Genomic DNA, 72,089 nt, shown 5'->3' with positions numbered 1-72,089 from the left:
GTGAATGATATCTTCGGGAACGGTGGGTGGATTAGTAGGTGGAGATGAAAGTAGAGATTGGCGAACAGCCTGAACGAGTTCTGTAAATGAATCGCGTGATTGATTCTCCACAGGCTCCGCTGGGTTCTGCATGTTTGGTCTGGTCTTCTGTCACGGATGGAACAGGAGTCAGACAGATTGTAAGTGAATACGTTTATTAACAGGTTTTGCAGAAGCAGTCAGAGATAAGGTGAGTATTCAAATAAATGATAGTTGAATGGTAACTTAGCTGAAGATTAACTAGAGTCTCTATTGCAGATGCCGGTGGGTTAACACATGGACGGATGTAGACGGATGGCTGAAGGCTGAGGATGAGATCCGAAGGCAAGGGGTTGCAGGAGGTCCAATGGAAGACAGGTAAGTAGTAGGTAAGTAGTAGGTAAGTAGTAGGTAAGTAGTGGGTAAGTAGCAAGGGAGAGTCTGTGTGTCATGTAGAGACAAAACCAGACAATGAGTGTGTGAAGGGGAGCTGAATATAAAGGGAGGTGTAATGATGAGGTGCAGGTGATGGTGATTAGAACTCTGGTGATAGTGAACGACTGGGAGGAGTGAGTGAATGAGTGGGAGGAGTGGATGAAGTTGAATCCTAACATGAAGAGAACCTGAGGTTAAGGCTTGATGCCGAAGAGAGCGTTGGATGGTGTGGAGCGGAGATGGCAGGAAGTGACATAGGAGTAGGAAGTGAGATGGAGATGGGAGATGAGGACGCGGGAGAAACTAACTGTGGAGATTGGTATACAATAGTTCGAAATTTCAAAAGGAAAAAGAAAGATGAAAACCTTAATGATTATAATCGTTGGGATTCTGATGTGGAGAGTGTTGTCAGTGCATCTCAAACTAGAGGGGGAGAGTTTAAGGTAAAACTTCAGTTTGATTCTCCTGGCTCAGTTAACCCATTGAAATTGACGAAAGCTCTACATGACACTGTAGGTACTGTGAATATTAAACCACTTAGAGATGGTAGTTTGCTGATTACTTGTTCTGATGCCAAACAGGGAGATGAGATGATTAAAATGACTAACTTGGAAGGAAAGAAAATCAAATGTTTTGTTTGGGGGCAAAAGAAAACAGTACAAGGAGTTATTACAGGGATTTCAACTGACTTAACTACTGAAGAAATTTTGGAAAATGTATCCGGAGCTAAAGTAGTAAAGGCTAGAAGATTGATGTATTTCAAGAATGGAACAAAACAGGAGAGCTTATCTATCTTCTTGCAATTTCAGGAAGAAATGCTGCCATAAAGAATTAAAGTAGGGTTTATGAGTTTTCAGGTACGACCATATGTTCCTCCTCCCCTAAGGTGTTTTAAATGCCAACGATTTGGTCATGTAGCAGCGGTGTGTAGAGGCAAACAGCGGTGTGGTAAATGTGGAGGAGAAGATCATGAATATGGCAAATGTAATGAAGGTACAAAAAATAAATTGTGGGGGTGAACATAGTGCTGCATATAAAGGATGTGAGGAGCATAAACGAGCGGCGGAAGTGCAGAGAATCAGAGTTGAAGGAAAGATGACATATGCTGAAGCCATTAAAGTAGTTAATACAAAAAGAAATGTGACCGTATCACCAATGGTGAGAATGGTTGAGCAGAGCGGGTCAGATTTCTGAGCAGAGACAGGATCAGAGTTCTGAGCAGAGACCGGGTCAAAGTTCTGAACAGAGACCAGGTCAGAGTTCTAAGCAGAGGCAGGATCAGAGTTTTAACAAGACAAGAAGAGATTATGATAGGCCTACAGCAACCAAATCAAATATCGGAGTGGATAGTGTTGTGTGTAGCATTTCTGGCAGAAGTAGTCAATTGTTCAGCTCAAACACAAAGCAGAACAGAGAGGATTAAAATAATCATAAAGGCAGCACAAAAATATCTTAATTTGGGGGAATTAACAGTAGATGCAATAAATGAAACACTCATAGCAGGGATACAGGAAACTCAGTCAACATGTGGAGAATCATAATGGTTTTTGCAATTCTGCAATGGAATGATCGGAGTCTTTACTCTAATGGACAGGAATTTAAAAAGTATATTGAAGAAAGGAGTGAAAAACCAAATGTTATTTGTGTACAAGAAACATGGCTTAGACCTCACTTAGATTTTATACTACATGGATATGTGGCTATACGAAGGGACAGGGAAAGCGGCAATGGAGGTGGTCTAGCTATGTTTGTTCAACAGGGAATAGGATATAGGATTATAAATATAAGTAAAGATTCTGAGGCAATTGTAATTGAAGTATGGATAGGAAAAACGAACATATGGATAGTGAACTATTATAATCCATGTGGGAAGCTAAATAAAGGGGTGCTTGAAAAGATAATTGGTGGAGAAATGCATAAGACAGTTTGGTTTGGGGACTTTAATGTGCATAGCACACTTTGGGGTGGTACACATGCTGATTATAACGGAAGTGTAGTGGAAGAATTTATAGAATTTATATGAATTTATCAAGATCTAGTTTGCTTGAATCACGGAAAAATTACTAGAATAGATGTAGCAAGAGGATTGGAATCTCCAATTGATCTTACTCTGGTTTCTAAACAAATAGCAAGAGTTAGTAAGTGGGATGTAATACACGACAACACAGTAGGCAGTGACCATTACCCAATAATATGTGAAATAGGAGTGGGTCCAATTCAGTTGGAGGAAATAGGTTTCCCTAGATGGAAATTAAGAAATGCTAATTGGGCACTTTATAATATGACATGTAGTATGAGGTTAGAAGAAATGAGCCAAAATAGGTATGATAGTATATATGACTTTAATGCAAACGTTGTAGAAATCATGCACTCCACTGCAAAAGAAGTTATTGGTAAAGGAAGTGGATTTAAACAGCATAAGACAGTCCCCTGGTGGTCAGATGAATGTAATAAAGTAATTAAGATAAGAAATAGAGCTTTTAGGAAAGTTAAAGGATCCTTCTCTTTTAATGATTTAATAGAATATAAAAAGGCACAAGCAGAAGTTAGACGGACAATTAGGAAAGCTAAACGAGATTACTGGAAGCAATTTTGCAATGAAATAGGGAGAGAAACGCATATTAGTCAAGTGTGGGGCATGATAAAAAGGATGGGAGGAATTAGGAGGGAGTATACATTGCCAGCTATTAAATATAATAATAAAATCTTGATAACAAATAAGGATAAAGCGGTGGCTCTGGTGGAGACATTTGTTAAAGTTCATAGCTCTACAAATCTGACACCTGATGCAAGGAAGGGTAGAGAAGAAGTAATGAGAGGACACTCTAATATCCTAAAGGAAAAGGAGGACTTTAATGGAACATTAAATATTTTTTTTCTTTAATATTTTTTTTTTTTTTTTTACTGAAAAGAGCATTGGTAGGAGTTAAAGCAACGTCCCCTGGTAAAGATGAAATATGTTATAAAATGGTTGAAAACTTAAACCATCAAGCACAGCTGGTGATACTGAAGTTATATAATAAGGTATGGGAGTTAGGGGTATTGCCGTCAGCATGGAAATATTCTGTTGTTATCCCAATTGGGAAACCAGGGAAAGATAAAGGTGTAACAACTAGCTATAGATCTATCGCATTAACGTCCAATTTATGTAAAATAATGGAACGTATGGTCACAGACAGGTTAACTTACACATTAGAGAGTAAGAATTTGCTAATACCGCAACAGAGTGGTTTCCATAGAGGGAGGACAACTATGGATCCAGTGATATGTTTGGAGGATGAAATTAGGAAGGCTCAGGTTAAAAAAGAAATAGTAGCTGCTGTCTTCTTTGATGTGGAGAAGACCTATGATATGTTATGGAAAGAGGGTCTTCTTATTAAATTGGAATCCATGGGAATTGGTGGAAGAATGTTCAACTGGATTATGAATTTTCTGAAAGACAGGACCATAGTGGTAAGAATTGGAGTATCTTACTCTAATGTTTACACTATAGAAAATGGGGTACCACAAGGAAGTATATGTATGTAGTCCTATTTTATTTAATATATAATGAGTTTTTTTCAGAGGTTGATGCTAGCCTTGGGAGATCTCTATATGCAGATGATGGGGCAATATGGGTAAGGGGTCGTAATTCAGCATTTGTTGGAAAGAAACTACAGGCAGCAGTCAGTAATGTTGAGAACTGGGGAAACAGGTGGGGTTTTCGGTTTTCGGTTTTTGTAGACAAAACACAGGTTATTTGTTTCTCTAAGAAACGTAATACTCCTGCAATACAAGTTACTCTTTATGGGCAGTCAGTTAAACAGGTACAAAATATAAGGTTTTTAGGTGTATGGATGGACCATAAGCTGACATTTGGAGATCATATACAGAGGAATATTACCAAATGTAAAAAGGCAGTTAATGTTATGAGATGCCTGGTAGGAAGTGGTTGGGGTGCTAGTATGAAATCTCTTAAACATATTTATATTGCCTTAATTAGATCAACATTTGATTATGCATGCATTACATTTAGCTCAGCTGCAAAATCTCATTTGCAAAAGCTTGACCTGGTCCAAACACAAGCTCTCCGCCTATGTAGTGGTGCATTTAAGACTTCGTCAATTCCAGCTCTTCAGGTGGAGGTAAGGGAGATGCCTTTATTTCTTAGACGACTTCAGCTTGCCATGGTATATTGGGTAAATTTGCAGGGACATAAGCAGGGTCATCCAACCAAACCAGTGTTGAACGCATGTTGGGAACATGGAAGGAAGCAATTTAACAGTTTTGGATGGGTGGGAAATAGTCAAGCTGAGAAACTGGGACTTGTTGAATTAAATCATAGCTGTACAGTGGCGTTACATGTTATTTCTCCTTGGATATTTCCATTACCAGTTGTGGATCTAGAAATCGCAAAGATATTAAAACAAAACAAGGAGTATGGTGTGGTTAATGACCTGGTAAAACAATATTTAGGTATCAATTATAATAATAGTATTCAAATATTTACAGATGGATCAAAAGACCCAAGAACAGGAAAGACGGGAGCAGTAGTATATATACCACATTTTCAGAAATCAATTTTAAAAAGAACTTCAGATCATTTAGCTGTGTACACTGTGGAGCTTTTAGCTATTTTACTAGCACTCACATGGATAGAGGAGGTTGGGCCTAATCAATATATTATATGTTCAGACTCAATGGCATCATTAATAAGTATTGCAAATTGTAAATCTGTTTGTAGGCCTGACTTGATTTATGAAATCTTTCATAGTTTATATAGATTAAAAAATCTTAATATTACAGTGTGTTTTATGTGGGTCCCATCTCACGTTGAAATAGAGGATAATGAAGAAGCTGATCGTTTGGCTAAAAAAACTCTTTAGTCAGACATACAATGGACAGTTCCATTGAGTAAAATGGAAATTAAATGTATCATTAAAAAAAGAATCAATGGGTTATGGCAAGAGTAATGGGAAAATGTGACAAAAGGTCGTTTTTTATATAAAATACAGAAACGAGTGAAAACAAAGGAGGCAGGGTCGTTGGAAGCGAAGGGAGGAATCTGTAATCACAAGGCTAAGAATTGGACACACAGGTCTTAATCATAATCTCAATCATTTAGGGAAACACGCAACAGGATTATGCATTAATTGTGACGGGAGAGAAACGGTAGAGCATATATTAATAGAATGTGAAGCATACAGAACAGAACGAATCATACTGTTAGAACAAGTTAAAGAATTAGGTTACACACATTTATCAGTAGAGGGTTTACTTTCCTTTTCTACATCAAAACCATCAGCATGGCCAGCTATCATGAGATACCTTAAAGAAACAGACTTATTCGATCGAATTTAAGAATAACCAAGAATATATATATCTAGGTTTTTTTTGTTTTTTTTTGTTTTTTTTTAGAAATCCGCATTGAAGCTCCACACCCCAAGCAGTTGGTGGCGGTAATGCACAAAATTGGTATGCCAACCGCCAATAAAAAAGAAGAAAGAAAGAAAGAAAGAACCTGAGGTTAAAATAATTTCTGTCCGATTCTCTGATGAATGTGGAAATGGAGGAGGCTGTGGATTTGGGAGGCCCTAGGAGAGAGTTCCTCACCTTGCTCATGGAAGCAATTGAAAAATCTGCACTGCTTGCAGGCCCAGATGGAAGAAAAAACCTTGCTCTTGACTCAGTTGGTGCGCTATTTAATTTAACGTTTTTCAATCACACATTTGTTTTTACAACCTTATAATAATTGTCACTTTTCCACTCAGAGAAGACAGATACTACCTTGCTGGTAAAGCAATTGCTGTCAGCATGGTTCACGGGGTACCTTCTCCTGGATTCTTTTCATCAACTTTTTTCGAATGCATCTGTAACAGGAACATGTCACCAACCATAGATGATGTGAATGACTTGGATTTGCAAGCTAAAATCCAAAAGGTATTTTTTGTAAAAGCAACTAATTAAACTGTTAACTTTTAGGGGTGGGAATCTCCAGGCACCTCACGATTCGAATACGATTCAGAGTCCTGTGATGCTAAAGCGATTATCAATGCGTCTTTTTTTCTCTGTGACTACTTGGTACTTTTAAAGCAAAGTAGTTATAATGACCCAAAAATAATTTACTTCCAATATATTTTAATAATAAAACAAATGGAAGTGATTTGGCAAGTCAACTGTAAGATTACATTTACCTGCATATGTCCCAACATTGTAAAGAACCAACAGGAAAAGAAATGTGTGCCTGTACTAGCAGCATACTTGTAGTAAATGAATACAGACTTCAGCATATTCTGAATCTCTCAAATAAAATAATATACTTCTAACTAACATCCTCCTGATATGTGCAATGAGCAATATAATCCTTCAGACAAAAATAAAATAAACATTTTGCTCTAGCAAAATCACAAACAGCTTTCATACAAAAATATAGAAATATGTACCAGCAGCTTTCATACAAAAATAATGCTTGTGGACTTACGCATATTCTGAATAATTAGTAACATACAAAGCTGCTCTTATACACAAATAAATAATAAAGAGTCTAAGACTTATGACTTGAAATTGTTGCTGTATACCACAATCAAAAACAGCTTATACAAAAAAAGTAAATGAACATCTGCAAAGAGCACAGTCAAAATGTAACTTTTTGTGACTGGCATTGCACTGATACACACTGTGACTGTGGAGGGCAGTACAGAAGAATTTTTTATTTGAAAAAAATTTTGAAATTGACATTTGTGAATCGAATCAGAATCGTCCACATCCGCATCGCAATGCATCTAAGAATCGATCCGACATGTTGGTTGTTATTTTCCTGTACTGGCGCATGCCTGTGACGTAAACGCGTACGCGACGAGAGCCAACGTGAGCAGATTTGCGCTTTTACCCTTTTGACGGGAACGCGACGGTGGAGCGTTTTTAAGATTTCCACTCTGGAGGGTGGTTTCACTTTTTGGCGTTTTTAAGCCCCAAAAACGCTGTCGCCGTGTAAACGATAGGCACTGCTAAAATAATTTTACGTTTTCACGCGCGAGCGTTCTCGTGTAAACAGGGCCTTAATATTATTTTACATTGTTTTGGAATTAGCCGTTTTAAATTACCTTCATTTAGTTTACTATTTTTTTTTCCATTTTTAATATATACAATCAGTGGTTTTGTGCACACAAGACACTGATGCATGTAGATAAGTTGGTGTTTTAATGTATGAACACACTCAATTGACCCAAAGAAACATACATTTTTAAAAAAAAATGAAAAACCTCAATCTTGCGGTGTTGACACACAACTAACGGTGTTGACACACAATTGACGGTGTTGACAAACTTATCGAGAATCTGCAGAGAAATCACTATTTAGCATCGATCGAGAACAGGATTTCTTTTCTTTTCCCAAATCTTATCTCCATGTCAACACAGCCTGCTTTTACAGTTCTATATTTTGATATTGTGTATGCCACCTGGACTTTAGACAATAGTTGCATACTTTTTTAAATGTTGCATTTGAACTAAGATTACAATTTTAACACATAATTAAAATGTGCGTGAGTTTCAGATGAATTTACAGGTTTAAATGTTCATACTACGTTTACATATGAGTCAGTAAAGCCCTGACATTGGGTTCAATTTATTTGATGAATCATAATGCGATCGTATTATTCATCGCGGTATTATTATGTTTGAGACATCAAACACTGTCGATGACTATAATGTTTGTATAAACTGTAGATAATAACTGGTAAAATGTACACCTAGGTCATAAAAACCGTAATGATACTTACACTTAAATAATTTCTTCTCAGCCATTTTAACAATTGTCTGTGAGCGAAATTTCTGTGTAACGTGTGTGTCGAACGTGTGTGTAAGAGAAAGTGAGAGAGGCAGAGAGACAAGGAAACAGAGATCAAATTATGCTATTCTATGCAATCATATCTTTGTGTAGGCTAGTTGACAATAACAGCCTAACAAATTCATAACGGAGATACCAACAGTTAAATATTAAATAATCAAACAAATTGCAATGGATTCTCCTTGCAAATAAATAGCTACACTCATTCACATTTGCACTCACTCACATCCATACACAGTAAATACACTCAGATTCAAATTTGACATTGAATTCACCTTTCAGCTCTTCTCTTCTAAGCTGGGCAGGGAGAGGGACAACTTACTCTCTCAACTGGCGGTTTTGGGCAAATCTCACGGATATTTTTGTACAGATAAAGGCCTTTGCACACTGGGTCTGAAATTCATCCGAAATATTCGCACGTAAAAAAAAAAACGACCTCACGTTATGTCAATCACGCTTGCACACTGTCTACGAAACGTTCATCCGTTATATAAAAAAATCGTATGTTTTTCGCATCAGTAGCAAGCAGTTTGAATGGTGTTTTGACAATTCGGAGCCACCGAATCACGAATACGAAAAAACGGGGATGTGAGCTCCAGGCTGTCAGCAGCCATCTCAGCCAGTTCTTCGGGAATTTGCAGAATACACTCTAACAGTTTATATTAAAAAAATGTCTGGCTCTTCCCAGCTTTATAATGACAGTAATGGACTTCAAAACAGAAACGGCCATTCAAAGTGCATCTATCCATGATTGAAGTGCATCCATGATACAAGTGCATCTAACCATCTATCCATGATAAAAGTGCATCTATCCAAGATACAAGTGCATCTATCCATCATAAAAGTGCTCCACATGGCTCTGAGGGGTTAATAAAGGTCTTCTGAAGCGATGCGTTTGTGTAAGAAAAATATCCATATTTAACACATTGCAAAGTAAAATTCTAACTTCCGGCCAAACACACTTAGTCTACTTATGCCTAAAGCGCAACTTAGTTTTAAAAATGGATATTTTTTGCTTCAGAAGGCCTTTATTAACCCCCAGAGCTGCGTGTAGCACTTTAATGATGGATGGGTCCACTTTTATGATGTCATTGCCATTGTTTTGTCTCACGATACACAGTAAAGTTTTTTTTTCTAAGGCACATTTATAAAAGCTACTTAATTTCCTTATTGAACTAAGGCCTAATCTTGGCTTTATCTAATCCCTATCTGTGAAACCAGGTCTATAAGTGTTATACTTGAAAAACTTCAGTCTAACACTTTAAAGAATAATTCACCCAATAAAGAGCATCGGTATTACAGTATTACCAGTGTTTGGAATAATGGCGTTTAAAAGAACGGCGTTAGGTAACGACGTTATTTTTTCAGTAACAGGGTAATCTAACTAATTACTTTTCCCGTCGTTACAACGCTTTTCACGTTACTGGAAGTTAAAGGCGGTGCGTTACCACGTCAGTTTGGTTTGAAATGTGCTGGGGACAGAGACGCATTTGGAAGTGCATTTTCAGAAGTGCTGGGTACAAATTTGTCAAACTGTGCAGCCTCTCTGCTCAACCCGTAAATAAATCCATCGATCCGCAAATTTTGTTTGACTTCTTAAATGTTCTAGTGGTAGCTAGTGGTAGATCTTTTGCCAAGCGTGTCAGAGGTTACGGGTTCTAATCCGCCCTCGTATAGTTTTTTTTTCTCTCATCAAAACTGAATATGTTCATCAGTGGTTACAGTCTATATCAAGCAGGGACAAGTTTGTGTGCATTTTATTTAGTGATTTCACCGGAATGAATAAAGAGTCTCCACAATGGCGATAGATTGAAGTGCACGTCCGAGTAAAGACTGCGCGAGCCACAAGAGAACACTGTGTCCATGAACCGATCGCAGCGGCAACGAGTGCTCAGCTTGAATTTAAAAACAACACATTTTAGCGCTAAATCTCTTATTTAATAGCGAATTAAATGGCAACGCATGGCGTTGTTAGTGTTTGATTTTAATTTGCTACAGTTACTGCAAACACACTTTATATTATTTAACTCTTTACTTAAGTTTTGAAGAAAATACTTGAAGTACAGAATGTATTCCAGACCAGTTGTCTGACATTGGGACATTGATTTATTTAATTAAGAATAAGCTAAACACACTTTTTTTTTTTTTTTAAAGTTTACTTTTGTTGTGAACAAAAACCCTTGGAAGTACAGGTTGTTTACTTGACCAGTTGTCTCAGATAAAAGAGAGTTTGATTTAATTTGCTATAGTTAAATGCACTTTATATGGTGTAACTGTTTACTTATCTTACTTACTTATCTTACTTATCATGAACAGTGTCAGTGAAGTCGTCACAATCGAAGTTCTCATCGGGTAGAGGAGTGTACAACTCTTGAGATATGTCCCCATTCAACTGAGTTGTTTGCTGACATTCATCAGATTCATCAAAGGGCGTTTCAGATGCAAACTGAGGCACCTCCATCATGTTACTGTCACACAAGTTTCGAGTGTGGAAAGGCTGCATATTTACAACATGAAAGACTCCGGCATCCTCACCAGTGCTCAACTTTGTAAGCCTATAGTTCACGTCAGACAAAACTTTAGTGACACAGTATGGACCAGAGTACAAGGGCGCTAGTTTAGCGGTAAAGTTGGCTAAAGTGTCTGACTTAGGGTGAGTTCTCACTCTGACAAGGTCACCAACGTCATAAGAAGCTGATCTGCGCCTCTTATCATAGCGCAGCTTTCTTTTTTCGTGACCAGCGTCCAGAGCTAACTTGGCATGATCATGCGCTTCTTTCAGCGACAACCTCAAGCGTTCAGAGTATGGGATTTCAGTCTGCTCCATCCCAACCCAGGCTGGTTGAGTGACCAGATCTAGTGAAGTGTCCAACTCTCTCCCATATAACATCATGGCCGGAGTTTCACCCGTGCTTTCATGAGGTGCAGTCCTTAGTGCATGGCAAATTTGTGGGATATATCTGTCCCAGGAGGTGTGTTTCTCATCCACATACGCTCTAATGGCTGTTTTGAGAGTATGGTTCATCCTCTCTGTTGCATTAGTCTGCGGGGGATACGGAGTAGTCAGTCGATGTTCAGTACCCAAGGTAGTAAGCATCTGTCCAAACAGTTCACTCACAAAAGGGGAACCTCTATCCGAAATCAAGTAAGTGGGGGCCCCGTGACGGGAGAAAACTTCACTCAGTAGTTTGCTGGCAGCTACTTGAGCCGTGGCTTCTCGTACAGCAACTATCTCGACCCACTTTGAAAAGTAGTCAACAAACACCAAGATGTGAGCATTTCCTCTGGCTGTACGAGGTAAAGGGCCAACAAAATCAACACCCACATACTCCCAAGGCTTCTGAGGTTGAATCAGGACCATCAGACCGGAAGGCTTTCTTTGGCTTGGTGTCGTCAGTTGGCAAACTGTACAGGATATCACATATTTTTTTACTTCTGATGCCATTTTGGGCCAGAAGAATCTCATTCTCAGTCGGGCTAAAGTCTTAGTAATTCCCAGATGACCTGCCGTAGGATGATCATGATAATACAAGGTACCTTTGAGCAAGGTACCTTTGATCAAGGTACCTTTGAGCGACTCTGGAGCGTACAACTTCAACTATTCCAAAGGGTGGATACCGCAAGCATGTTTTGGATCATTGAAGTATAACAGACCATCCTGAATGGAATACTCAGAGTATACATGAAATGGAAGTCCAGAGTATACACAGGACTTCCTGCTCAGCTACTGTTCGGACGCTCTCGCTTACTGCTCCGCGCTTTGCTCTATCGCTTTTATATTTCTATATTTTATCTCCTTTTATCACCTAATTTTAACTTCAGCAAATCAGCACAGTGCTCAAACGTTTGGATTACTACAAAAAAAAAGCAGAATTATTTTATTCAACCAGCCTCCCACTGAAAGCTTACATTCCGGGAAAGAGAAAACAAAACTGCCTACATTCATAAGGATAAGAAAATGCCTCCTCTGGAATCTACTTGCTGCTCCAACTGCCACAGACTTTTACAAAGGATTGCAATTCTTGAAACAAAGTTAATTGCGGGACCACCAAACCAGACGGAACACACAACAGAGCTTCGTCATGGACGTCCTCAGCATACAGCCGGTGAGTCCCATGAATCTAGTGCTTCTCAACAGGCCATACTGAGTGTAGAGAAACAAGCCGATCGTTTTACTAATCGATGGCACAAACAGGGTGCGAGACCCAAAGGCACTCGAGACATCAGATTGTCACGAGCATCACATATTACTGCAGTAGCATCCTCTACCCCAGATACGGCTCTGACAAGGACTGGAAACACTGGTCTCCTACCACCGCCTATACATCTTGAGAACAGATTTGAAGTATTAATGAATGAGGAATCCCCAAATTTGATGAATGTGATCACACACAGACAGAATCAGCCAGTAGCTAACACTGATGCTAACTGGGGCTCAAGGTCGAGCAGACAGCGGCACTCAGCTCACAGTGCAGCCGAGCCCAGGACTCTGATAGTGGGCGACTCCGTAATCAGAAACATTAATAGCAGGGATACAACAACGTGCTGCCTTCCACAAGCAACAACATCTGATGTAAACAGGGAACTTCAGAACATTCTGATGAAACATAAGACTGCAAATCGACTCATCATTCATGTGGGGAAGAATGATATTCATAAAGAGCAGTCGGAACTTCTTAAAAAGGATTTCAATGAACTTTTTGAAACACTTAAAAGACTGAAAGTTCAAACATTCATCAGTGGACCACTCCCAGCAAGAGGAACAAACAGGTTTTCACGGTTGCTTGGGCTTAATACATGGCTGCAAAAAACCTGCAATATAAAAGGAGTGAACTTTATTGACAACTTCAATCTTTTCTGGAGTCAGAGGCAACTGTTTCAACAGGATGGCCACCACCCAAACAAACTTGGTTCAAGAGTGCTAAAGGACAATATCTACTTCTCCCTCCGTCATCCTTCTGCAATGTGTGCCAATCCACTCAACCTGAATGGCACACACACACCTGGATACAGTATGAATGACCACAGGATTTCACTTCAGCCCCTGAATGGACATGCGGTTGACACATCACACAAGGACAGTGATAACACCACTCAGCCACAACAACCTCTGCTCACGGACACAATCTCAGCTGAGCCCTGCCCACAGAGCTCACCACAGACAGACTGTGACATACCAGCACTGCTCCAATATACAGCACCCAAGGACGACTTTCTGGAAAACAGCCAGGGAAACCAGGACAGCATATTACAGCCTCCAATAACACCAGAGCAAAAATCACTCTCACCGGAAACATTATCACTCTCTCCAGCATCTCCACTTCTGTGCTTCTCAGAGAAAATGGAACAACTGGTACATGCTGGAACTAGACTATCCCACTCTTTTGCTGCGAGCCCCCAGATACCAGCCAAAAAACGCCAGGCCCCACAACCACCAAAGCCTACGGGCCCAGCTCGCCCTCCCCCTCCTCCTGTGAGAGCTCTTCGGCCTCTGCCACAGCGCCAGGGCCCACACCCTCCTCCGGCGGCTCAAGGTGAACCAAAAACAACTGATACCAGCTCTCAGTGATATGTGTCGGGTCCCCGCTATGATAACAATAACTTTCTCAAATGTTTACAGAACAAGCGGGAACCCAGTGTGCCTGTATCTTTTTCTATTGCTGTTCGATTACATGATAGAAAGTCTAAGGCCTTCAAAAGCCGTACAGCAAACCCATCTAATCTGGTGCCTATTACACGACATACCAAGATTGCTGTGGGGACAAAAAGTAAGACTGTTAAGTTAGCACTTTTAAACATCCGCTCACTTAAAAATAAATCACTTTTAGTCAACGACTTAATAACCACATACAACCTGGATTTTATGTTGCTAAATGAAACTTGGCTAGAAGAAAGTTGCAGTGCAACAGTCCTCAATGAAACAGCCCCTCCTAACTTTACTTTTATGAGTGTCTGCAGAGCTGTCAGAAGAGGCGGAGGTTTAGCTGCTCTTTATAAAGATGTCTATCAATGTAAGCAAATATCATTTGGGAATTACCCGTCTTTCGAATATCTGGGTATTGTGTTAAAAGGTGCTCCACGCATTTTACTTATCATTGTTTACAGGCCTCCAAAATACTCTCCAGCTTTTGCTGAGAACTTAACAGAACTGTTATCAACAATTTCCTCAGAGTTTGACTGCTTTGCCATTGCTGGAGATTTTAACATCCACATAGATAATGCAGAAAACAATATGGCAAAAGAAATCAAAACTGTTTTAAAAACTTTTGATCTGACTCAGCATGTACATGGAGCCACACATAATCATGGACACACTCTAGATTTACTTATCAGTAAGGGTCTAAACATTTCATCAATTGTTATTAAGGATGTAGCACTGTCTGATCATTTTTGTATTTTCTTTGATATATTGATCTCTCCTGCCATTGAAGCTAGATCTGTGTCTGTCAAGAAGAGATGCTTAAATGAGAACACTAGTGTACTATTTATGAAGGCTATATCTTTAACACCAAGCATATCTGCTGACTCTGTTGATTTTCTCCTTGATTCTTTTAACTCAAAAGTTAAGAGTGTAATTGATGATATTGCTCCTGTGAAAGTCAGGAAGAAGAGTGGCAGACAAAAAGCACCTTGGAGAAACTCAACAGCAGTGCAAAATATGAAAAGACAATGCAGAAAAGCAGAGCGCATGTGGCGGAAGACAAAACTTGTAGTCCATTATAACATCTACAAAGACAGCATCCATGCTTTCAATAAGGAACTAAGCAAAGCTAGACAGACTTTTTTCTCGAATATTATAAACAGCAATATAAACAACACGCGCACTCTTTTTGCTACTGTAGAGAGACTGACAAACCCCCCAAGCCAGATTCCCAGTGAAATGGTCTCAGTGAGAAAGTGCAGTGAGTTTGCTTCTTTCTTCTCTGAGAAAATCAATAATATCAGAAAGGTGATCAGCTCATCCTTGAGTTGCGCTGGTGTCAGGCAGATCAGACAACAGCACGAGAAAGTAGCCACTATGTCTGATTTCGAAGAAATTGATGGCAAAATTTTGGAAGAAACCGTACAGCAACTAAAAACATCAACCTGCGCCCTTGATGCACTTCCCACATCTTTTTTCAAAAATGTGTTACACAGCTTAGAAGCAGATCTCCTAGAAGTGGTAAATGCCTCCCTTCTCTCTGGGAGTTTTCCAACCTCCCTGAAAACTGCTGTTGTCAAGCCCCTCCTTAAAAAGAGCAATCTGGATAAGACCATATTAAACAACTATAGACCGATCTCAAATCTTCCTTTCATAGGCAAGATCATTGAAAAAGTTGTCTTCAATCAGCTGAACAAATTCTTAAGCTCGAATGGATACTTTGACCATTTTCAATCTGGTTTCCGACCGCACCACAGTACAGAGACCGCGCTCATAAAGATAATAAATGATATTCGCTTAAATACTGATACAGGCAAATTATCAGTGCTGGTACTACTCGACCTCAGTGCTGCATTTGACACTGTCGATCACAAAATACTTCTTGACAGGCTGGAAAACTGGGTCGGGCTTTCTGGGATAGTCCTAAAATGGTTCAGGTCATACTTAGGAGGCAGAGGTTATTATGTGAGTATAGGAGACCATAAGTCTGAGTGGACATCCATGACATGCGGAGTCCCTCAAGGCTCAATTCTTGCGCCACTCCTATTCAACATGTACATGCTCCCAATGAGCCAAATAATGAGAAAGAACCAAATCGCTTACCATAGCTATGCAGACGACACACAGCTCTACTTATCCCTATCGCCTAACGATTACAGCCCCATTGACTCCCTTTGCCAATGCATTGATGAAGTAAACAATTGGATGTGCCAAAACTTTCTTCAGTTAAACAAAGACAAAACTAAAGTAATTGCGTTTGGAAACAAAGATGAAGTTCTCAAGGTGAACGCATACCTTCAGTCTAGGGGTCAAACAACTAAAAATCAAGTCAGGAATCTGGGTGTGTCTCTGGAGTCAGACCTTAGTTTCAGTAGTCATGTCAAAGCAATAACTAAATCAGCATATTATCACCTGAAAAATATTGCAAGAATTAGATGCTTTGTTTCCAGTCAAGACTTAGAAAAACTTGTGCATGCTTTCATCACCAGTAGGGTGGATTATTGTAATGGACTTCTCACTGGCCTTCCCAAAAAGACCATAAGACAGTTGCAGCTCATACAGAACGCTGCTGCTAGGATTCTGAGCAGAACCAGAAAATATGAACACATCACACCAGTCCTCAGGTCTTTACACTGGCTGCCAGTTACATTTAGGATTGATTTTAAAGTATTATTACTGGTATATAAATCATTCAATGGCCTAGGACCTCAATACATTGCAGATATGCTCAGTGAATATAAACCCAACAGATCACTCAGATCATTAGGATCACATCGGCTAGAAATACCAAGGGTTCACTCTAAGCATGGCGAGTCTGCTTTTAGCTACTATGCCAGCCGCAGCTGGAACCAGCTTCCAGAAGAGATCAGATGTGCTCCTACAGTAGTCACATTCAAATCCAGACTCAAAACACTTCTGTTTAACTGTGCATTTACTGAATGAGCACTGTGCCACTGTTCGTCCGACTGTTTGCACTGTATTTTATTTTATGTTTTAATTATTCTGATTTCTGTATTTTATCTTTTATTCTAAACTGTTTTAATTATTCTGATTTCTTTTGATTATTTTAATTTCTTCTATGTAAAGCACTTTGAATTACCATTGTGTATGAAATGTGCTATATAAATAAACTTGCCTTGCCTTGCCTTGCCTACATCAGTGTCATCTTTTTCAAGCGCAGCCTCCATTTTACGAGGAGAAGTTCACCTGTGACTGGATCATCCAGTTGGAGCTGTCTGATATGAGAACGATCTGTAAGAGTCACAGAAGAGAGTGTTCAAAGATCAAGACCACCAATCACAGCGTAATCAGGGAGTATATCCATCGGCGACTCCTCAACATCTAGTGGGTTTCTAGACAAGGCATCAGGCACTTTGTTTCGATCACCAGGCTTGTGAAGAATGTCGAAATCAAAATCCTGAAGGCGGAGAGACCAACGAGCGAGACGTCCAGTGGGATTCGGACGGGACATTAACCACTGAAGTCCAGTGTGGTCAGTGAAGATAGTGACGTGGAGGCCCTCAACGTAAGGTCTAAAGTGCTCAAGGGCCCAAATAACAGCAAGGCACTCCTTTTCAGGTGTGGAATAAGGTTTCTCAGCTTTATGTAAGGCTCGACTCGCGTAGGCCACAGCAACATCTCTACCATTTTCATCTTTCTGCATAAACGCAGCTCCCAGGCCCGCATCAGAGGCATCCACATGGATGAAAAATGGGAGATTGAAATCGGGAAAACTTAACACAGGTGCTGAAGTTAGCTTTCCTTTTAGAGTGTCCATAGCATCCTGATAAGCACTGTCCCAGACGAAAGATACGTCGGCTTTTGTGAGGTTGAAGAGTGGTTCGGCAAGGCGGGCGTAGTCTTGCATAAATCTGCGGTAGTAACCCGTCAAGCCTAGGAACTGTCTCACTTGCTTAACATTTACAGGTGGTTTAAAATCCATCACGGCCTTCACTTTGCCTTCTTCCGGTAAGATGCCACTCGGACAGACCCGATCCCCCAAAAAGGTAAGTTCACTGCGACAGAACTGGCATTTGGCTAGTTTAATGGACAATGCGGCTGACTGGAGCCTCGAAAACACTTCCTTCAGATCCACAAGATGCTGCTTGAAAGTGGGCGACGCCACAACAATTTCGTCCAGGTAAACCGCACAGGACTTATAGATGAGTCCCGCCAAAACGCTGTTCATAAGCCTTTGAAAGGTCGCCGGTGCATTGCACAAACCAAATGGAAGCACTCGGATCTGAAACAGTCCACAATGAGAAACAAAAGCAGTCTTCTGTCTCGAGTCCTCTGCCATAGAGACTTGCCAGTAACCCAGAGCGAGGTCAATCGTCGTCAAGAATTTCCCACGTGATAGGAAGTCAAGGGACTCGTCAACTCTCGGTAATGGGTAGGAGTCTTCAGTAGTGATCTGGTTTAACCCACGATAATCCACGCAAAACCATGGTTCAACACAAGATTTTTATACCATCACCACAGGAGCAGCCCAAGGACCCGTAGCCGGTTCAATAATGCCTTCATGTAACATTTTCTTTATCTGCTCCTCGATCAATCGCTTTTAAGCTGGCGAAGTACAATAAGGAGGAAGGTGAACAGGTTTTGCATTTCCCGTGTCAATGGAGTGCTCAGCAAGAGTGGTGTGGCCTAGATGACCGTCGAAGAGATCTGAAAAGCTTCCAATTAGGTCAGCCAACTGTTTTTTTTGGCAGTACTCAGACACGCTTCCTCAATTTTATCATGAAGTGCTGACGAAGGAACTTCCATGAACATTAAACTCTCATCCTACTCACGGTCTGCTCCGCTATCCAAATTCTCCATGAATAAAGGATTATCGCCCATTACGACAGGTCTAGATGGGACGTGAATGGAAATGGAAGCACGCAACATGAAGTCCATTCCTAGGACCAACGTAGAGGAAAGGCGTGGCACAATAGCAAACCAATGATAAAACGGCTGACCCATGAAGCCAAAAGCCAACCATGTAAGCCCCACTGGCTGGCATGCTCCACCATCTGCCAGTTGTATAGGGGGATAAGTCCATGGCTGAACTCTACCCTTCAATCCTCCATGATTCTGAATAATATCTGCCTGCACTGCAGAAAGTGATGCGCCAGTGTCAATTGTAGCATCCAGCACCTGGCCACGTAGGATACCTTTAACAGTAAATGGGGTGCTCCAATAGGAAGAGGATGTGGGATCCTCCACATGACAAATGACAGGTTGTGCAGGAACAGCACAGTAAGTCAATTGAGGCGAATTGATTTGCTGGAGGGAGGATTGCCTCCGCGAATCATCCTCCCCCCTTTGTAGTTTCCCTGATGCATGACAAAGGGGGTATTTTCACTTGCATCACAGCTGTCAAATCTTTTCCTGTCTCTTGTATCAGGAAAAGGTCCTGAACGCACATCAGGAGACTCACTTCGTCGTCGTGAGCTCTTCTCTGGAAGTAGGTTGCAGTCTGGACATGTGCGTGAAGTGACGCCAGGACGTGAGCAGTAAGACGTAACAGTAAGTGTCTTTAACAAGCTTGGCTTTACTCTGCAATGAAGTAGGGGAACAACCACTTGGTCCAATGACTACATGGAGCTCATGAGCTCTCAGAAGGAGATCCATGACTGAGGAGACAGAAGTTCCATAGAGTGCAACTCTGTATTTTTCAAGGGCATGTTTAGTAATGAGGTCAATTTGTTCTTGCTCTGGAGGGGGTGTTTTTAGCTTCTTGAACTCACTTAGCATGTGGGCCACAAAGGTAGGTAGGGGCTCTTCAGGGCTCTGTATGCGATCTAAGATGCCTCTTAATATCTGCTCCTGACTGTTGGAAGGAAGAAAGACTGTCCTGAAGAAATCAGAAAACTGTGACCATGTGACAACATGTGAGTCAAGGACAGTGAACCATTTCTTTGGTTCCTTCGACAAGAATCGTGGCAGCTCTAGAAGAATTTGGGCATCAGTTAAGTCAAGCGAGGTTCTGTAAACATTTACTGATTGGAGCCAGTCCTCTGGGCTTACATGTCCATCCCCCGTGAATACAGGTGGCTCAAGCCTTGACTGTTGCAGTACAGATGCAAGGATTCTGCTGGTATTACTCACATCACAACAATTTGCCTGTGGTGAGCATGTCAAGTGTCTATGGGAAACATTAGTAGTAGTCGTACCTTGTGGCAGCACCTGGCCTGTGGAGACACGGATATGTGGCGTAGAACTAGCCATCGGAGTTGGCTGATCATGTGGCGCTGCAAGGGAGTTCACTTCAGGTGGTCCCCACTGTCTTAATATGCTCTGCTGTAACTCGAGAGAGTCATTTAGACATTTCTGCAGCACAGATACTTCAGCCTGTAGAAGTTCCACTTGAGTCCCCAGACCCACGACAGCATGCCGAGCTGACTTGTGTCTCTGTCTGGGAACAGAATCTGGTAATGAGTAGGTTAAGTCAGTCTTAAAGTCTGGGTAGTAAGCCATCACAATAAATGTGCTTTCGCATAAACAACAATACAACCCCGTAACATTCACAATGTAACCCAGAAAATGTAAATTGACATTAAAATGCACAGCATCAACAGAATGTCAAACAAAATTTAGCAAACTGTGTAGAGAAAAAAAAATAATGTCACCAAAACCATAAAGATTAACTTTTTCAGTTATTATATATTGTCCTTCAGTGTATTCAGCGCAAAGAACACGCTGCCTCAGAGTGAATAGAAAGTTCTCAAAGTCACTCGACCTCGCAATTGAGTTCAAAAAGTTAGAAATCAGCCAGTTCACATCAGAAAGTTCAGTTCATGATGGATTTGGAGAAAATAGAAAAACGAGAAAACAGTTCAAAAATTGTCCGTTTCTTCCGTGCTCACAAATGCAGTTCAGATGAAAGCAAATAGGCCGCACTGTCCATTTGTGCACGAAAAATAGTCCATGTCCCCACACCCCAAGCAAAAACAGAGAAAAGAGAAAAAAATACATATATTTCTGCTGAAATTTCCACACAAAAAAAAGACGAGCAAAATGTCAATCTGCGTTTGGGAACAGTTAGGAAGAGAGAAAAAAAACGTAGCACACGGTTATTTCGACGAAAGAAAAAAAACAATCAGACTGCAGTGGAAAGTTTTCCGCTCACACAGCATAGCACGTGGTCCGCGCACGTGTCGTCCAGCAATAGCGAGCTAATCTCACCAGTCTCTGTTCTACCAATCGGATCGTTCCAACGACCGGAGATGTAGAAATACCAGGTTCCACGTAGATGACGGATCCAGCTTCAAGTTGTTCGGGCGCCAATTGTAACACTTGGACCGGATAACTCGAGAGAAATCGAGGGAAGAAAGAGCCTGAAGACTTTGAAAAGGCTGTATCATGCACATTTAATGATAGGTGCACAATGCAATCTTCTCATGAGAGCTACTCTTTCTTAGTGTCACAAAACTTAGTTAACAAATAAAGTATACAGGAAAAGGGTAGAGCACATCTAGCATCTACAATGTTCTCATCTCATCTCCAACTACGTTATCACGCATAGTACACGTCATGAGTGACGTAACCATCTCTCTTAAAGGGCACACTGCACTATAATGTGATGAACATGAATACACAGTAACGATCGTTACAATGTGGTTGGCTAGTCTACTTGTTAAGTTTGGTCCTAATAGTGGGCTGCAGTAGCGTATATAAACGGGCTGACACGAGTCACCGCCCTTACTTCCGGTGTCGTCATTCAGGTATGTTTGGTGAGGTTGGCTGGTGTTCAATGGTATACTGTGGCTCATTTTAGTCTATTTTTAGGGTGGCGTGTGAATCCCTGTGGCTGGCATTGAGCGAGGTTGTCCCTCTTCTGGTAGGTGAAAGTGTTGATTGTGTTACCTAATATCCACTCGTATTGTAGCGGTATCCTTGTTTGTATACAGTCAAAGGTTGGGGTGAGGCTAATTCAGGCACAGGCGTTTATAGCCCAGTACGGAGGCGCTTCGTCACCACCGGCGCGTACGTTCTCCTCCCGATAAACTGGACGAGCCCTCAGCTTCCATGCATATGTGTTTGCCTAACTGATTGGGTTCCCGGAGATCGCACTCATAAGGTATGTGTGTTAACTTCTTATAGGTTGAGTGGCAATTTCCTGTAGAGAGAAACCAATTTTTATGAATAGTTGCTAATAGTTAAATGATGGAGATTTCATCTGATTGTTAACTTGTCATTTTATAGATGTATTAAGTACAGTGGTCGCGTTCGTCATGGGCGATTAGTGCCTGTTACTTTGCTGTTGCAATGTGGGTGGAAAGTGCTTCTTTTTGTGTCTTTACCGAAGTTGTGTGTGTGTGTGTGTGTGTGTGTTTGTGTTTTGGTTTATATTTTCTTTTCTTTAGAATTGTAAAGATTGCCAATGTATGTTTTTGTTTGGTTGTGATTATATTGCATTGATCAAGTTGGTGTGAATCTTTTTAAATGTGAATTCTTTATTTGTTTGTTTGTTCTTGTGTGGCCATAAGTGATTATTCTTATTTTTTTGTTTGGTATTAGTTATTTTGGTATTGTGATTTAGTATTTGTAAGATGGTTTACTCAGAGAGGTGAAAACCTTGTTGTAATGTGTTTTGTCTTTCGTGAAGTGACTGTTTCTACTGTGAAAAGTCTGAGTGGTGTATAACCTAACTCTGTTACAGGGGCTGAGTGCTTGAGGCAGGGGTGGAAAGCTGGTGGTGGTCTTTTTCATCACGAGGGCCGTGTTCTGAGTGGTGTACGTGCGCGTGAGTGTTGAAGCACGGGTGTATGGGAAGAGTGATTTGCCGTGGAGGCCATATTGTGCTTTTTATCCCCTGCTGTAAGACTTCAGCTCCTTTTTCCCGAATTCAGCTGTCACTGACTACTCGGTCGCTCTTTGTGTGTTCTGTTAAATGGTGTAATTGCTGTGGTCTACATTAAATGTTGTTGAAGGTTTGTTCTGTGTTATAAACTCCAATTTTATCTTTAATAAAATGTATGCATTTTTTGTAACCACGCCTCCTGCCGATTTACTGTGAACGAACCTGTGTTGCTTAAAGGGTTAGTTCACCCAAAAATGAAATTTCTGTTAGTATTTACTCACCCTCATGTTGTTCAACCCCGTAAAACCTTCGTTCATCTTCGGAACACGAATTAAGATATTTTTGATGAAATCTGAGAGCTGGATCATTCCTCCATACTAGTCCATATGCTTCTTCAGGGATTGAACTTGCCGGCCTAGAAAAGTTATTAAATACATCATTTAAATAGTCCAAGTGACTGCAGTGGCTCAATCTTAAGTTTATCAACACGAGAACACTTTTTGTGCGCAAAAAAACAAAAATAACAACTTTATTTCAACTATTCATTTCCTTCTCTGTGGGCCTCGAGTCAGGTTACTAGTTTAACAGCGTACGATCTGTTGTTGTACGTCACACGCATCACACACATGACCAGCGTCGGCCAATAGTGAGCCTACGTGTGACGTAGCTCTACGCAATTACACTAGTTTAACTGACTAGAGACCCAAAGAGAAGGAAATGAATAGTTGAAATAAAGTCATTATTTGTGTTTGTTTTTGCGCACAAAAAGTATTCTCGTCGCTTGATGAACTTAGGATTGAGCCACTGTAGTCACTTGGACTATTTTAGCGATATCTTTAATAACTTTTCGAGGCCGGCAAGTTTCAATCCCTGAAGAAGCCTATGGAGGAGTGATCCAGCTCTCAGATTTCATCAAAAATATCTTAATTCGTGTTCCGAAGATGAACAAAGGTCTTACGGGGTTGACACAACATGAGGGTGAGTAAATACTGACAGAATTTTCATTATTGGGTGAACTATCCCTTTAAAATAAGAAATTTCATTTTATTGTCCCTGGCAAGATTCCAGGGTGGCGTAGTCGTCATCTGTCAAACTCCTCCGCGGATCGCCACACTTTAATGAAAAGACAGGCTTTTGACAGGTTTAAAAATCTGCACTGACAAATTCAAATCAAAATCAGTTATTTGTTATTTCATATTTATTTAATTGTGCTACTTACAAACCTGAAGTTAATTCCCTTGAGCCAAAAATATAAGCACTTATTTAGAAAACCTGTATAAGTATATCATTATGGTTTTCATGAATATATTGTAAAATTTATATATTTTTGTAATATACTGTTATAATCTGACTGAAACACCATGCTTGCCTCATCTTGAATATATGAAAAAGGCACACTCTGGCCTACACTATCTGTTGCAGATCAGCTGTTCTAAGAGATAATTAACAAAATAAACTGCTGGCGCAGACTGCTTGCAAGGTGATAGAATAGTAGTCCAGTTTTCATGTGTGGATGGACTAAGGAACAGTCACTCAAAATTCATAATTATTTAGTTGTCTCTTCCAATAGTCTGTGGGCCAGTATTAATTGCAAAAACTGCACCTCTTATGTGGCTAATATTAATTTCATAATGATCCTTTCACCGTAAGTCAAGCAGCAAAAGTTAAGTGATAATCTTTAAATTCTACTGGCCCAGTTTGGGGTGAACTAATATGCAAGAATATTCTTAAATGTCACTGTTTATAACAGAGCGTTCATCCTTTGCTGGGACGGTTAAAAAAATATTGGGGGCATACATTAAGAGTATACCCACTTCTGCAGCACCACTACATCACTGCTGTAAACTATTTCATAATGTAATTATTCTAGTTCATTTCATTAGGTATCATAAATATAATCATAAAATCTATCAGTACATAAGTTTGGTTCTCTACAAGAGTTCAGCAACACAGTTCTGGCCTATTCTGAGAACAGTGCAACATATTAGAAATGAGGAACCAGTGACAATAGGTTTATTTTGTGGCACTTGTGAACCTACCTCACTAGGGTTGCCACCTGTCCTGGTTTTACCGGGATTGTCCTTTTTAATAACCTGTCCCGGGAAATTTATCCACTTTCCCGGAACACTGAATGTCCTGGTTTTCGAAAGGCTACGTGAATACAGAAATCCCAAGTCTCCCGGAAGTTCCGGGAGACTCCCGCATATTGATAGCGGCTCCCTGATGCCCACAAATTAGTTCAAATCTCCCGGAATCTAGAGCTCCCGAGCTCCAAACCGTATCACACGGCAGAGAGGGAGAGAGCGAGAGACCTTGCGTGTGTGTGCCTCATGAAGAGCATGTAAGACAGCATGTAAGACCTAAACCGCCCCCCCATCATCAATATCATCGATATGTCCCGTTTTTTTATCAGATAAAGGTGGCAACCCTGTACCTCACTAACTGAATATCTTGAAGATTTCATCTCTGAAGTTAATCAATTGGGTTTGAATTTGAAGGAGTGAAGTTCACTTTACAATGATTTTCGATAGTTTGCGATGCACCTGCACTTTTGAACAATGTTAAAGCTCACACAGGCTATTATGGATGTATCTTTCTCAGTTTGTCTGCTTCCCCAAACCACATCACAATCTGTGAGAGAGAATTTCACCCAGAACGAACCAATCTTCTCAGCTTATGCAAGTAATTCTCAAAAGAGAAAGTACTGCACTCATCCAGACTGCCATGGTTTGGGACCAAACTCTGGACATTGTAAACAAGAAACTCGTCCCCATACAAATGCACACCAACAACTTTGCAATTGCAATTGTACTATTTTGTCAGTATTGGGTAAACAAGGATGGATAATTCAACACTAAAAACCAGGAAGTTCTCATAGAGCTGTTCTGAAATAATGCATTTTAGCACAATTTTTCCTGAATAGAGTGAAAACTGTCTCAGTTCTGAGGTCTTCCATCTGTCAATGTCTTCCAAGCCTCTTGGTTTCCTTGCAAACACATTTGAAATGCATGTTTTAAGCTCCAGAAGCAGTAAACTGACCTACTTAACATGCCCAGAGTGCCTTAACATGCCCATTCCTAGTGGTCCCCTTGGCCACACAAGGATCAGTTTGTGCATAACCCCAAGACAACATTGGTGCATATAATCATCAGGGAACTGTTCAATCACGTTTATCAGGAGCAACATGGCGACACAACTGAAGGCAGGTGGTGCTCCTCCTGAGGCTGATCTGGAAATGTTTGATCAGTTCTCAATGTTAGATTGGTTATTTCAGGATAGATCACCTGATGGCAGTCCCACACTCCTTTTTGTGTACATTTGTCACACCCATAATAGCCTGAACACAGCTTTCACATAATGGACTTCACATAATGATAATAATAATAAACTTTATTTTATATGGCGACCTTTAAAGCAGCTTCTCAAGGCTCCTTACAAAATAAGACAGACACATTTTAAAAGTGTACCAAAAAAAAATAGACTGGAATACAAAATAGTTCAAAGCATCAAGAAAAGGTAACCTAAAAAAAATGTTTTTAGGTTATATTTAAAAATGCTGTTGATTCTGTGCATCTCTAATATGAAGTGAGTGCGCTCCAGAGTTTTGGAGCATAGGATGAGAAAGCCCTGTCCTCTACAGATCACAAACGTGTCTGTGGGACAGCCAGCAAATCAGCTTTTAGATGAATTTTGACTCGTGCAACTTCAGAGCTGCCAACTTTCGAGTTTATCTTGGCGTGAGACTTCTCCAACTGGGTGTACTGTCTGCACATGCAGCAAGGTCTCTCGCTCGCTTACGTCTCTGCCGTGCACGGGCGCGGTTTGAAGCACAATATCTGTCTCGCATGCACACTCCCTCTAGATAGATTACGGGATATTTTAACTAATTTGCAGTATAACTAGTCTATCACGAGTGGCTCAACATGTAGATATATAGATAAACTCATCTTTCAGGTAATTTGACCGACCGGGTTGACACTTCAGTGTGAGAAATCGGGGGTGTGGCGTGAGAGCGTGAGAATTGGGTCAATTGCGTGAGTCTCACACTCAATGCGTGAGAGTTAGCAGCCCTGCGACTGTAAAAAAAAAATTTAATCTGGCTGATTTTCAGCTTTGTATTGCAGTGTTCATGCTGTGTACAGAGGGAAACGAGAGGCGATTAACCTTTCCCGACCGGCTATCGGATGAATTTCTGGCATGTTGAAAAGCTGGTCGCCCCTCATGAGGATATCGCACAGTTGAAGCAGAGTTACGAACCGATTGGAGCTCTATAAAGACAGCTTGAGGCAAGTGTCCACTTTACATTGAGATTCAAACTCATGAATAAATGGTTCACAAGTGTGATGTCACAGATCATGCAATATCCAAAGAAACCTCTTGTATGTCAAAAGATCAGGGCTGATTTGATTTGTCATGACCCCTTTAACTAGTCCCTCGCTGTTTTGATCTGGTCAATCTTCAGTGTATGAGCTGTGTGTCATCTAAAGGTTTTATGTTCAGTCTTTATCGTGCATCAAAGCTAATAGTTCTGAGGTCTGGGTTCAAGATACTGTTAGTTATATTTGACTGAACTCAGTGTTCGGACTCATTTAATAAATATGTTAATAATTAATGCTAAATAATGTTGCATTTATTGTGATAAGATGTCATGTTTTATATTTACTTTATTCACTGTCAGTATACAGTAGTGACTGTCATTATTTACAAATATGGAAGAATATTAAGAAACTTGACTTAGTTACAATACAGTTCACATATTGTTGTTACGGGTGTAATTCATATTTAATATATTATTAATATTTTATTTAATTACTCATTTTTTCAATATTTTTCACACAGATACATTTAAAAGCATCATTACATGGATAATCATACCACCCTGATGGATATAACACAGCACAATTCTCTTTTCCATATCCATTTGGTTCTCCAAACATCCAGGACCTGTATCAACAGTTCAGCATTAGATGTTCAGACTGTGAGAAATGATCATTTATTAGAGATTAATCAGTTCAGGGATTCCTCACCCAGAGCCTGAGGTCAGTGTGCTGCCATCAACCCATGTCCATCTGTTCTCCACATCACTGTCCGTCAGACCCATCCAGACTGCAGTGTTTCCAGACATCTTCTTCACAAGCTCCTAGTAGAACCAACAAGGAAGCTACATTTAAAGGGTTAGTTCACCTAAAGATGAAAATGCTATCAACAGTTCCTCACACTCATGTAGTTCCAGCTCCATAAAACTTTCTTTCATCTTCGTAACACAAATAAAGATATTTTTTTATATTTAAATCTGAGAGATTTCTTTCCCTCCATTAAAAGTCTATTCACCCAAAACTCTGACGCTTTAAAAAGTTCACAAAGAAATCGTAAAAGTAATCCATATGAATTGAGCCGTTTAATCCAAGTGTTCCGGTGAGACACGATCACCTTATATGATCAACAGATTCAGCGTTTGATCAGCGAACAAACATAGAGCAACTTTTTTCAAGCAAGAACGGTTGATCTCTACATGTGATGAGCATTTTGTACAGAGTTTGGGGTGAATACACTTTCAATTGATTTCATTCAAAAATATCTTTCATTTGTTTTCTGAAGAAGAACAAAGTCTTATGGGTTTGAAAAGAGAGAGGTTGAGGAATCGATGACAGAGTTGTCATTTTTGGGTGAATTAACTCTTTAACGTCTGTGTTTCTGAGTGGTCATAATGTAAGAGTGCAGCACAACTTTCGGTGGTCAATCTATTTTTCACTCACTTCTTTCTCTTTGTTGTTTATGATGATCAGATCTGCTCCTCTCTCTGTACAGTATCTTCTGCTCTCAGTCCAGCTCTTCTTCTCAGAAGACATATAGTAAAAACTGGATTGATAAATACATCCATCTGTAAACAGAACCAGATCATCGACTAGCTCTTTTTAACACCGGTACTGAATTATGAAAACACTATAATCTAACATTACCCATTTCATTGAGCATCTTCCACAGTTCATTTCTCTCCTGATTGAACTGGTCTCTGTCATTAGACTGGTAATTGTTCTTGGTTACTCCATCCATTTCATTTGTCAAGGTTATGTCCTTGTGTAGTGTCTGGTCTTTCTCTTCTGTTTGGTTGGTAATCTTGTTTAGTAGCTGGTCTCTCTCTTCTGTGAGGTTTGTAATCATGTTTAGTAACTGTTGTCTCTGTTCTGTGTAGTTTGTGGTCTTTGTATGGATGTGGACACACAGCACTATGACTGCAGTCAGCAGAAGAACACACAGAAGCAACAAACACACTGGAGCTGCTCTGGAGCTTCTGATCCTCACACAATCACTTCCTGAAAATAAAGTAAAGAAAATAATGATGAAGGTTTTATTAATGTCCTATTGAGTGTTGTATTTGTACCTGTATGGTTTCTCTGAGTTCCTCTGTCCAGATCTTGTGTTCCATCAGTGTTTATATTGCCATAAACAGGCTGAGACATTTTTGTTCTCTTGGTCATGGAAATGATGTATGTGTGTTTCTACTCTGTAGTCCTCTGCTATTTGTGACTCTAAATTTAGTAAATGTGCCCAATAAGTGACAACGTACGTCACAGTACAAGAGCGTGTGACTTCCTGTCTGATAATACCAATACATTTGCATAACAAAAAGCTCTTGCTAAATGGCACAATTGTGGTAGTGTGGTTAGATGTAGCAGCCAGGTTCAAGTTAGCACATTTTCAGGGTGACTCTTATTCAGCTGCATCGTTTAACATCTCACTGGAGAAGTTGATCAGAATCAGAATCAGAATCAGAAAGAGCTTTATTGCCAAGTGTGCTTGCACACACAAGGAATTTGTTTTGGTACTGAGGCTTCCAGTGGACATATACAAATACAAATACAACATGAAACATAATACTACAAATTATAAGAATAAAAAAAAAAATATATATATATATAAATATATGAGAATAAAACTATCACAGTTGGGTTTAGTCAGAATAGACATTTTCAAATTTACAGATTATGAACCTATTTACAGTGTTTTGAATATTATAAATAAATAAATCTACATATAAGTATCACCTGAGTTGTGGGATATTGCACTAAACAGTGGGAGTATTGCACTTACAGGCATATGCCTTGGGAGGAGTGTTAACTGTTCAGGAGGGAAATGGCCTGTGGGAAGAAACTGTTCCTGTGCCGAGATGTTCTTGTGGCCAGTGATCTGAGTCTCCGTCTTGACGGTAACAGTTCAAACAGGTGGTGTCCAGGGTGAGTGGAGTCTGTGATGATTTTACCTGCTCTCTTCCTCACTCTGGAAGAGTACAGGTCCTGGAGGTTTGGCAGGGGGGCACCAATGATCCTCTCCGTAGTCCGGACTGTCCGTTGTAGTCTCCTGATGTCTGATTTGGTAGCTGAACCAAACCAGACAGCGATGGAAGCGCACAAGACAGACTCAATGACGGCTGAGTAGAACTGAATCAGCAGATCCTGTGGCAGGTTGAACTTCCTCAGCTGGCGAAGGAAGTACAGTCTCTGCTGGGCCTTTTTCACAGTGGAGTCAATGTGATTGTCCCACTTCAGGTCCTGAGAGATGATAGTGCCCAGGAACCTGAATGACTCCACTGCTTCCACAGTGCTGTTCATGATGGTGAGTGGGGGGAGTGCTGGGCTGTTCCTCCTGAAGTCCACGATCATCTCCACTGTTTTGAGCGTGTTCAGCTCAAGGTTGTTATAACTGCACCAGGCAGCCAGCTGTTCAACCTCCAGTCTGTAAGCAGACTCGTCACCGTTTTGGATGAGACCGATGACAGTGGTGTCGTCTGCAAATTTCAGGAGCTTGACAGTGGGGTCTTTAGAAGTGCAGTCATTAGTGTACAGGGAGAAGAGCAGTGGGGAGAGAACGCACCCTTGGGGGGCGCCAGTGCTGGTGGTGAGAGTCCTGGATGTGTGTTTCCCCAGTCTCACTCGCTGCTGCCGGTCCGTCAGGAAGCTGGTGATCCACTGACAGATCGAGGATGGTATGGAGAGCTGGGTCAGTTTGGCTGTGAGAAGACCAGGCATGATGGTATTGAAGGCCGAACTGAAGTCCACAAAGAGGATCCTTGCATAAGTCCCTGGTCTGTCGAGATGTTGCAGGATATAATGCAGTCCCATGTTGACTGCATCATCCACAGACCTGTTTGCTCTGTAAGCAAACTGAAAGGGATCCAGCAAGGGTCCAGTGAGGTCCTTCAGGTGGGCCAGCACCAGTCTTTCAAACGACTTCATGACCACAGACGTGAGAGCGACAGGTCTGTAGTCATTGAGTCCAGTGATTTTGGGTTTTTTGGGGACAGGAATGATAGTGGAGCGTTTGAAGCAGCAGGGACCTTCACACTGCTCCAATGATCTGTTGAAGATCTGCGTGAAGACCGGGGCCAGTTGGTCAGCGCAGGCTTTTAAACAAGCAGATGAGATGCCGTCTGGGCCTGAGGCTATCCTAGTCTTCTGTTTTTTGAAGACTCGGCTCACGTCCTCCACTCAGACCTTAAGCTCAGGTTGGATGGCAGGAGGGGGGAGTGATAATTGGAGTGCAGGAGGTGATGGTGAAAGTGTGAAGTGCAGATCAGACCGGGTGTGTGGTGTGAATGAGGGCTTTTCAAACCGGCAGTAAAATGAATTTAAATCGTCAGCCAGGTGTTGATTGTCCACAGATCGAGGGGATGGTGACTTGTAGTTGGTGATGTTCCTCAGGCCATTCCAGACTGATGATGGGTCGTTGGATGAAAACTGTTTTTTCAGTTTATCAGAGTAGTTCCTTTTAGCAACTCTGATCTCCTTTGTCAATCTGTTTCTGGCCTGGTTATACAAGATTTTATCCCCACTTCTGTAAGCATCCTCTTTGGCATGACGAAGGGGTTTGAGTTTCCCAGTAAACCATGGTTTATCATTAGTGAATGATAAGAATGTCCTGGTAGGAATGCATGTATCCTCACAGAAACTTATATATGATGTTACAGTATCTGTGAGCTCATCCAGATCATTGGTAGCAGCTTCAAAAACAGTCCAATCAGTGCAATCAAAGCAGGCCTGTAGATTCTGCTCTGCTTCATTAGTCCATCTTTTTACAGTCCTTATTCCAGGTTTAGCTGATTTCAGTTTCTGCCTGTAGGTCGGTATGAGATGAACCAAACAGTGATCAGAGAGCCCCAAAGCTGCCCATGGGACGGAGTGATACGCATTTCTTATTGTGGTGTAACAGTGGTCCAGTATATTACTGTCTCTGGTGGGACATGTAATGTGCTGTCTGTTTTTTGGTAGTTCACGGGAAAGATTTGCTTTGTTAAAATCCCCAAGAATGATTAAAAGAGAGTCTGGGTACCTTTGTTCCGTTTCAGATATTTGTTCAGCCAGCTGTTGTAGCGCCGCGCTCACGCACGCGTCTGGAGGGATGTAAACATTCACGAGAATGAAAGAGGAAAATTCCCGAGGCGAGTAGAAGGGTTTACATTTTATGAAATGTGCCTCTAAATTAGGAGAGCACATCTTCTTCAGTGTTGTTACATCTGAACACCAACTTTCGTTAATGTAGAAACACAATCCACCACCTCTCGTTTTCCCCGTTAGCTCCGCGATGCGATCCTCTCGGAACAGCTGGAAGATGGCAGATGTATTGCGTTGTCCGGTATGGCTTCACTCAGCCAGGTTTCAGTGAAGCACAAAGCAGCAGAGTTTAAAAAATCCTTGTTAGTGTGGGTGAGGAGAAGAAGTTCATCCGTTTTGTTAGGAAGGGATTGGAGATTCACGAGATGAATACTGGGGAGTGCAGTGCGCAGGCCGCGCTCGCGGAGTTTAACCAGCGCGCCGGCTCGCTTCCCGCGTTTGCGTCTGAACGCGCGTTTGAACAACAACACTGCACCTCCGACGAGAATGTCCAGCAAAACGTCCGAATAATCAAAAACTGTAGAAAAGGTTTCTGGTGTGTGTTTCCTAATGTCCAGTAGTTCGTCTTTGGTGAAACTGATAGGAAAAGAATGACTAAACGCAGAACAAACGAACAAAAACAACACAATAGCTGGAGAGCTCCACACCGAGGCAGCCATCCGCGGCGCCATCTTGGATGTAATAAACAACACCTTGAATTTCAGATTGTTTCTTCACACAAACATCATATGACATCAACATTTTCATTTGTGTGCGACAGAACATACACTGTCAATTATTTCCAGGATTTTACAAGATGTAACTAATATTTCACAGAAAATTACATTATTATCACTTCACAGGCTTTAACTGTGATCATTCAGAATGTAATACCGTATTCAGAATTTAACTGTGAAAATAATGCTGGAAACTACTGTAAATTAATTTAAATTTAATTTAATGTAAATTTAATTTAAAGGTATGCATGGTATCTCTTTCTTGCACAGCCAGCAGACTGTAGTAGTTATTTGGTCATCCCTACATTAGCTACCCCACCCACATGGTGCAGGTGGTCTACTATTTCCCACTGGGCAATCAAGGTTCTCTCCTGTAACGAGGACGCTGAGGCTGAGTGAGAATCCATGTGCGGAAGTTTATTAAAGATAGTTTCCACAAACAAATACGATAAGGCAGGCAGAGGGTCAAAACCAAGGTAGCAGTCAGATCTTTCAACGTACAAAGGGGAATTCCAACAGGCAAGAGTGAGTACTAAGGCAGGCAAAAGGTCCAAGCAAAAACATCAGTCCGATCAGGCAACCAAAACAGGTAACCAGGCAGAATCATACACAGTAGACAAGCAGGATCAACAGGAAATAACGCTCGGTAAGGCAGGTAAACTGGCAATACTTCGCAATGAGTATCTTCTTCTTCTTCTTTGTTTTAACGGCAGTTGGCAACCAGCTTTTGGTGCATTACCGCCACCTTCTGCTCCGGAGTGTGAATCAGACATTAGGCTTACAATCTAATTTCCACATAAAAAAATAAATTAAAAAAAACTTATAACACACACTCAGATTCATTAATTTCCCTACACACTTTCCTATATCCCTATTTATCTTCATAACCTATCCCACAAACCAGTTTCCCTTAAAAAAGTTAACAATATTCTAACCTGTGCTCTGTCACCTATATTCAACACTCCATTTAATGTTAATTCCTGTACCCCTAATTCCCTCAAATTATTCCTCATTATCACTCTCTGTATCTCATACCTCCTACATCTTATAATTATGTGCTCCACTGACTCCTCTTCCTGACACCACTCACACAAGCCTGTCTCATGTTTTCCTATAATTTTCAGTGATTTGTTTAAAGCACAGTGGCCCAGCCTTAACCTTGTCATTACAGTTTCCTCTCTTCTGTGCCCACCACCTAACCTAGTTATTTTTTACACTCTTTTGAATTTGATATAAATGCCTTCCTTTTTCCTCTCTGTCCCATCTTTCTTGCCACATTTGGTTAGTTTTTTCCCAGATAATACTTTTGACCTCTGCTTTACTTATTTTAATTTGCATTTCTATATTTTCCTTCTTTAAAGCCCTTTTTGCCAATTCATCCACCTGCTCATTCCCTTTCACCCCTACATGTGCTGGAACCCACATAAATTGTACCTGTCCTCCTTGATTTGTTATCCTTGTAACTGACTGAAGGACTTCATATAATACATCCGGACGGCTCTTAGAATGAAAATAACTTAACCTGTTAACCTTCAAGGCCACTTTTGAAAAATCCCCAGAAATGGCATACCCAAACTTAAACAGATACAGTTCATGAACCCTTTGCACTAAAAGCACAAGTATGATCTCATTTGAAAGCTGACACCTAGTAGTTTATTGTAAATGTAGAAATAATTATTGTCATAATGAAAAAAAAAATGTTTAAATAGCTTCAAAGTTTTGTAAAGTTATTAGAAATTTATTTTTATGAAACATCTTCATAAAAATAAAATTGAAGTTGGCCCTGGAGCAATCTAGAAATGCACTGCAGCTAAAGCCATATGTGTGACCATTTTATATTTAAAATCTGAAAATGATAAGTCTAAAACTCTGTATTTAGTTAAATGTTTTTCAAGAACATGTCAAATTACTTTATTTTGATTAGACTCTAAAATGCAAACTGATGTTTAGTCATCTTCTGAGTCATCTATTCAGTCTATTGTCTCTATTATTTTGTGGTGCAAACGAGCCCCATTCAGTGTGAGTCTCCCCCTGCACACATTTACACCTCTCCAGACTGGTTATGGCTCTAAATATGCATCTCTTTTGTCTGCATTATAGCTACTAACGACTGGCTATTCACAGGCTATTCATAGGGTTTCAAACCCTAATTTCTTTTTATCAAAGTTCTCACTAAATATTTGAAACTGGTATCAAATGCACTGAAACATTTCAGTAAGCATTCCTATTTAGAAAAAAATCATAAATCAATAACTGCTGGTGGCAGGTGCACCTGGGCTAGCTAGCATGTTAGCTTAGCACACCATCAATACACGACCATTTATGAGATTAAAACCATGTTTGTGCTCCAAACTTACTTTATAACGCAAGTCGAGTGTTTTAAATAATCTTCTGTGATCTAATTTGGCTTCAGATTTAAAAAAAATCCGACAGAAAATTTATTATTTATAGTGTTCTGCACGATGATGAAATCTATATCGATTAGCATTACATTATAAATATAATCTATTATTATGAAATACCTGGCACGGCTTGAAGAACACATGTACCTCAAATATCATTGCAATCATGTTTATTGTCTTCAAAACATCTTTATCTGCATGTTACAGCGATCTCTGTCAGCTACTTTCTGTATCAGTGACGTCCTGGAATGTCACATGACTATGGGTCTTCTTCGTGATCCATATATGGACTGTTATTGTGCATATAGCGCCCTCAGGCTATTGGTATGAATTGAAAACACAGCACATCTCAGTAAGAAGCGATCATAATCATTACATCGACCCATTTGGGTATAAATTCAATAAATATTATTCCTGTCTATATAAATATGATGTGAATCTATGAGAATATATCAATATTCCTCCAAGTCTCCACATTTTTGTGCTAAAGCCCTGAGGGACGATGTTTTGCGAATCGCTGTCATGACGACAGCACGGAGTGTTTTTTATGAATGGACCAGCTGACGCTCATAATTCATATTAAAGGTATCGACTCATTTTTTCATTTAATAACTCCTGACACAAATTAAGACATAACTGTCACTATAAGTTTCTCAGAATACAATAGTGGTCAAATACTGAATCTTGAGTATTATATCTTTTTAATGATGTATAGTTTGTCAAGGTATAACATTAAATCTGATAGTAAATTTGAACTAAATAAATAAAAAAAACGCTTCAGTGCGCCGACGCTCTGGCAACGGTTAACAGGTTAAACTCACAAGGACTGAGGATGAATCGGAGCATATCAGCACCTTTTCTTGCCTTGTTTTTTCCATCCACCTTAACGCAACTAACACTTCCACCATTTCCACTGTATATACTCCCAAAAAATCTGATGTTCTTCTATTAATTCCTATTCCTTTTGCAGGTATTGCCACCACATATCCTGTCACCCCTGTCTCGGGTTTTTTAGAACCATCTGTATATATATGTATGAATTCTTTATAATCTTTATTTATATGGTATTTGAATGCTCTAACCAAATCTATTTCATCTTTTTCTTTCCTTTTTAAGTCTAACAAATACCAGTCAATATCTGGCCAAACAAGTACCCATGGAGCCACCATCGGATATACAACTGCAGAGCTCAACTTCATATCAAACACTCCAAATTCTTTTGCTACCTCATTACCTACTCGACTAAAATTATCTCCATTAAATCTTGCGTTCTCCCATGTCTCCCGCAACACTACTTTAGTGGGGTGGAAATCATTATGTCCCTGCAAATTGGTCAAAAAGTTTGTCATCATCTGCCTCCTCCTTAATGCTAACGGCATTTCTCCCATTTCTACCTGAAGTGCAGGTACTGGTGAAGTTTTAAAAGCACCACTACACACTCTTAATGCCTGTGCCTGAATCATATCTAGTTTCTGTAACTGAGATTTGGCTGCTGACCCATAAGCTACACTTCCGTAATCCAACACAGATCTAATCAATGCCACATATATTGCTTTTAATGCAGAGCAACTTGCTCCCCATTCCCTACCTGTCAAACATCTCATCACATTAATAACTTTTTTGCATTTTCCTTCTATTTTCTTTATATGATCTGCCCATGTTAGCCGAGAATCAAAAATGACTCCCAAAAATTTGAATGTTCCAACCCTTTCTAATTCTTTCCCATACATATTTAACTTCATCCCTTCCTTAATTTGTTTCCTGGTGAAAAGACTGTTTGTGTTTTTTCTATTGAGAACTTAACCCCCAATCATATCCCCACTCCACCACCTCATCAATTGCTCCTTGTACTTTCCTAATTGCATACTCCCATCATCCGCAAACAGTGACCTCCCTATATCCATTGGCACCTTTGTGAAGACATCATCGATCATGTTGATAAAAAGTAGTGGGCTTATCACACTGCCTTGAGGCGTTCCATTGCCCACATCATACTGACTTGATATGTCTGACCCTATGCGTACTTCAATTTTTCTTCCAAACAAAAAATTCTTTATCCAGTTAAAGACTCTGCCCCCTACACCTACCAAGTGCAACTTTATTAACAATCCTTCTTTCCACATCATGTCATAAGCTTTTTCTATATCGAAAAACACTGTAATGACTGATTCGTTATTTGCCTGAGCCTTTCTTATTTCATTTTCTAGTCTTATCACCGAATCCATGGTACTCCTTCCTTTCCTAAAACCACTTTGATAGTTTGCTAGCTTTCCATTTTTTTCTAGTATATACGATAACCTTTCTGTTATCATCCTTTCCATAATTTTGCATGCATTTGATGTTAATGCTATTGGTCTGTAACTAGTGGGTTTAGAAGGATCCTTTCCAGGTTTCCTTATTGGAACGACTACTGCCTCTTTCCATGCTTTCGGTAATCTTCCCTCCTCCCACACTCTGTTATATAAGGGCAGCAACTTTAAGAGTGCTCCTTTTCCTTGATGTTTTAGCATCACGTAGCATATCTGATCTTTTCCTGGAGATGTTGGTTTAGCTCTGTTTATTGCTCTCATTAACTCTGCCATATTAAAAGGTTCATCAATTTTATCATCAACTTTATCCCTCCAGTTTAATACACTTGGATACTGATTCATTGTTCTTTCCTTTCTCATTTTGCATACTTCTGATAGGTTATCTGAACTGTGAATTTTTACAAATGCTTTTGCCATCATCTCTGCTTTATCCTTATTGGAGATTGCTGTTCCTTCCTCAGTACTTAAAACTGGAATATCCCATTCCCTCCTTACTCCTCCCATCCTTTGTATCATTCCCCAAACCTCTCCCACAGATGTTGTTCTTCCTATTTCATTGCAAAATGTCTTCCAACTTGCCCTTTTAGCTTGACGTACTGTTCTTCTCACATTAGCCTGTGCCTTTTTATACTGAATCAAATGCTGCAAGTTATGGGTGTTTTTAACTAGTTTAAATGCTCTATTCCTGTTTTTTACAGCCTGACGACACTCTTCTGTCCACCATGGTACCAGTTTTTTAATCCTCCTTTGTTTACTTTTGGGAATAGATCCACCTGCTGCCACAATAATTGCTGATGTTATTTGTTTGTTTATTTCATCTATGTTCCCAGAAATGTCTATCCTTGATATTGATTCCTCACTTAATTGCTGAAAATTTTCCCAATCTGCTCTTCTAAAACCCCATTTTAGTATTCCTTCACCTTGTCTTACTTCCACTCGCTCTCCCACTGAGCATGATACTGGGTAGTGATCGCTGCCCATTGTTGAATCATTCCAAACGTGCCAGTTACTTATTCCAGCCAAGGTATTTGACACTAATGTAATATCTAATGTCGATTCATTTCCTGTTGTTATGTTTATTCTTGTTCCTCTTCCGTCATTCATACACACTAACTCCTTATCATCCATCAACTCTTCTATCACCCTTCCATTTACATCTGTATGTGAACCCCCCCAAATTTTACTATGAGCATTAAAATCTGCACACCATATTACTTTTTGTCTATTAATTCCTTGTATCCTTGATAACTTATCTACTTCCAACCTTTTGCAAGGATTATAGTAGTTTATTATAACCACTTCCTCCCCTCTTTCCCACAATACTACCACAATGTATTCTAGATCCTTTCCCTTTTCTAGAACCCTATATGGAATATCTTGTTTAATAAATGTAGCACATCCTCCTCCTCCTCCCCGTCCCCCATTAACTCTGTCATTCCTTATCCCTATATATCCATGAATCACAAACTCTAAATTTGGCTTTAACCAGATTTCCTGGATACACACTACATCTGGATTTACTTTACTGTCTTTGATGAAATGTTTGAATTTCTGGCCATTGGCCAGTATGCTTCTAGAATTCCATTGTAAAATAATAACCATTAATATTAACCAATACATGGTGCATCCTGGCTTGACTGATTAGTGAGATTCTCCCTCACTTCTTCCCACGTTAGTCCCACTAGTCCTAAATGATTTACTGCTGCTTTGACAACCAGCTGTATTTTATCATTTTTTGATTTAACTTCAGCAGTACTATTTATCACTCCTGCAATAAACGTTACCAAGTCCTTTTTGTCCACATACATCTTGTCACTTGTTCTTTGCTGTTGTTCTTCAACCCCCAATTCTGCTTGTTCTGTGGTGATATTGTCATGTACTCTTGACACTCTTGCAGCTTCTGCATAAGTGATCCTTCTTTCCACTCTTATTTTCTGGATTTTATTTTCCTGCCTCATCACCTCACATCCTCCATATGCCACATTATGGTTCCCTCCACAATTACAACAAATTTTGGTTGCACTCCTGTTCCACACTCTCCGTAGTCATGCTCGCCCCCACATCTTGCACATCTCTTCTTCTCTTTACAGTTATTGGCTATATGTCCAAACCTCTGACAGTTAAAACACCTCAATGGTCTTGGCACATACATTCTCACTGGGTAGCTCAAATAACCAAGGTATACCTATTTTTTGCATATTCTCCCCCTCAAATTCAATCAATACCGTTACACTATCCTTTTTCACTCCTTCTCTTGTTGTTTTAAATCTTTGCGCACTCACTATTTCCCCCCCTTTAAGATGTCTTTTAAGTTCCTCCATTCCTACATTCATGGGTACCCCTGTGATCACTCCTTTACATCCTCCCTCATTTCGTGCTCCCACCCTCCTTGTGTTGATCACTTTTAGTTTTCCAATCACTTTTACTTTGAATGCTTTCTCAAATTGACCCTCATTTGCACATTTTACCAACAAATTTCCATCATTTAGGACCTTTGCATATATTATCTCCCCTATCTTACTTGCCAGATGTTTTGTTAATACAAACGGGTTGATAATCTTCAAACTCTCTTGATCTTTGTCATTGAATCTTATTATGACTATAAAATTCTCATTTATTTCCTTCTTATCTTGCTCATGTCCTTCTTCCTCACTTTCCGACCCCTCATCATTTTCATTTCTTATTATTTGTCTCTGGTTAAATAGCAGTCAAACGGGAAATGAGTGCAAAAGAAGCAGAGGGAGTGGAACACAGTCACTACCCCGGTGAGGGCTCCCTCTGCTGGTTTGGCATTACATCTCCTTCATGTTTGCAACAGTAATGTTCTTATTAACAGAGAACCCTCTTTCCACAGAAGCCTGACCATGGGACTGCAGGAGAACCTTTTGGACAATTTCCCACAGATCTTTGAATGCATGCTCTTTTGCCAGTTGTGCATGAAAGAAGGTGTCCAGTCTAGAGTGGGCACTAGTGGGCCACTCTGAGGCATCTTCACTCATTTTGCAGACCACAGCAAAGTCTCTGAACTGGTTGAGGATTGTGTCACACTTGTTCTCTCTGACTTTCCCAGCACTGGAGATGATCTGCAGGCACAGCCTCAGTTGTTTCTCACAAAGGCCAGACTTCTCTTTTATCTTCTGTGGATCCAGCCATGCCAAGTTTCTAACCAGTGTGTACTTCAGAGGGCATTTCTCTAGCAGCTTTGTCACAGCTGTGACAAGAAACTCCTTGGTCTCTTTTCTAACTGTGAGGACATCTAGCTCAGAAACCTTCTTCTTCACCCTCAGCTCTGAAGGTTGTTTGTCTGCAACAAATCCTATGTTGATAAGGGAGGCATCTTTGTGATTTGATCGATCTTTGAAGTCTTCTGAGAAGAGCTTCACTGCGGTCTTCATCCTCTTAAGTATATCACCTTTGACAAATCTCTGGAGAAAGTGCATCAATGTAGTAAAAAGATCATCTGCCAGGAAAGGTAGCATGGGCTTGTCAGTTTGATACTTTATGGCTTTTACCAAAAACATGGGGTCAGTGCATGCCTTCTCAACAGACTCAAAAGACTTGTTCTTGCTAACATGGTCTCCATCCCAAAAGCGTATGTGCAAATCTAACTGTTTTGACTGGAGGGGGCGGTTCAAACTCTGATCAAAAAGTAAAACATAGTCACTAGCACATTTCACTTTTGACAAAAGTAGTGATGAAACATGTGGTGCAATTCCAAATGTTGTCAAGTAAGCTGCTTTGTCCTCCCCACATGTGAACTTAGAAGCAATGTTGCTGTCTGGAAACATAAGACGAAAAAGGTCACCCTTCCCAGTGCAGCTGTTGAAGGAACCATGCTTTTCCATGACATCAAGTGCCCAGTACACTTCAGCAGACAGAACCTCTGGCCCACTCACAAAGGTCCTCATTGAACTACCGGATGAAGTAGCAGCTGTGACACCATAATAAAAACAGTTTCAGCACATTTGGTAGAGAACAGGGGTGAAACGAATGATTATTTTGCTAACTGATTAATCCTCTGATCAGGCACGTGCACAGATAGACCCCATGCATGTACAGTAGTCACATGTAGCTAGCCCTTCAGACTAATGGAGCGCTATTACAGCTTTCAAAGCAGCCAATCAGAGTTTGTTTTGTTCAGCGCCATGTTAAGGGCATGAAAATGTAAAGTCGATGTCCCTACAATTACAGACTGCTGTGCATCCATTAACCCTCTGGGATCTGAAAACGCGCCGGCGCATTTGCTCGATTTTTTTCACATAGCAGGAAAATAGACTTAAAATACTCTGTCATTTTTGGTCATACAGACTTAAGAAATATAAAAAATAAACTGTTGAATGTCTACTTTTTTATGTGTCCACTTACAATCGAAATAAAACATTGTGCTTTTGTAAAATAAAGAAAATAAACAGGGTGTGCTTTCTGCTTCTCTGTCTCCGTTAACTTTTTTTCTGGAGCACGTCTCTAAACTTCTAAACTATTCACCCAGGCATGAGCAATATATCTTTATAATCATTTAAGTTTGTACTTTTAAAATATCTAATTCAAAACTAAAATAAATATTCTCTGTTTATGTAATCTATAAAAAAAGAGAGAGATGTCAGCCGATCTCATTATTGTTCTCTCAGCTCATTATTCTGCTGATTTGATGCCCACGAAGAGCACGCACTATTCAAACGCAAATGATCTGTGGCAACACATGCAAACGTGTCAACGCCCCTCAAAAACGCGATAACACAACAAATTTAATCATCAGATTAATGTACTATTTCGTCTTTCGAGGCTGTGAGGAATAATCCTGGGACATTTTCCTTAGAACATGTGCTGGTTTATTTTCATTCGAGGAGCGACGGATCTAGCCGAGAATTGTGAATAGTAAGTTTTTTATTCTTGTGCTTTGTTCTAATCGCGATGTGGAATTGTGTCTGTAAACGCAAAAAGACTGTTTAAATTTGAATCACGTTTCTGCGCTGTTGTTTACTATGTTACAGATGAAATACGAAAGACACGTTTTCGTAGTTTTGGATAGATTATAAAGTTTTTATTCTAAAATATCAAATAAACTTTTGTTAGCCATTTCTGCTCATATGTTAAATATATAGTATGATCTGTCAAAAATAAACTCATCAACTAAGATGTTATTAGTGTTTGTTCCAATGTAAGCTATATCAAACTAATGAATCCTTAACTTTAAAATATGTATGATAAAAACGCTCATTGTTACAAGCATAATTTTCTTCTTCCATGAGGGGGTTTGGCGTCACAGCAGTTGTTTCCAGCTTCCAGGCAGACCGTTAACAAATGTGACCTGGAAATTCGATGATGGACCGATGATGTCAGATTACGACTTTGAAACTCCCAAAGTGTTTCCGATTCTGCGTGCCTTATGCATCAGACGTTCAGCCAATGGTCTGTGGGCGAGACATCTGAGGCTGAGACTTGTTTTTTATATTTATAACAATATAATTCATGAATAATATATATAATAAGCAATATCATATAAACAAGAGTCCTGTTTTGCTCTAGTTTTGCTCAGTAGAACTACTGCATCTACAAACAACACAGTGTTTAGTTATTAAGTGAATCTGCATTTAACAAATTAGATCAGTCAATGATTCAGTGACCTTGTGGTGACCCACAAGTAAGACTGAAAGAGACATTCACCAAGACATTATGTTATAAGGGTTCTGGGTTAACGTTGTGTGGTTGTTTTGATCTCACTCGCTGTACAGTGTGACAGATATATTGAAGTGGAGAGTAAAGCTGACTCGACGCATCTCCTTCTCTTGTCTCCTCACTTATTGCACTCCACAACCTATTTATAATGACAGTAGTCACTTGCTTCATCCATGAATGAATTAGCCGGTATGAACAAATCATTTTAATGGAGGTTTTAGTTTCGTATTTAAAAGTGTTTTTTCCCAACATTTCATATTTCTGTATTCTAAATATATTATATTTACACCATTAATCACATAACATTTGTGAAATTGTAATTGCAGTGTAACTGTATTCATGCCACCTGAGCTGCATTAAACAGCTGCATTAAACATCTAAATGCCCCTTCAGATGCAGCTTCTCTGACAGCTCTGCAATTGATTTCATTTGATTTGTTGTTAATGTAGTTAAAAGATGTCACTGATAACTTTAAATAATAGATTTTTAAATAATAAAAAGGTACACACTCCAGTATAATAATGTTTGCTACACTATACAATTATTTATTCATTTATTAGAAAGGTTTGTTAGACACTGTTGTTGTCCATCAAAGTCCTCCAAGTTTTCAACCACATTATAGAATTTTTTTTTTCAGGATTAACGTTAGATTTAATAGTTTACTGTCGTACAGTCACCTGTAAATATTTATTCTATCTACAGATCCACTAAGGTTTACTACATGCATTGGTTCTCTCAAACTGACAACATGCTTGAATGATAAGCAACCTAAAACACTTTATAACCTCCATATATTCACCTCTGACAAATCGGATTGATACTATAATCCTGGTTTGAAGTTGAATCTAAATGACCATGTCATGCGCTCCCCATCTGTTGCTGGTTTGAGTGACGCGGAGGCGCGCACTCGTTCATTTAACGAAGGTCAAAATACAACTGTTTTTGGAAAAAGACAAACTTGTGTAATATGAATAACGTTACACGCATATTGAATTAATTCCCTCGTCATAATAGATCACTTAACAACAAAACACAATCTAATCTTAATGATTGCGTGCTCCCTCGATCTTTTGCTTATTTGATTGTGTGACGCGGATGCGCGTGCTCATTCAGCGGCCCGGATACTCTAGTAAATATCAAAGTTTTGCGAAATGGAAATACACAACTTTAATTTATAACACTGATAGACTATAAAATATCAAATATAACAGTAAAGAGAAACAACACTCACGCCGCATCACTCCATATTCCCACGAGAAATGCCCTTTATCTTCTCAGCAACACTATATACACGTAATAATCTTGGTGTGGTACTGAATTGATAAGCTGATGTTAGCTTTAGATCGTCAGACTTCCTGCTAACGGTTAAGTAGTAATTAAAGGATAATGTCTGACTGATTAGTTCAAATTCTCACCTTTGATCAATCGGTACATTAGTGGCTTCGTGACTTGATGTGGTCGGTCTTGGTCCCACCTTGGTCTGGGCCATAAACGTGCTGAGACTTTGTGTGGTGGATGCTGTGACCAGACGACGATGCTTTTAGCAGATGGCTTACAATTGCCGCCTCCCCCATGTAGGAGATAATAGCATTCTTTGTAAATTTTAAGTCTTTGGCTAACCAGGCTTTATATTTAGGATTGGCAAGCCAGCCCTCGGAAAACTTGTATTTTCCCATTTTGTTTGCCGTGAAGTCCACACTTCAATGTAAAAATCAAGGACAACGTTCCAGGTGTTTAGTCAAACTCAGTTTGAGGTAGGGGCGCTGTGATGGCAACTGCTGCCTAACAACGTAACAGCTAATCACTGCAGACCTATGCCTCGTTCCAGGCAACCTGTAACCCGTGTTTTTCCAACCTTATACCCGTGAAAGTGCACTGGAACGGCAGTCAAACCCGTGACTTCCCACCCGTGAACTCGAACTAGATCGATGTACTCCCAGTTACGAGTTCTGACGTCACATGGCCCGCGAAACCATACAAAACAACAATGGCAGGCCCCCCCTCAGGTAGTTTGGCGTGACTGGCCTGGAACGTTACAAAGTCGTGAGTCGTGGTTTGAAGTCATGATTTACGTACTCAAAAACCTGCTTGGAACGCAGCACTAGACTCCAGCAGATCAAGTGTTAAAACGATCTTTTGGCAGCCTAATCCAAATGCCATGAAAAAAATGATTGTATATATATATATATATATACACATTTAGAAATTCTTAATTTTATATTTAGAAAACGAAATAGGGACAATAGTCTGGAAACATAAATATTTTTCCATACTCTGATTTATTTTTTCCATACTTTTCCAGACCTGGAAATTACTCAAATCAAATTCCATACTTTTCCAAACTGCGTAGGAACTCTGGCAAAGGTAGAGTAAATTCATCTCAAATAAGTAACATTAGCTTGGCTTGATCATCATTTTCTCCCCTGCTGTTTGTGTAATACAGAGCAGCCGTTGTCTGCCTCGTCTTCAAACATAACCCAAAGTCATGATCACAATCTAAACTTTACCAAATGTGTACTGCCTAATCTAAGATAAATCGATGGGGGAAAAGGGTAATTTGTGTGAAAATTTTGACTCTATGCTATAATAGGTACAGATTATTACTGCTTTCACTCCTCATTTGAATGACTTGGTCTTAAATTTTTTTAAAAGGCCTATATTTGCAATTGTCTTGTTTGTTAAAAAAAAAAAAAGTTTAAATACAGTAATTCTACTGGGGCATATTGCTAAATCACAGAAATCTGATGGCATAAACTGTAACAAAAATCATTTCAGATATCAAATTTATGACCATCCTAGCTAAAACACACAAGCTGAGTAAACATTTTGGTTTGTTTTTATTTTATTTCCGAAAACAAATACAAATGGTTAGTAATTAAATCCAATAAAAGCATCAGAAAAACCCATAGCAGAACCAAACACACTGCTTCTGATCTTCACACAATCACTTCCTGAACACCACAGTTATGACATTAGACGACTGAACATGTGCAGACCGATGTTTCTATCAAAGTAATGAATGTGATTACCTGAACGCTGAAGGGGTTGGTGTGTGTTCGTCTCTGTCCTGAAGTCATAATCTCTCACACTTTCTGCACTCTCATAGATTTCCACTGTCATCTCCACTCTCTCTGTCTGCATTCTCTCAGATACAGTCCCGATCACATCATCGTAAATACTTTGAGACATTTCTTCTCTTTAACATTCAATTTTTTGGTTCCTTGTTCTTTTTAGATGTAATCAGCACTCGTCTTCTTTTTAAAGCAAGGTGGCAAACAAACTTGTGGTCAATGTGTGAAGAAGAAAAAAATGTGACATCCGACCCTTAAAGTTGACTTGAAGCAGAAGTTGTGATAGTCTTGTCTTCCCTTTTCTGATGTATATGTGAAACTCAGCAATGTGAGTGACAGCCCAGAAAGCAATATTGTGTTTAAAAGACATCTAATAGCAGTCCGAACACAGCCTCGACGTCTAGGCTAAAACAAGGCCAAATTTGGGCTGTCAGTGAAAAATGAATAGACGTCTAAACATAGCCAAAGAATAGAGTGATCATCAATTAGATAACGTGAAAGAATTGAAACCAAACACCTTGTAATCACTGTTGACTTTGCTTACATGATGGAAATATCATACATCTCGCAAAGTAAATCTATAAAAATGACTATAAATTATTTAGCAATACAGATATTTCTATTTTAAACTATAGAATTATAGTGATCACATTACTTTACCACTATATTGTGTGGGTTGGCATGTGAGTGTAAATGTAATGCAATCATCAAATTGTGTGTATAGGTCAAATAAATAACTTGAAAGATGCTCTATAGGGCATCACCATCTTGAATGACAATGTCAGTCTCATTTGCTAGATATTTAGAATAACACGGAGCAGAAGCAAAACACAGTAACTGATCTGCAGCTTCCTGAAGTCACTTCCTGAACACGTCAGACATGATGTTTCAGTATATCTCTGTTCACACAGGACAGATACTTACACACAACTGAGTAACTTACATTTTAGACACAGTATAGCCAGTTACTTTGTCTACTTTTTCTCCGCCAACAAAAGTAGTTTCTAAATTAAGCCAAAGCAGAAAGAGCCTTTTGGCTTCTCAGAGCAACACAGAGATGTTTAATTCCTGAAAGAAACTGTGTTTTTGAGCAAAGCTATTGACTTAAAGGATTAGTTCACCTCAAAGTGAAAATTTCCTAATAATTTACTCACCCCAATGCAACGTGCCAGGAACTACGTCATCACGTTAAAAGGTCAGGCTCGATATCGCCGGCGTTGGCGGAAGTACCGCCCCACTCGACTGTGCGAAGGAGGATAGTTCAAATTGTATTGGTCGTATATATAATATATATTTTATTTTTTGAAAATGACCTATCGTTTCGCGAGTAAGACCCCCCCTCCTCAGCTGCGATCGTGCACAGTCCGTTAAAGCACTACAAAGACCTTTGAAACTGCATTGATTTGGACTTCAAAACGCTGGTTGTCATTGAAGTCTATTATTCGAAGAAAAATCCAGAAATGTTTTCCTTAAAGGCACAATATGTAATTTTTTTGCTTTAAAAATATAAGAAATCACTATATCTATGTTATATATTTTTTAAAGTTATGTATTTACATTATCCCGACAGTTCCAATCAACTTCGAAATTCAGAGAAATTAATATTTTAATTCGAAGACACGGACCGTGTCTTTATTTCCGTTATGTCTCCCGTCTATCACGTCATATCCGCGTTTGCGTCTTCCTTCCTGCGGAACTCGGCGGAACCGCCAAACTCAAAGAGGAACACTGACAGTATAAGGGGAACACCCGTATAAAAAAGTCTGTATGATAATGGATCATGACTACTCTTTGGCTGTACGTTCTGCCAGCTCAACAAAGCGCAAACGTACGGGTGAAAAAAATGACCCGAGAAGATTTTGGGACCATAGAAGAAGCAAGAGACGTGTAAACCTTGGAGAAGCCTTTGAAAGATGGCGAAAGCTTCGTGACAAGCTCGCACTGCAGAGAGATGCTGATCTCGCTTGCGTTTTAATAAACAGGTAAGTTAAGTAACCATTCAGCTAACATAATAATCGTATAATCATAGCATGCTGCATGTTTGCATATTGCTTAGCGATCTTGACCACATTGAGACGCGTTTAGCTGAATACGTATACATTTTGTATTGTATGGGCGTTTCAAACAGGTGGATCCATTTGTTTTGGGAGACTGAAACTATTTTTTAAAAACTGATTTAAAAGTATATTTCTATCCGTATATTTGGTGACACGATGATGTGTAAAACGCAGATGGATTGGTTTTATATCTAGCTGGAGAAAGTAACGTTAGCTTCATGGTAACATGTCTCTTGTTCAATTAATGTAAGGTGACCGTCACTTTTATCACCTGTTAATACGAGCTAAATATAATATAATATTGATTTAATAATGGTCTGGTAATTCATATATCTCTGAGTTCCAAAATACATGTTTATTAGAATACTAGATTAGAATGACTGATGAACGTGGGGAGCGACAGAGCGCGTGTTCTAATGAACAGCGTATTGCTGGTTCTCTCACTCACTATGTATTATGTGTTGGTAGTGATAAACTAAATTGAAATTTATTTCCTTATTGAACAGTTATGAAAAAGGAGGTCCATCCACATCAACTCCAAACAAAAGACATGGAATGCCCTTTCAAACTCTCTCGACCATTCATACATGCAGTGAGTCATCATCACATAGGTAAGGTATGCATAAGTCTTATTATATTACTTTTCAAGTTCGCAACATATGAAAGTATAACAAATAGATGTTTTTTGTTGATGTTATTTTAAAGAGAACACTGCTTTCTGGAGCCTGATATTGAAGAAATTTCAATTGCTGAACCAGAACAGGCGCTGGATGAAAGGTGATTTAAAAATATTTTATAGAAGTAATAAATTGTTACTTTATGTAAAATTCATAATCGGAAATTACATAAAAGTCCTTTCACATGCAATCATGTATTAAAATTTCTTTATGAACACAAATTACATAAATAGCATTTGTAGTGCAGATTATGTTTTGCAAAACTTGAACAGACATTTTTTAATAAAATGTTATAATTATTATTTTTTATTATAGTTTTTCTAAAATGAGTGTTCATGATGAGTCCACCATTACCCTGAAAGAAGACACTAAGGATCTTCAAAACACAGGGTAAGTATTATTATAATCCATTATTTGTATATTACTCTTGTTTTATACCCATGATGAAAGCTCTCAATATTTGAAACTGAATCCTCTTAATAAACTCACCCTTTGTGTAATTTTATGTTTGATTAATTGAATTATTATGTATTTGTCTTTGTAGAGATAAAGATGACAATGTTGCTTTGGAATCAGCAAGTGAAGATAGTAGTTTGGATGATGACTACATCCCATCTATTTGTATGAGGTTTGTTCATAGGTTTCACCATAGTTTAAAACTCTTGTGTGATTGCGAATGTACATTGCTAGTCTTGGATCAATGGCAAGCTATACATAGACTGTATGTTATTCCTTCTAGTTGAATGGAATAAAAGTGAAACAATTTAGCCTATATATTGTATATTTTACTGTAATGCTGTGTTTATAATAAGTTAATTTTTTACTGATATGTAAAAAAATATTAATCAATTTTCCAAAACGTAAACGCATGTTAATAATGCATAATGTAATAACTTGTTTACAATGACAGAACTGGTGGAGGAAAAACAACATTGGAGATGATGGAAAAGCTTCCGTTCATCAGCCTGGAAGAAACTGTACTACTTTCCACTGAGAATGATGTACCGCCCCAAGAAGAAGATTTGGTCACGTCACCGTCTAGCTTACAGGTCTTGTGTGAGGATGATGTAATTGGACAGAAGGCATCAATAGTGTATTAATTGAACTTGAAACAGCTGGTTACGTGTCTAAAGCTGCCTGTCACAATGTGACAAATCAGGCTTGCCAGGCTTCAGCACCATTTGAAGTAAATCTGACTTCAAGAGGCACAGGAACAATCATTGAATGGGTGAGTCTAAAAGTATCTACATACCACAACAACGTTATACATCTACATTGTTTATTTAACTTTAATTTATACAAAAAATTTGAGTTTGAGTTTGTCTAATTATAATACTGTTTTAATATTTTACAGATATGTTCCTATGGACACAAAATATGGAAGTGGAACTCACAGCCCACACTAAAAAATGGGCTACAGGCAGGGGACTTCATGATGGCTACAAATGTACTACTGTCTGGGAATAACTACTATAAACTTTCCCACCTGTTCAAATACATGAACATGGGATTTGTTGGGAAGGACCTTTTCTTTAACATACAAGACACCTACTGTGTAGGAACAATCAAGGAATTTTGGGAAGTGAAGAGATCTACAGCGATCCAACGGCTGCAGGATAAAGACAGTGTTGTAGTGCTAGGTATGTCCCCTGTCTTTTTGAAAATAATTTCATTTCAAACTATATTGTTGTATGTAATATCCTTAATTCATGATTTAGTTCAAATTTGTTATTTTATATATACTTTTTTTAAAGTACAATGTTTCTAACTGATTTCGATCTGGTTTTTATTTTATCCTGTCTTGAACTTTTTTCCAGTTTGTCATCGCATTTATCATTTAGAAATCATTTATTTTTTCTTGACTTTTACAGCAGATGGAAGAATGGACAGTCCAGGACACTGTGCACAGTACTGCACCTACACCACAATGGAGAACGAATCAAAGGAAATCATATCTGTTGTGACCATTGACAAAAGGCAGACCCAACGAAAATCTGTAATTATGGAAAGAGAGGCTTTTGTAAGGACCATGGACAAGCTTCTAACTGAAATAAAGCTCACAGAAATATGTACGGATGCTCACAATCAGATTTCTTCTCTTATGAGTAAGTACGGTATTTATTATTTACTAAATAAATATATAATCTTTTGTTTAGTAGATGTGGATGTTTTTTTTTCCCTATTGCATATATTTGCTTCAAAACACTCATGGGATATGTGGCATGGTGCGAAGAATCTGGCCAAGAAGATCACAGCAGTGGGTTTTTATATTTTAAAGTTTCAACTTGGACATGTGAACATATTTTTATAACATATTCTAAATATGTTCTTTTTTTTTTGGACAGCTGTCAGGGCAAAAAATACTTTTGAAGTGGACCAAAGACATTGTTAACCACTTTTGGTTCTGTTGCAAGACAGCAGAGACTGATGGGCATTTCCGGGTAAGTAATACATTTAAAATTGTAATCCACATTTGTATAAATAACTACATAAATGATGTTTAGATTTACTCCAATATTGTTAACTTTTTTGAGGAGGCCTTTTAAAAAAAAAGTTTAATCATATGGCTAGAATGAAAATAAACAAACCTGACCTTGATAATGAAAATGGCTCCAGATTCGTATTCTGAAATAACTTTGTAAAAAAATAATGGGCAGTGTACATAATACATTTATTTGCAATTAAAAAAAATTGTATACATAACAGACTTGGAGGTATGTATTTAATCTTTTGACACTCGTCCACAATTACATCAGAGAACACTAAGTACAACACATTAACAGGGCTGCCAACTTTTGAGTTTAGCTTGGCGTGAGACTACTCCAACGGGGGGGGGGGGGGGGGGGGGGTGGTCTGCACACGCAAGGTCTCTCGCTCGCTTACCTCTGCCGTGCGCGCGGTTTGGAGCACAATATCTTTACTCTAGATTACGGGATATTTAACTAATTTGCGGTATAACTAGTCGATCGCGAGTGGCTCAACAGGTAGATATATAGATAAACTCATCTTTCAGGCATTTTACCTACCGGGTTGACACTTAAGCGTGAGAAATCGGGGGTGTGGCGTGAGAGCGTGAGAATTGGGTCAATTGCGTGTGTCTCACGCTCAATGCGTGAGAGTTGGCAGCCCTGCATTAACATCTAAACTTGTTTTGTTTTTACACTGTCTGATCTAATCGGCAACTATTTCTTGTAGAAACTCTGGAGCAGTGTGCTTCATCATGTTACCAATGAACACACATGGTACCTTGGCCAATGCTTGCATGATTGTCTGTCAGAAAACCATGAGAAAGAATGGCTGGAGAGTGGGTCACAGGCTCACAAGGCACTAGAAAAGATTGTGCTTAACAAGAGATGGCTGAAAGATGTGCACATATATCTGCCTTTCAGGTAACTACAGGAACCACTGTACTATTTCAATGTGAATTTCAGTCATATTTCCATGTAACAAAATGGAACTATCAATTAACTGTGTATGTATATGTACCGTGTTGAGACTCGTTTCTATTATAATATATCCGACCCAGCTCCATGAAGACCTCTAGTCTGTGTTATAATTCTTCAGACATTATTTCCACAGATCTACCTGTCAACTGGAGTCCTTTCACAACCACATTCTGATGTATGCAAGCAAACGTTTCAGTTTCTCTCCATTGGTTTATGATGCACGTACTCTCCTGGCAGCACTTGACTACAACCATCGTAAAAACAGACCGCCAATGCTCAACAAAGAAGGCCAATTGATGCAAGATTACGAATAAATTATAAGTGCACACTCTTCTTAAAAGCATATTTATCTGCTTTATCTGTGTATTTGTAACATTTTAAATATAGTTTTATATATATATATATATATATATATATATATATATATATATATATATATATACATTACTCATTTTAGACTAAGGATTTTATTTCATAATGTTATATTTTTTATGTTTATTAGTGCATTCAAACTAAATACAACTTATATTGTAAATTTATGTTTTATAGCTTGCGTCGACAATACCAAAAAAAATCTGGGAGATGGACTGTCTACACCATTAAAGAAGAGAAGAACTACAGCTACATCCCTGATCTACAGGCAGCCATTTTGAGAAAAAGACTGGATTCTGACAGGGGTTGTCCAAGGCGGAGGATTCTACGTCCTGATGACCCTTGAACACTTGGACTACTTCCAAGTGTTCAACCTCCAGCTGTAGACACCATTGTTGAGTCCCACGTCAGTAGAGGCCTAGGTATGACCAGTGACCACCTGAAAGTTTAAACTGTAAATACATTTCATTTAAACAAATTTGCCAGTAGACTGTAGAATAAGACTTGATGTATATTTTTACATGATGTGAAATTTATACTTTTATTAAAGTATACTTTTATTTTTTTTTAAGAGAAGACTTATGTTCTAAATGCATTTTACGTATTTTTTTCCGAAACATGACACGTAAATAAATATGACGCAAGTTTATTTGTTCAATTCCAACACACGTTTTTATTTTTATTACAAAAATTAAATTACTTGTAAATCAAAATCACCTATGTCTGCAGCTCTAGATATTGATAAAGAAATTGAGAAAATAAATAAACATCAAACACAAATGAAAACAACAACAGTAAGGTGTCTTTATCAACTAAAGTTTATAAAATTGTTTCTATGAAACCAGTGTATCTTCCAAATGGGTCCGGGTATTTATCCCGTATTCTGGACACACAACAGCTGGGGATGACAACACGGTTTCCCGCACCAAGGGCAGCATAATTCCACAAAACAAAATTTCGGTAAGCGGCATAGCGGTATTCCCGGTTGTCATCCCCAGGCAGCTGTGTGTCATGGAGAGCATAAATGTAATTTCTGAGCCGCCGTGATAATCTCAGTACATGCTCATCTAAAATATATAATGACATGTGGGGCAATATACTGACGCAGTTGGCCTCGCTCTTGCCACAACATTTACTCTCCAAGTCGGATCCCATTTCCCTGCATCTTGAGCAGCTGCACCATCCAGGCACACCTGGTAATGGTACTTCTGTTCCCTGAGCAGCTGGCTGGAGCACATCGAAGATAAGGCCAGGCTCTCTATCCATGACTCTGATCAGGAGTGAACGAGCGTCATCTGGATCCATATTCCGGATCTGCTCCTGAAACTAACAATGTTAAGAATTTAACAAATGTAACCCTGACTATAAGAATAATCCAAAATGATTATCTTTTTCACATGCTTGTCTCTATTAATATTTATATATTTTTTATTTCATTGATAAAAGGAAGTTTAATCTTATCCTGAGACTTGCAGTCTTCCCTAAGATACCTGTGTCTGGGACTTTCTTTCCTCTTGCAGCCTCTGCACCCTCACTCTGTCCTCTTCAGAGATTCCAAGTGCTGCTCTAGTCCCTCTTCCTCTAGCTGCCTGTCTACCCCTGGTTGCACTGATGTGTGCTGCAGTACTTTCCGCTCTTGTCGTCCCTCTCCTTCTACCTACAGTCCTTCCTCTTGGTGCTTCGATACCTACAGCAGCTCCAATCACTCCTGCTTCACCGATGACTTCGACTGCTCCACTTGTTTCTGCTCCACTGCTTGCTCTTGCCTTTCCCTTTCCCCTACCTACCGGTCGTCCTCTCCCACTCACTCCAGCTGCTCTACTTGCCCTTCCTGTCCCTTTCCTACTTTCTCTTGCAGTTACTCTTCCAAATAACAAGTCTTTCTTTCCATGCTTGGGACTCCACGTCTCATCGCTAATATCTAATGATGCTATTGAGGCGTCCAGTGAGGAGCCATCTGTCTCTCCCTGCAATATATTCACATGTTGACAGGAAAATAAACATTATTTTTAGATATGATCTCATACCCCATAATTGAGTAAAAAACATGTAATTAATTGTTTTTTGTATATGTAAAATTCTTATTTATAAATGATATTGTATCATGTATCATATTGTATAATGATATTTTAAATTTATTTCTTGCTTCATATGGGTTTTTGACTATTATTTTATTCTAAATACCTACATATTGTTTGTTCTTTGTCTTTGCTAAAGTTAGATTTAATATAATACTTTGTTTGTAATTGTCAATTATTACTACAAAATTCAATTGAGATTAAAAAAAAACTATTGAGATACAGAAGATACATGATCAGTTCACCATAGGTCTTTTTTTAATTTGATAATTACAAAATAAATGTTTAACATTATAATTCGATAAGTACAAACCCATAGCAATAAATCTTATGCTGTGTTCACACCGAACGTGAATTTAATTATTTGCGCGAGTAGATTACATACAAAGTCAGTGTAAAGACACGAATAGACGCATCATTCGCGCGGGCGTCGCGTGTGCCGCGAATGTCTTCCGCGCAAGTTGAAAAATTTGAACTCGAGCGAATGTTCAAGCGTCTAACTAGACGCGATTGACGCATATTTGACGCTCTATTCGCGTTCGGTGTGAACACACCATTATGGTCACATAAGATGCATCAACTTATAGGTATGTTGACATAGCGACCACACGCACAACATTCTGTCTCACACATTAGCTAACGTTACTGATAAGTTTGTTAACTAACTGTAGCTCGCGGCTATTTCATTAGATTGACATTATATAAAGTGAAAAGCCGTAACTAAACGTAACAACAATAGAGATGTAATATAACACATTACCTCGTCAGTGAACATGTTTTCTGCTGGAGATGCCAGATTCGCTGCTTGACAGTGACAATGACAACAACTCCCATGAGCCCATGCACTTTCCCGACGTCATCAAAGTATGTCTTTTGTTATTATTTTGATTGAGTGACCCCTGGTGGCCAAAAGTTACATACTGTGCGTTTAAAGAACTTAATTTCTCTTCCACTGAGGAAAGAAAGACATCTTGGATGGCATTGGGGTGAGTAAATTATTAGGAAATTTTCATTTTGAGGTGAACTAATCCTTTAATGATTCAATGACTGTCGCCCCTGATATTGCACTATTTTAGGGTACAGTCATTTGTAGTGGTGTCCAAAAATATAGTTGACACTATCGAGTACACTCATTTAATTACAAAATGCACCACAATAGCAACTGAGAAACTAGCTAGAGCTAGAGAAACCCATGAGATTCGTGTTGAATTAATTCCCCATGTCTCGGCAGATGACATCCACAGCCATCCAAATTAATTCACTCATTATCATTCATTGTTTCAAGTGGACTATATTAGTAGAGTTAAAGTAGAGAATAGTGAATTTGGGGTATAGGGGGAGATTTCAAACACAGCCAATGACTCATAAAGATATTTGATGTCTCACTCTTAAAGACCATATTTAATGTATCAACTTATATTAGAAATGCTCCTCTCACAGATCCTTAATATTACACGGACAAACAGGCCACCCTGATGACATAGAAACAACCAGGGCCTAAAACAAACTTTTTGCCACACCGCTTAATACAATTTATTAAATATAAATATTTTTTATCGGCCATGGTTTTAGGTGCCATTTTATATACCAGTGGGGAAAAGAAATCACAAATCTTTTTTTTTTTCAATTTCGATACCAGTTAAAACTACCAGCCTAACTAATATAAATTAAAAAATCATTTATAATGACAAGGAACAGTGGTTTTCAGTTAGAGACATTGAATAAAGTAATCAAAACGGTTTTCTATACACTTGCCAATGCCCATTTTTACTTGCATTTGGTGCTTGGCGAGTGTTAATTTTAGACCCTGGAAACAACACTTCATTATCCAGCCTACTATTAGGCTCTACAGTCTCCCAAAACCTGAAACAAAAATGACTATGATTTATTGTTAATAGATAAAATGAAGAATGGCCATCAATAACTTATTTTAAGACCTCATTTTTGAATAATCAGTTAAATTCAGTGATTGACGCTCTGACTTTAGAAGATGCCAGTTGTGTCAGAGTTTCTCATAGAAGGTCGAGCTGCACTCCATGGAATCTTTCTATTACACAAACGGTTCGCTTCAGAAATACTAGTACAATCAAACAATTGCAACACTGATACCTGAAGCCTGAGTTTTTGGTCAAAAAACTGAAACAGACGTTGCTTATTTTATTTAACCTACATGTAAAAGACTCAAGTTGAGAAATATTGTGTTTGGAAAAAAGCAAAAACACATGGATTGTAAAGGCCAACCTAAATAGCCAATGAAAAAGCAGCGGTCATTCGCACACTCAATTAGGCCATATATACTAGGCTTCAAATTGAATAGCATACAAACGGTCATTTGATTTTTAAATGATGAACAAAGACCACAGCTCAGCCACCTGAACTGAACCGAAGAAAAAAACGACAAAGGCGTTAAAAACAGCCACCGTAATTAATTACGGTAATTTGTGTGAGCCCTGAGATTGGTGACTGGCAGCCAACTTTTTAACATCAGGACACAAGTATGTCAGCTTGAGCTGGAGTGCGCCTGAGGTAAGCCAATATTGAGACGGTTGCGGTACTTCGTCTGCATGTGCAAAGCTTGACTGAACCTCTGCTCAACAAGATATGACGTCGGAAAAGCAAGGAGCAGAAGACGAATCCTCTTGCACAAAAGAGGGAAACGCTGACCATGCGTGGCCCACATGACACGCCAGCCACAGGCCCGAAAGGTTGCCTTGGCCTCCTCATCATTTTGGAGGTCGATGAGAGTTTCTTGAATTTCGGCCTCACTCCTGGACACATCCACTTGAAATGGCTTCATCACCCACTCAGGGACATCCAATTGGTTGAGATCCCTGAAACGGATCTCAGCAGGTGGTTATCGGTCAGCTCATCAACCACCTGAATGTAAGTACAGAAAGGCAGTTAACGTTATTGAGAATACTTTTAGGCTGCCTTATAATCTGTATAATGAAAATATACCTAATAATAATATTACTAATAATAATAATAATAGGCTACCTTGGCCAGCTGAGTGAAATTATTGAATTGACGACTGCTCAAATTTTGTTTGTACAGCTCCAGCTTGGCGAGGAAACTGTAGATGGTGGCCTTTGAATGGACCAGTGTCACAGCATCTCCCTGGAGCTTGAGTGACACTTCATTCATCGAAGAAATCTGCCAGGTAAAAGATGTCACCACGACAAGACCACAGTGGGTCCCTTAGAGCTGCGTCGGCACCGGCAAGAAACTCCAGGACACTTGTGAACAACTCACACAGCCTAGCCAGACAGTTGCCCTTGGATAGCCAGCGTACCTCAGTGTTGAGCAGCAAGCGCCTGAAACGCTTCATCGTTCTCCCCGCACGGCTGCCTGAAGATCCGGTCGTTCAGAGCATGGGACTTGATTTTGTTTATGGCCCTGACATCGATGTTCAGAGACTGGTGGAGAGAAGGACTTATATTTTTGGCCACTAAATTTTGACGGTGCAACATGCAGTGCACTGTTAACACCTGCGGCACACGCTCCTTTAACAAAGTTGCGAAGCCACGGTACCTGCCAACCATATCGGGAGCTCCATCTGTGGCAAAGCCGAGGATGTTGGTGATCGGAATACAGTTCTCCAACAGGTAGTCACTCAGGGCCCTGAAGATCGTCTCCCCTCGTGTGTCAGTGGAGAGATATTTGGCAAACAAATGTCCTCGGCCACATCTCTCTCAGACATATAACGCACATACGCCATCGGCAGAACATTATTGTCTGTTGTCGTGGTTTCATCCAGCTGGAGACTGAATGGATTTTCACGCAGTGTGGCAGACAACTACTGCTCAGTATCCAGCGTCATCTCCTTTATTCTCCGAGCCACACTGTCATTGCTGAGCAGGATGGTCTGCATCACTGGCGATGGGTCTCTCTCCATGATGGTGGAGATTTATTATTTATTTTCTTTAATCGTTGGGATAACCAGCTTCTCCCCCACTATGGTAACCCGGACTTCGCTATCAGGAGAGAGATGTTATTGGAGGCCTCTAACCCACTCTCTTCTTTACCTTCCTAGCGAACATCTTGGAGATGGACTGTTTTGAAAGTTGGATGCTTGGATGCCTTATTGGGGTGAATTTTAGTTAGGTGCTCCTTTAGACGTGTAACGACTGAGACAAATCAGACACAATTATTTGGTATATGTACCAAACAATCTTTAAAACTCACTCTGGGATCTGTGATCCCATCCCCCAGTGAGGGCAAGAAGGTCTCAGTAACCAAGACTACGATCAGATAATTTGGTTTTATTGCTGTTAAGAATATGGTCAGGGCCGCTGTATTTAGATTCTACAGACACTTAAACAAACTTTGCTGCATTAATTATAGACGAACGGATCTATAAATGAACCTGCTCCCCAGAAAAATTGTGTGAATGATTTACTGTTTTGTGTAGTGTCTTTTAATTCTATAAATTTTTATTTTTGATACTGTGGATTATTTTATTACTGGATTATTGTAATGGACTCCTCACTGGCCTTCCCAAAAAGACCATAAGACAGTTGCAGCTCATACAGAACGCTGAGCAGAACCAGAACATATGAACATATCACACCAGTCCTCAGATCTTTACACTGGCTCCCAGTTACATTTAGGATTGATTTTAAAGTTTCATTACTGGTATATAAATCATTCAATGGCCTAGGACCTCAATACATTGCAGATATTGCTCAGTGAATATAAACCCAACAGATCACTCAGATCATTAGGATCACATCGGCTAGAAATACCAAGGGTTCACTCTAAGCATGGCGAGTCTGCTTTTAGCTACTATGCCAGCCGCAGCTGGAACCAGCTTCCAGAAGAGATCAGATGTGCTTCTACAGTAGTCACATTCAAATCCAGACTCAAAACACTTCTGTTTAGCTGTGCATTTACTGAATGAGCACTGTGCCACTGTTCGCCCGACTGTTTGTACTGTATTTTATTTTATTTTTTAATTATTCTGATTTCTTTTGATTATTTCTGTATTTTATCTTTTATTCTAAACTGTTTTAATTATTCTGATTTCCTTTGATTATTTTAATTTCTTCTATGTAAAGCACTTTGAATTACCATTGTGTATGAAATTTGCTATAGAAATAAACTTGCCTTGCCTAAAAGTTGTGATGAATAACAGTGAGTAATGCACCCCATTTTTGCCTGTGCCTGAGCACCCCCCTGTCTGCTGCCTCGTTCACACCGCCCCCCAACACCGTCCAAACGACCCCGTTGAGAAACGCTATTCTATGGCATCAATGCGAAAAACACACCTTTAGAACCTTTATTTTGAATGTGAAAGTGCATCAGCGTTGAGTCTGATGTACCTGTATACTGAAGTGGTTGGAGTATTTCAGCACTGATCCAAATAGTAGAGAACTAATATTTCATCTGTTCTCAAAGTGTTGCAAAACATAGTTATATAGAGTGTAATAAAAAATATTATTTTACCCAATAATATACACACAAATATTATGCACAAGAGAAAGCATTGACAAATGAGTAGAAAATTAGATTTTTCAATTGTTTTAATATCATCTCCTTTTTCTTTGAATTTTATTGAAATGGACATCAAATACTCATTAAAATAATAATTAATACATGTCATAAGAGTTCATAAGCGAGGACAGGACAGTAGTCACAGTACTTCTGACTCCTGAAGGTAAACGGGCTGGGGTGGATGGGGAAAGTTGAAATATTGTATTGAGTTAACTTAATCTGGATTCAATGATCACACGGGAGTGATCGCATGGCTTATCTTAAAATACTCCGTCATTCATGGTCACTCAGATAAGAGGAAAACATCATTCAGCCATGCAAATTATAAAATGCTTAAGTATTGATGAACAATAAATCTAAATAAAATTGAAATCGCTGTGGCTTAGTGATTATGAAAGTTCTGTGATTTGTGGATTACTGATAAACGTGAGTCTGGAGAAACAGGCGTTTATCTATTCATTCTCAGTGTTGAGAAACGTAGCCTGCATGCGTTACGTTATTGTGTTAATAACTAAAGTACCTAATTATGTTACATCATTATTTTGTATGAAAACTAGCGTATTAGTTAGATTAAAAAGTACCGTTCTATCAGTGCTACGCAAGCTCTCTCTCACAAACACAGACTGCGCGCACGAGAGAGAAGATAATTGTAAATTGATGGGCTAAGTTTAAATTTTGTTTTGGTTGTGTTTTTTTCTATTAAAATGTCAAATGTCAGAAAGCATGTTGTATTATCCATCCATGTTTTTAAAATTCATTAAAAGACAGACGTTTTACTGTTAACAGCCCCATATTTCGGATTCATCTAAACCTTCATCTAGCCTACTTGATACTCTTTTTAGAACAAGTGATTCGTTTTGCTATTATTGGTCATGTGACAGGACTCCTGTCTTTTCATTGTCAACTATTTTCTATAAATATGTTTGTATTGGCTATTTCTAGCTAATGCGTATTATTCAGCTAATGTGTGTCCTGTTTAAAATGTGCAATGTTCAAATGCAAAGACAGCACGTCACAAATAAAAGGCTTTTTTCTGTGTGATTCAGTATCATATTTGGATATTGGAATAATAAATTAAGTAGCCTGTCTTAAATGTACACATCTATTTGTTGTTGTTTTTTACTTTTTTCTAGGGGTTTCTTAATTTTAGACTAGTTGTTGACCAGCACACATTATATGCAATATTAATCATGAATAAAAAATAGTTTTGAGCAGTATTGAATTTTTGGACTTTCACTGCAATAGCTAAATTGCTAGCTAAATTTTAAAACTTTAGAAGTCAAAACTAGAATTATGAAGATAGGCATGTGTTTGTGTGTCTTGCATTGTCTCATAAAATATGACAAATGACATCATTGAATATATACCAGATCATGTCTTCTCTGGTGGGCCAGAAGAATCGGTTCACTCCCACACGGTGCATGCATCTCACTTGCACCTGACCCTCATCAATGGCAGTGATGATGCCTGGGTATATGTCTCTGTCATATTTTATGGCGCACCACTTCTGAATGACTTCTGGACCACATTTGATCTCTTCTGTTGTTAGTGTGCTTGGGTTGTTGAATCTAAATGGCTTTGTGTTATAGCATGTGCACTGTAGAATCTTTTCTACAGTGCACAAGCAGCTCACGTCCCAGTACAGCATATGCCCAGGAGATGTAGTGACAACCTGGTGTATCCTCATGGTTGATGGGACTTGGGGGATGCTGTCTGGCATGTCTTTCATTGCCCTGTCAATAGACACTTCGCTTATGTATGATACATTCGTTCTCAACCATGTTCCTCTTCAGTTCCCTGCTGTATCTTTACTGTTGTTGGATGTTAAATGCATGGCTTTTGAATTTCACAAGCATGCCATTGAAGAGCTCGATGAGGTCATCTAGTGTGGTCTCAACCTTCTTTTTGAAGGTTGTTTCAATGTTGTCTTTTGTTTGTCCTTTTGTGTCCTCTGTGACCCACTCCATGTATGCCACCTGGGTGGAGCCTTCATACTCCCTGAGCAAGGTGAAGTCCTTCTCTTTGCAGTTCCTACAGTCATTGTACATGCACTATTTGTTGGTTTGGTCACAACAGATTTTTTTTTAAATGCAGATGAGTAAGGCATTTGTAAGGCAGTGTCACAGGACTGTCAGGCCCTGTCGCATAGGGATGTGACGGGACCTGATGTGACGGGGCCTGAAGGCCGCCATTTTAAACTGCCATTACTCAGCCTGTAAGCATGCTAGCATAAAAACTGTTAACATGCAAGCAAGGAATTTCAGTAACATTTTTAGACATGTTTTGGATTTGAAAAAAATTCATTATTTTCTGGGATGTTGTACCGTGACAGGGGAAACCCTGACCCTTTAGCTCGTCCTCCTCAAAAAACCCATACAAAAACAAGTTTAAAATCATACAATTCGATGAGAGAACTTACCCTTGATCATGTCAGCTTCACCTCTGTCAAATGATGTCACTTCCTCTGAGTCATACCCTTAAAGGCGTATTGCACACATTTTATGTAGAGTTCCCTTTCGAGGGAACTCGACACTGTGTCGGTTACGACACTAGGGGAACGCCCTTCAGCGTAGCGCGTTTGAATCCATGAATGAAATCGAATCCAATCCTATTGGCTTAGCGTGATGACGTAGCGAGTGACGGCATACGCGGATGTGTACAAGAGCACACCGGCACAAGCAAAGTCAGCTTTTTGCTATTCAGCAAGCGCTCTGTGTATCTGTGAGTCTTATTTGGTGTTGTTTGTCCGCTTTGAAGCAGTATGGCCAACGAACAATTTAAAAAGTGTGTGTTACCATCCCCGTGTTTTCTCACGGCTGGGGATACACATGAAATGTGTGTGTAATGTTTGGGAAGGCAGCACGCTCAAGCAGCTCTCGAGGGGGCTCTTTCTGTGAGAGTGATGCGTTCTCGGCTGGCTTTATTCACTGAAGATGGCCAAATGCGTCCCCCCTACGGGTCCCGCATCTGCCGAGGCAATGTGGCGGCTTTCATCATGGGGATCGCAAAGAGATCTGGTTGAGGGCGAGACTGCCGAGGCATATTCTCGTTTCTCTTCTGATGAGTCTGATTCCGCCATTCCCCATTCGGGAGCTCGCTCCGCGGCTTCTCCCGATGGGGATGATGTTCTTGTCTTACAGCTGTCTAATTCCGAGGAATTAGACGTGCTGAGTATTGGGGATGAGGATCATATTACCACACACCATTCTGTTCAGCCGGCACCAAACTACAATGAATTAGTGGAGGTGTTGACGCGGGCTGTGGCCAAGCTTGATATTTCTTAGCCACAAGAGCGGCAGGAAGCGCGTACGGAAAGCAAACTTAATGAGCGCTTCCTGCAGCACCGCACGCAACCTTCACGCCGGTCTCTCCCTTTCTTCACGGATTTACACAATGAGTTGTGTAAATCCTGGAACAGGCCATTTTCATCGCGCCTGTCTAACCCCCCGATGTTGAATTACAGTGATGTAGTGGGGGTTAGGGATAAGGGATATGGGATGATGCCTCGGGTTGAGGAAGCATTAGCCAGCTACCTTTCACCCGACCTTGCATCATCCCTGAAGTCATCGGCGTTGCCTTCTAAACCTTGCGGCACCACATCCGCTTTGGTGGGCAGGGCTTATATGGCGGCGGGTCGAGCTGGTGCGAGCCTGCACCAAATGGCCATTTTGCAGGTGTACCAAGCCGACCTTTTAAGAGATATAGACCAAGGCGAGGGTCCATCGCCAGGCGATATCGCCGAGCTTCGCAGAGCCACAGACTTGTCAGCCCTGGTAACCACGGAGAGACATCTGGCTCAACCTGTCGGGCATTAAGGAGAAGGACAGGACCTTCCTTCTTGATGCACCCGTTTCAGCCTCAAGGCTATTTGGTGAGGCTGTTAATGCTGTAGTGGACAGGTTTGAGGATGCAAAAAAGCAGGGCGAAGCTTTCAAGCGGTATCTCCCGCGCCGTTCAAGGTCTAGGAGGGCGGCTGCTAAGGAACAGCCACAGCAGGCCTCCTCTTCCTCTTACCGCCAAGGACAGAAGGCGAGTGTCGCTGCCAGAGCTCCCCCTCATAGAGCTTGGGACTCTGGTCGACGCTCACACCCTCAGCCTCCTGAGAAGACGGATCTGAGGACCGTTATTCAGTCTAGGAAGGCTAAGGGAAAGAGGTCCTAACTTCTTTGAGGCCTCAGAGGGCTGCCCTCCCTGAGAGAGAGCGAATGAGGTCCCCTCTCTCGTCGGGCCCTCAGGGAGTTGGCGTCGGTATCCCGCCGTCTCTGACGCTTCGGGACACGCTAGCTCCCAGCGAGCTCACGCTGGTCTGCACGCCCTTAAGGCTTGCAGACAGCCGGTGTTCAGGTTCGCACAATGTAGGACGTTGTCGGTTCTCCCCTGCCGGTCCTCCGCTTCAGGGCACCGTCAACATCCTGCACAAAACACTGGACACCAGCCCCGAGGGGAATATTTCTCCATGGGTCCTGCACACTGTAGAAACTGGGTACAGACGGCAGTTCCGGGTCCGCCCACCGAGATTCAACGGGGTGGTCTGGACTTCAGTTCCCCAAAGCAGGGTCTGGTGTTGGAACAGGAGGTTCACTCGCTACTGGAAAAAGGGGCCATAGAGCATGTTCCCCTACCAGTCAGGGAGTCCGGGTTCTACAGCCGGTACTTCATAGTTATAAAGAAGGATGGGGGGTTGCGTCCTATTTTAGATCTGAGGCATCTGAACCAATCTCTGAGGAGATTCAGGTTCAAGATGCTTACTATTCCCATCATCGTAAGTCAAATCCAGTCCGAGGATTGTTTTGTCACGATAGATCTAAAAGACGCTTACTTTCACATCTCCATCCTTCCGTCCCACAGGAAGTTCCTGAGGTTCGCTTTCGGGGGCGAAGCCTACCAATATCAGTTTCTTCCGTTCGGCCTAGCTCTCTCCCCTCGCACCTTTACCAAATGTATGGATGCAGCTCTAGCACCTTCAGGTTTACATACCAGCATTACAAGACCAATCGGTTTATGAGACCACTTTTATTGACCTCGTAATTCTGAAATTTTTTATTGTAATAATTATTGACTAATAATAATAATAATAAAAAATAATGCTTGTATGTTTTCTACATTACTACTTGTGTTAATTAATGTTTCTATTTCACTGTTATGACACTCCCTACCTTTTTTATAACCTTTACAAACACTGTCCTCTAAAACCATGATGTGTATTTGTGTACTCGGAACAGTGCCCCTGTAGGTGGGAATTAGTATTGCAAAGTATACACATTGGTGCCAAATTACACACACATTGGCGCCAAATTAACACAGTTTACGTCAGAGAAGATTTGCAGCGCTTCAGTGAACAACGCAGCAGCTGGATCTATGGTGAAATAGTAAGTACTTGATAATATCTTTTATTTTTTTTACATAAATATGAAATCCTCGATTCCTCAGCGTTAGTTTCAGTTGTCAAATGTTTATTTGATGTAATTTAATCACTTAAACTGTAGTAATGGCGCGTGAGAGGAGCACTGCTTGTAGAATCAGCTCTGAGACGCAAAGATGATGTAGATCGCAACGAATGTGGTAATCATTAAAAAATACAATTTAAATTAAATATATCGTTGTGAAATAAAGTGGCCTTGGGCAGAGCACACTGCTAAAAAGGTCAATGCGTCTAATAAGAAAATACTTATTCGATTTATGTTTTCATTTGATAGTTTATCAAAGTTCAAATAATACGTTACAGTAGATCGACATCGGAATAAGCACAATCTCCTCTAATGTCGCTGTCTGTGCGGTCGCGGCGGTCTGAGCGGGAGAGCTGGCAGGTTTAGCCGGCTGAGGTGCACTCTTAACACGAGGAGCCACGGCCTTGAGACTGGAGCTATTTTCTCGACCAAACCACTGCCGTGAATTTCACGGACGAGGAAACATTAAAAGACATCATTAGAAAAATTATTATTATTATTATTATTATTAAAAGCATTATTAGACGGTTTATTAGAAGGCTGCATTATATGTTAAACCCATTTAAAAAATATAATAAAGGATAATGCTATTGTGAATTAATGAAACTGTAAGCACTGTTCGTTTATATCATGTTCACATATAACCACAAGAAAACAATGCGTTCATAGCAGATGTACGGTAAAATATAATCCAATTCCCTTCCGCGATTACATTCACCAGTTATCAGACATGTAAATATGTTGCGGGACTATCATTAGCAAACTATTGCGATTTTGGCGATTTTTTTTACAAACGTTTCTTTGAAGAAACTGACCGTAAATATGAACACAAGATTGAATGTAACATAAAGCAAATCATTATTTCTTGTTAAAATACTTATTAAAGCCCAAAATTCGTACATTTATGGGTGAATGTTTTTTGCTTGGGCAGCCATTTTGCGTCTGTAGCCGGTGTATGCAGTGACACTTCTCATACCCCTTCGTTTGAAGTGTGGTCCCGAAAAATCTTCGTTTGAAGGGCTATCTGGCCCTTAGCCCTCCCCCTCCAACCAAAAGAGAATCGGGACAGCCCTACCCCTTCACGTGCACGTGCAAAACAGAGGGGAAGGGGAAAGTGAAGGGGTAAGGGGTAGAATTAGGATTGGCCCTTACTATGCTCCTCACAAACTTATCATTAACATGCGTGGATCGTCTCACACTCTATCTTTGCATCTTAGTGTCGCTTTTAGTTAGAATTACTAACTTTTTAGTAAAGTTCTCTGCCATTAAGCAGCTCTCTAGTGTGGAGCCATAGCTAATGATAAAAGCTTTTTAAAATATTTAACATCATAATAGTGAATATTTAACATCAAAGTTTATTTTTGTAGTATTATTTTTATTTTTGTATTTATAGTGTTTACATATAATATAAATATTATTAATATTATACTGTTTATCTGTAAAGATTGACTTGATGATATTTTGTAGTGATACTGAGTCATAAGATCAGAGGACCAAATCCTCTAAAAGATGCAGAAATCAATGTAAAGATGGGTAAGGGCAAAGATGTAATAACCGGGAGATATATAAATCCTGTCAAAGGTAAGTTTCTTTTTCATTTTTTTTTCATAAACCTTAGCCTATCTATTAATTAGTTAGTTGACTTCTATTATACTAGATACACAATGTTCAACCAGAAATACAGTCTCTTGACATGTACAGTGTAACATGCATGCCTTGGATAATCTAATAATGGAGTATAATACATTTCAAAATAGACCAAAGTGTTAGATCTAATCACAAAGAAGATGGAACCTAGGGTGTACTCACACTAGATGATCTGATCTGAGCTGTGCCCGAGCACGTTTGACCCCCAAAGCCCGGTTTGTTTGACTAGTGTGAGGCCATCCTTAAAAATATTTTGGTTTGCAGTAACAGCAAAAAAAAAAAAAAAAAGGGTCGGTGGGTAGGCCTATTTTAATTTTTTTTCAAGATTCAATGTAAAAATAAAAAGTAAAATTTGGTGATTTACATAGGTATGAATTTAAACAAATTTGCATATCGTGACGTCACTGACTGGGTCTTCAACCCGTGCCTTCGGGCGCACCATTGCAAACCTGGGGGGGTAGCCAGAATCAAGAAAGAAGGCACTATATACCAACGAAAGTGGATTTTCAGAGGAAACAAATAGATTAAAATTACTTTAGAATTCACAAAATAACAGTTGTTAATAACAATGTAATACCTAGGAGTAAACATGTTAATGTGTTACATTAACAGATGCATCTATATTTAGTTTTTCACCGATGTCTAGGGGCTGTTTACACCTGGCCACTACATGCGTTTTTTCAGAAAAGGATAGCTATCTGATTTATCAAAACGATTCCATTTACACCTGGTCACATACATTTCTTTTTGCGGATATAAATCCGATCTTCAATTCCCGCGGTATATGCAGATTTAATGAAGTGCACGTTGCTTTCGGTGATGAGATGCATTTTATTGATCATAAGCTAAAATGTCAAAATCAAAGACTGCAATAGGAGAGAGCGGCAACAGCCCTGGTAAGATAATTTAGTTTCTTTTTAATGAAGATGATTGTGTGTTAAGTGTCTACTTTCACTGTGATTTGCGATAGTTTGCACGTTGGCTTGATGAAGAGATGCTCAGCTGCTCATCTGCGGCGATGCGTGTTGCAGTAGCGTCGTCATATCTGACTATAACATGACATATAGCCTATAATACGCTCACACGTTTATTTTTTAATAAACCATATTCGACAACATATAAAAATGAAATGATCTTTAGAGTCATTTTATAAAGCCGCAGCCATCATTACCAAGCGCGAACCATGACAGTGAATGAAACGAATCGAACGTGCAGGCCATATTTGACATGCGTAAACAAATAAACATAATCATAGATGACGCGCCACGGGTTTTAAATTAAAAGAAAGAACGTAGCCTACGTTTGTATGTAGGCCTAGGCAATTTATATTCACAATACTTACTAAAATATAACTAATATTATTTTATTGCATTTGTATTATTTTATTGCATTTGTATTAGTTGTTTGAAGAGTTTAAAAAAAAATCGGTCGGTCTTAACACAAGTTTACAAACGGCAAGTCGGTCGGACTAAAAGGGAAAATAAATAAATAATTGGGTCGGTCCTAAATTGACAGGGTCGGTCGGGTTACGGCAAACAAGAATATTTTTAAGGATGGCCTGATTGCTTACACACCTATTCATCTAAATGCAGGGCTCCAGGTGCACAGGTGCTACTTCCCTTAAATGGTAGTCCTAAATAAATGTATTTAATACTTATAATTAGGTTGGTCTTCTTATCTGTTTTTGGTTCATAATATATAAAAAATGTGTATGTTTGTATAAGTGGTACTGTTCAAATGTGTTTTGGTCAAAGGCAGGGTAGGTGATTTGGTTCAAAAACATTTTTTGTTATGCTGGTTGAAATTCTCTTCACATCCCGATAGCAAGCACTAAGTTAAGTGGTTTAAATGTATTTATATCATCTGTGGATGGCGTAGGAACATAAAATGTCCGTCTAATCAAAATGTTCGGTCTAGGGATGCAAATTATCGATTAATTCATTAATCATTCATTTATTGACCTTATCGATCGATTAACGATTAACTGATAAGCGGCTATTTTCCTGAGAATGTAGCCTGCATTTCTCACGGTATAAATAGTGTCTTTAACATAAAAAGCAAAATATTGCTTATATACTGAATAAAAATGCATGTTATATTGCTCAAATTATATTTTATTGTAACAGTTGGGATACTGTAGAGAATGGGATTTATGTAGTTTAACAAAATAAATTATGCACAGAAAATTAAAATACATAAAAAATAATTGTGCACTGGCTCACCTGTTGCAAACATTAGGCTTAGCCTACACTATATTAAGCCTACATATAATAATCTATCTGGTAAACTACTTGTATGAAAAACTTGAATCATTAGCAGCAGCACTTATAATCCCCCTTGGTCTGAGAAAGGTAACAGTAAGATTACTAGACCTGGAAACTTCAATTATAGAACTGAAGGGATGTCAGTTTTCACAAATTCCCATGATCGATCGTCATTTAAATTAACGATCAATTATGCGTCTGCTGCAGTGGCATATGGCCAACAGCATGAGAGGGTCTGCAAATGCTGCTCAAAACGCTATGTTCCTCACCAAATTAATGAGAATGGTTTTTAATCTAAATAAAGGGCTAGTAGGATTGTAAAATGTTTCGATGTGATTGATAATTAGATTAAATTAATTATTTAATAACCAAATATAACGACTAATACAACGTGTCACCAATGCTTCCTCAGATGCGTGCTTGTCAGAATGTGTGACTGTTGTGGACGTGCACTGAAACACACTGAAAACGGCAACTAAACCCAATGAATTCACAAGGATTTAATAAAATAGTGTTCTCATGTTATGCAATATGACAGTCCTAAATGAATCATGGTTATTATTAGTCGTGCATTGCTGCTGGAGTGGCGCGCGCTAAATGAATAACCGATGAGCACTTTGCTAGCTCGTTATTTAACTCAAAAAAACGCATCCTATATATATACAAAATAAACATAATATTAAAAATCATATCTTCACAAAATTACGTGAATGCACAAGTGCCCTTGAACTAATATGTGCCATTCAGAATGACTCATTGCCTCTCTGAATTACGGCTTTGTAAACATTGCATTTTGCTGTCTTCCTCTGCGGTGTTTCCAGTGTGAAGTAGTTCCACTCAGCGGACATGTTGGCTAGTCACACATGGCCACTTCATGCGTTTTCTCAGATCGGATTGATTTATCAAAACGATTCCATTTACACCTGTTCACATAAATGGTTTTTTTCGCAAAACGGATATAAATCCGATCTTCAATTCCCATGCTATATGCAGATTTAATCAAGTTCTTCACCGAAAGCAACAGATATGAGCTACATTTTATTGATTATTAGCTAATTTCAAAATCAAAGACAGCAATAAGAGATAGCGGTCACAGCACTGGTAAGATCCTTCCGTTTCTTTATTTTAAATGAAGATGATTGTGTCTTAGCGTCTGTAAACAGACCCAATGCTGTTCAATGCGGTCCTGCAAGCTGGCTGCAAACTGCGGATTGGATTTCCTGAGCGGGGGCGTGTTTCATAACTCTGTGTCTGTCTCATTGAGTCGCGCACCCGTTCAGGAAATCCATTCCAAAGTTTGCAGGCAGCAAGCAGACTAGCCGGCGGGAATCACTTTCGGAGTCATTTCAGAAGACAACGTTAAAGCGCAGACATGGCTCATGGATATCGGAAATCTCTGCAGGTTGGATCGGAAAATCCGATACGTGAATTACGCTGGTATCGGCCCCGATACTGGATCGGATCGGTCCCATCCCTAAATATTATGTGCTTTGTACTGTAACAGGGCTCAAAATTAACTTTTTTACTTGCTAGCACTGGTGCTCTCAACTTCAAAAAGTTTGGAGCACCAGCAAAAATTTATATTAAATTTATATTACAAATTATATATTAACAGATTTCATTTCACTGGGGCTTTAGACATCCTGTGGCCAAGATTTGGTCTTCTGGCTCTATATCATCTCTCACCCTGATGATATTGGCAGATGATTTGTCATTTGCATACGTCATGTTAATCGCAACTCCGTTCTTCCATGAGCTGCAACATAGGTTTAAATTTAGTGAAGACAAGCTCTACTTTGCCGATGGTGTATGCGGTGTTATATTTGACGTATAATTAGCTCTGCCAATAGAGCGGAACGATCAGCAGCTTCCTACCGATTAAAAGCCTTAATAATCTAACCTGATGAACCTGATTTTTTTTAGCCACACACCTGTCCCCGCATTTTTTGCTTGGCACTCTACAGCTATTAATATGCTGTATTAATCTTTAATCTTAGTTAATAAAAATACAGCTGTTCATTGCTCGTTCATGTTACTTCACAGTGCATATGTTAACAAATAAAAAACAATTATTTCAATAATGTAGGCTATTAGTAGCCTAAATGTTGAAATTAACATTAACAATGGTTAACAAATTAACAAAGTACAGTTTATTAAAAGTACATGTTAACTAATGTAGTTAACTAGAATTTAATAAATGGAACATTATTGTAAAGTGTTACCGATTTGTTATACACCAATTCAGACGTCTCGTGAGTTCAGTGTTGGACAGATCAGTTGTTTTAACGCTTTAACCATTGATTAAAGTGAATCGGTTCAAATGAGTCATTAGTTCG

General features: G+C 39.5%; 1 protein-coding gene across 1 annotated transcript; it reads right to left on the bottom strand.

Annotated features, from left to right (window-relative positions):
* Window positions 1-27,484: 27,484 nt before the first annotated feature.
* Window positions 27,485-46,645, bottom strand: LOC143718637 (uncharacterized). Its single transcript, XM_077209665.1, has 5 exons — window positions 46,231-46,645; window positions 28,670-29,023; window positions 28,466-28,590; window positions 27,754-27,849; window positions 27,485-27,664 (listed from the first exon to the last, which is right to left on the bottom strand). Exons 1-5 carry the CDS (start codon window positions 46,388-46,390, stop codon window positions 27,659-27,661), a joined length of 741 nt encoding a protein of 246 aa, XP_077065780.1. The 5' UTR covers window positions 46,391-46,645; the 3' UTR covers window positions 27,485-27,658.
* Between the last annotated feature and the right edge of the window lie 25,444 nt (window positions 46,646-72,089).

The sequence above is a fragment of the Siphateles boraxobius genome, unplaced genomic scaffold (assembly GCF_051911475.1).
Source record: "Siphateles boraxobius isolate OS27281-9 unplaced genomic scaffold, OSU_SipBor_1 61, whole genome shotgun sequence".
NCBI classification, from domain to species: Eukaryota; Metazoa; Chordata; class Actinopteri; order Cypriniformes; family Leuciscidae; genus Siphateles; species Siphateles boraxobius.
The sequence above is the reverse complement of the archived record's forward strand: the minus strand, read 5'-3'. Positions and strand labels throughout refer to the sequence as shown.

Excerpts from the sequence above, each read along its gene's own strand:
- LOC143718637 (XM_077209665.1), bottom strand. The coding sequence starts at position 46,390 with ATGTCTCAAAGTATTTACGATGATGTGATCGGGACTGTATCTGAGAGA. Across the intron at positions 29,024-46,230 it reads CCAACCCCTTCAGCGTTCAG|GAAGTGATTGTGTGAGGATC; the intron begins GTAATCACATTC and ends CTTTATTTTCAG. Across the intron at positions 28,591-28,669 it reads GAAGATGCTCAATGAAATGG|ATGGATGTATTTATCAATCC; the intron begins GTAATGTTAGAT and ends TTCTGTTTACAG.